Source organism: Capsicum annuum, chromosome 4 (genome assembly GCF_002878395.1).
Source record: "Capsicum annuum cultivar UCD-10X-F1 chromosome 4, UCD10Xv1.1, whole genome shotgun sequence".
Lineage (NCBI taxonomy): Eukaryota > Viridiplantae > Streptophyta > Magnoliopsida > Solanales > Solanaceae > Capsicum > Capsicum annuum.
In genome coordinates this window covers 230,527,974-230,590,580 of record NC_061114.1, presented here as the reverse complement: position 1 = coordinate 230,590,580, position 62,607 = coordinate 230,527,974, and the positions used below count along the sequence as shown (strand labels likewise).

At 35.6% G+C, this 62,607-nt stretch overlaps 7 protein-coding genes across 10 annotated transcripts; 6 read left to right on the top strand and 1 right to left on the bottom strand.

Annotated features, from left to right (window-relative positions):
• The first annotated feature begins 2,622 nt into the window (after positions 1-2,622).
• Positions 2,623-9,052, top strand: LOC107866800 (mast cell carboxypeptidase A). Of its 3 annotated transcripts, XM_016712795.2 has the most exons (11): positions 2,623-3,096; positions 4,611-4,668; positions 4,779-4,889; positions 5,154-5,291; positions 6,101-6,170; positions 6,259-6,314; positions 6,579-6,704; positions 6,812-6,951; positions 7,583-7,655; positions 7,773-7,847; positions 8,492-9,052. In XM_016712795.2, exons 1-11 carry the CDS (start codon positions 2,960-2,962, stop codon positions 8,801-8,803), a joined length of 1,296 nt encoding a protein of 431 aa, XP_016568281.1. In that variant the 5' UTR covers positions 2,623-2,959; the 3' UTR covers positions 8,804-9,052. The 3 variants fall into 3 exon arrangements, with proteins under 3 accessions (XP_016568281.1, XP_016568280.2, XP_016568282.1); XM_016712794.2 differs by having other exon boundaries at positions 2,626-4,668; XM_016712796.2 differs by lacking the exon at positions 4,611-4,668 and having other exon boundaries at positions 2,958-3,096.
• A 1,226-nt stretch (positions 9,053-10,278) lies between these two features.
• Positions 10,279-18,897, top strand: LOC107866801 (pre-rRNA-processing protein TSR1 homolog). Its single transcript, XM_016712797.2, has 21 exons — positions 10,279-10,465; positions 10,557-10,633; positions 11,612-11,689; positions 11,870-12,001; positions 12,590-12,640; positions 12,734-12,868; positions 12,979-13,101; positions 13,229-13,306; positions 13,526-13,618; positions 13,692-13,814; positions 14,447-14,530; positions 14,765-14,863; positions 14,956-15,150; positions 15,817-15,892; positions 15,990-16,093; positions 16,182-16,438; positions 16,547-16,633; positions 16,711-16,941; positions 17,600-17,678; positions 17,756-17,819; positions 18,496-18,897. The coding sequence occupies exons 1-21, from the start codon at positions 10,375-10,377 to the stop codon at positions 18,612-18,614; spliced, it is 2,376 nt and encodes a 791-aa protein (XP_016568283.2). The 5' UTR covers positions 10,279-10,374; the 3' UTR covers positions 18,615-18,897.
• Positions 18,898-20,120: 1,223 nt separating this feature from the next.
• Positions 20,121-29,755, top strand: LOC107866802 (pentatricopeptide repeat-containing protein At1g76280). Its single transcript, NM_001324925.1, is given in 14 exon segments — positions 20,121-20,134; positions 20,235-20,295; positions 20,784-20,841; positions 21,756-21,934; positions 22,247-22,354; positions 22,829-23,011; positions 23,862-24,320; positions 24,582-24,677; positions 24,787-24,960; positions 25,514-25,741; positions 27,283-27,426; positions 27,525-27,713; positions 28,224-28,343; positions 29,010-29,755. Coding segments are annotated over 14 exon segments (2,418 nt in total). The 3' UTR covers positions 29,415-29,755.
• Positions 29,756-29,962: 207 nt separating this feature from the next.
• LOC107866803 lies at positions 29,963-34,326 on the bottom strand. Of its 2 annotated transcripts, none has more exons than XM_016712799.2 (7): positions 33,970-34,326; positions 33,335-33,424; positions 32,978-33,058; positions 32,710-32,841; positions 31,303-31,521; positions 30,909-31,001; positions 29,963-30,481 (listed from the first exon to the last, which is right to left on the bottom strand). In XM_016712799.2, the coding sequence occupies exons 1-7, from the start codon at positions 34,192-34,194 to the stop codon at positions 30,320-30,322; spliced, it is 1,002 nt and encodes a 333-aa protein (XP_016568285.2). In that variant the 5' UTR covers positions 34,195-34,326; the 3' UTR covers positions 29,963-30,319. The 2 variants fall into 2 exon arrangements, with proteins under 2 accessions (XP_016568285.2, XP_016568286.2); XM_016712800.2 differs by having other exon boundaries at positions 33,335-33,421; positions 33,970-34,312.
• Positions 34,327-35,379: 1,053 nt separating this feature from the next.
• Positions 35,380-43,100, top strand: LOC107866805 (WD repeat-containing protein DWA2). The gene is made up of 14 exons (XM_016712801.2): positions 35,380-35,582; positions 35,743-35,826; positions 35,902-36,034; positions 37,199-37,310; positions 38,468-38,567; positions 39,306-39,433; positions 39,760-39,829; positions 40,812-40,900; positions 41,103-41,148; positions 41,437-41,510; positions 41,620-41,690; positions 41,762-41,820; positions 42,375-42,432; positions 42,538-43,100. The coding sequence occupies exons 1-13, from the start codon at positions 35,538-35,540 to the stop codon at positions 42,414-42,416; spliced, it is 1,053 nt and encodes a 350-aa protein (XP_016568287.1). The 5' UTR covers positions 35,380-35,537; the 3' UTR covers positions 42,417-42,432; positions 42,538-43,100.
• A 2,946-nt stretch (positions 43,101-46,046) lies between these two features.
• Positions 46,047-52,214, top strand: LOC107866806. The gene is made up of 11 exons (XM_016712802.2): positions 46,047-46,480; positions 48,326-48,417; positions 48,561-48,754; positions 49,435-49,474; positions 49,620-49,701; positions 49,817-49,894; positions 49,991-50,116; positions 50,825-50,946; positions 51,496-51,535; positions 51,644-51,718; positions 51,919-52,214. The coding sequence occupies exons 1-11, from the start codon at positions 46,155-46,157 to the stop codon at positions 52,073-52,075; spliced, it is 1,332 nt and encodes a 443-aa protein (XP_016568288.2). The 5' UTR covers positions 46,047-46,154; the 3' UTR covers positions 52,076-52,214.
• A 1,364-nt stretch (positions 52,215-53,578) lies between these two features.
• Positions 53,579-57,889, top strand: LOC107866807. Its single transcript, XM_016712804.2, has 2 exons — positions 53,579-54,575; positions 56,832-57,889. The coding sequence occupies exons 1-2, from the start codon at positions 54,057-54,059 to the stop codon at positions 57,615-57,617; spliced, it is 1,305 nt and encodes a 434-aa protein (XP_016568290.1). The 5' UTR covers positions 53,579-54,056; the 3' UTR covers positions 57,618-57,889.
• The last annotated feature ends 4,718 nt before the right edge of the window (positions 57,890-62,607 follow it).

The window sequence follows — 62,607 nt, the reverse complement described above, 5'->3', positions numbered from 1 at the left end:
TACCCTCAACACAAGATCAAAAGGACCTTTCCAAGAGGTGTATTTATCTTTCAGAAAATAAAGATGAAACAGAAATATTTAAGGCCAAGTCGTCCGAATTCACGGACTTTTCTTAAGGAATAATTCCCCTCACTGTACCCGAGGTTATGGAATCTTACTCCCAGGATAAAATGGCCTTCAATCCGACTATAGCGGTACCTCAAATAGGCGGATTCTTTGAATACACTCACAGTTTGAATGATCACACTTAGAGTATTTTTAAGACAAGAAGAATGTTTCGTAATCTGAAAACTTCTGTATTTTCTATAAACCTGTGGATGAAACCAGGTTTATATAGCCACTAGATGCCCTTTTGAAAAGGTGGCATTGGTTCATAATAGAGGTGTGTGACTCTTTCTGAAAATACATGTCTATTCACTTAAAACAATGCAGTATTTTTCTAAAACAGTGCACTGGTTCACTGAAACAGTATGTATTTTCGTTGAAGAGTTGCAACTTTTTGAAACTGTGCAATCTTCTGTAACAGAAGCAACAATCTGAAACAGTGCAACCTTCTGTAACATAAGCAACAGTCTGAAACAGTGCAACAGTTTCAAACAGACACACTGTTACTGCGTGTATATGTATAAACGGAGGCCGCAACAGTGCAGAAAAATTTTACTGCATTTTTCCTTGGCATTCGCCGAAGCCAAGCGAGCGACGACGACGGTGCAAGGCATTATTTATTTCTTGCCTCACTTGCCATGTGGAGTAAGTGTTTCTTATTATAAACACTCTCAAGTTCTCTTCTTCCACCAATGTAGGAGAAAGAGTAAACTTTCTATTTTGGGAGTACACTTTTCATTTTTAGTGTCTCCTTTCCTCCACCCTTTTACTCTCTATTTTTTCATTCACACCCTTTCATTACTATGAACCCAACATACACTAGGTATGTTGTTGTTGTATGAAGTCTTTGACCTAGCTTAAACATGTAAATATTCATGGCTCACTTCAACTCAGTTCCAATATTCCTCTCCCCCATTCCAACATGTTATTAATAGTGGAAGGATTAGGTTTTTCTTTGTTTTCTGTAATTACCATAAAGAACCATGGACATGAAAACATGAACATTGAATAAAATTTCAAATACTAAATGGTAGTGCTACTGAATGTCCATATACTAGAGCACCTCCAATGGCCGATGAGAGATAAAACGAACTAGGGAGAAGAAGAGATACATAGGGGGTTTGATAATGATGGGTAAAGATTTGCAGCAAAAGAGGATTTTCAAAAATATACAGCCCAACATAAAATATTACATCACGTAGCTATATGATCTCTCAGAATACCCAAGGGGAAAGCATTGCACGTAATGTATCAACCTTGTATAAAAGTATATAACATTGTATAAAAGGTGTTTAGACACAAATTAATATGGGTTAAAGTGGGCAACAAACTCAAAGTACAAGAGTTGTTCAGAAAAATAAGCAAGAAAAGACAGATGAACAGAAGATAAGAGTTGTTAGTGCCTCTACTGCTCGTTGATTAATACTAAATTGTTCATATTTTGACGCAAACTAACACGTTAAGAATGGAATATTTAATTTGCTTATGTTGACTAATTTATGACACATGCAGATATTGTTCGTTTTTTAATGTTTAGATTATTTCAACTGCTCTTAGCATAGGACGTGCACGAGAGTGAACTATAACTCATCTACTTACCACTTTAAGCCGGGATACAGTTGAGTCAGTTTCTTTTCATGTCAGGTTAACGAGGATATGACCGTGAATTACAGTAGAAGGTCAAGAGGTAGGACTGTTGTCGGTATTAGTAGTCACGGTGCTGCGCTTGTAGTTTCTTATTCTTGGATTCTTGTTAATATATGTTGTTTCGGATAGATTGGTTGTAGTATTAGTTTGTAGTGGTATTGCTCCATTACTATCTATTTTATATTGTGTTACTTTCTATTGTCGTTTTGTCTTGAGTTAAGGATTTATAGTAAACAAACAGTCTCTCTACTCACCTCTGAAGTAGTGATATGGACTATAAATACTCTACTCTCCATACACCCTACTTTATAGAATACACTAAAATATGTTGCTGCTGTAAATATTTCTGTAAAATATCGAATATGTTTTTACTGTAAATATTTCTGTAAAATCTAGTAATCTTCAAAAATATCGATTTAGAATAATTAAATATGTGAAATAAGTGAAAATAAACTAAGAAATTATTGTAGGAATAATTAGGATTTTTTTAATAATAAAAAAAAGACAATGATTAAAAAACATTTCTAAAATATCACTTTTTATAAGTTTTCTACATGAACTATTAAACATTTGCGTTTCTTGCATAAATTATCACCAACTATTATCTTTTTTTTTTTTATTTCCCATTCGATATTCGATATCCGCATTGGAGCCTGACTAATCCGAATTTGTGTTGGATAGGACCCCATTCAGGAGTAGTGCTTCTAACATAATTTTTTCTATGTCCAAGGTCGAACGTTTTACCTCTAATTAAGGAAGAAACAACCTCATCCGCTACACCACACCCCATATTGGTCACCACTATTATCGAAACACTGATCGACATCAATAAGTTACTTTATACACACTTTTTGTTTTCGGTCAAGTCGACCATTGCCTCAATAAAAAAACAAGGCATAGATTAATTGACTGAAATGCCCAAAAGAAGACAAGTACAAACTGACAATGATATTCTTGTGGATTGGATCATAAATGATTGGAACATGCTAACAATCATAGCCGTTGAATCTCATCTCTACAAATCAAACGACAACCCCATCACCATTCTTGTCTTTGTCTTCTTCCTTCCTTCAACCCCATCACTGGCCGGCATCCCAACAACGTTGTAATAAACTTAACACTTTTGGTGTTGTCGGAAAAAAGAGACAATTTGGAGTTGAAAATTGAAATCAAACGCTACATGTTGGTGTCTTTCTTTGTAATTTAAATGGGGTTTCGTCGTCGTCGACGCTTAGTTTTATTTGGAGTTGTGTTGATTGTTCTTTTTTCTTCATTTGTAAATGGAAATTCTAATGCTACACAGATTCCTATAACTCCTATCAATCATGATCTTTATCATACAAGGTAAAAATTTTGAGCCTTTTTGGTTATTCAATTTAATTTTGTGATCCAATTTGGGTAGTGATTTTTGGTAATTAGGATTCTTGAATGATGTTTATTTTGATGTAAGTAGGCTAGCATATTAATTATAAGGTGGGGGAATCGAACACTTACTAACAAGGTGGGAGTTCAGGTAACCAGCCAACGAAATGAGCTACTAAGATTCCCCTGATTAATTAGTTAGAGTGGAAATGAACTTATACGGTTATCGGTGTCATTGAGACTGTGTGATTACTTTCATCTTGTTTGAAGCTGTGTTGATTGTTAAATGGAAATTCTAATGCTACGTAGATTCCTCTTGATCTTATTAATCGCCATCTTTATCATACCAGGTAATAATTTTAGCTTTTTTGGGTGTTTAATTTAATTGTGTGATCCAATTTCGGTAGTGATCTGTGGTAACTAGAATTCTTACTAAAGTAAGTAGGTGAGAGTTCAAGTAGCCAACCAACTGAGCTACGAAGATTCCTCTAATTAATTGATTAGTATGGAAATGAACTTAGATGGATATCGTTTTCATTAAGGTTGTGCAATTAATTCAATTTGATAGAATTTTATTAAGAAAGATCCCCACTTTGTGAGATTTCACTGTGTATGTTGTTGTTGTTATATTAAGAAAGGTGATGACTTTATTCTTTTCATTTTGCATCAGCGTTCTGTGTTTTCTGAATTTAGAAAATTTACGGGTTAAAATGGAAAATCCCCTTTTTTACCATTAGCAAGAACTCGTTTCAGTTCAGGGGAGCAGAATCATATCTGGAAGTGGTTCTTCGGATCGATCACATATTCTCAGCCCTGTCTTTTGGTTTCCACTCCAGGCTCCAAAAAAGGATAGAATGAGATTATTAACATTGAATCATCATAAGGAAGTAAGGTAGTCCGTGACTGACTAGTTACTTAGTATTGGTTTGAAATAGACCTGGATAGAATTCAATGGATATAGAGGATTCATAGAGCCGACTCCAATTGATTTGGGATCGAAGGTAGCTGGTTGATTGATAATTTTTTCTTCTTTTACTGGGAGCGAGCTAGGAGGTTTAGCTCAAAATGAATTTTGATGATGTTAATTAATATGAGTAGCTTAACATCTTATTCGACTGAAGTGAATAGTTATAGATATTAATGCATCAAAGCTGTATAAGATGCTCTATTCTGTTTCCACGTGTTCAAGCTGTGGAAACAACCTCTTGCAGAAATGCAAGTTAAGGCTGCGTACAATAAACCCTTTTGGTCCAACCCGTCTCCGGCTAATGGGAGCTTTAGTGCACCAGGCTGCCCTTTTTCTATGTTATGGATCAAAAAAGATCTTGCACCACTGCTTTTCTACTTTATTTTTTTAAAAAAAAAAAACCTGTGAGGGTTTGGGGGTGGGGTGGTGGTGGTGGTGGTGGTGGTGGTCTGTGCTTGAATTTTCAACACTGTTTTCCTTTATATTTATATACTTTGGGTATTTGGCATCGGTTTATGGTATCTTCTAGGGGAGCTCTGTTGGAAGAGATAGAATCGTTGGTCCATAGACACCCAAGCAAGCTCTCTGTGAGTTTTCCCCTATCTTCTACCTTTTTCAAACTTTTGTCTTGGGAAAATTGAAACCACACAAATATGCATCTTCTCTTAATATCTCATCTTAATTCATGTTTATGCAGATGGAGACTTTTTCCACTCAAAACAAAGGCTATCATGCAGAGATGACTGTAGTTACTTATTGCCGCAACAGGAAAGACTGTGAAGACAAATCAAAGCTTAGGATCCTTCTTGTAAGTTTACTTTCTATGGTCCGTTATTACATTTCTTCATGTCCGTTAGAATGGGAATATATACTGGACTGTGTTCCCTGGGTTTCATAGTTAAGATAGTTAACTCATGAGGGAAAAGAAGAGAGGAGGGAAGCGGAGTGTTATCTTTGAAAAGACTTTGAACAAATGCTTTTCCAGACGTTATAATGATTTGGTCTTTAGTGTTAGAAAATCTCAGATTGGTCATTGCTGGTGTTTTTGACAGATAAATTGCTTGTGTTCCAGAGTTTTGGCCAGCATGCGAGGGAGCTCATAACTACGGAGCTTGCATTGCGGATTCTTTCCATTTTAAGTGAAGAGGAATTCTTATCCAGTGCATACCCGCTTAATTTAAATAACACGCTTGATAGGCTTGTCATAAAGGTAAAATCTTTGTCTATTTGGAACTTGCAATTGAATAATGTGAATGTAGTTCATATTTATGTTTTATGAATCTATATTTAAGTTGTTGAATTAGAGGATTAAAGCACTCCTAGTTGAACAGGAAGTATATTTAGTTTCACCCCTCTTCAAACGTTTAGTTTCTCAGCTCCTTTAGCATTCTTCTAAGAAAATCCCGCAGAACTCCTTTCATTTTGAGGTTCTTTTATTTTGGACACCTGCTGATGTTGGTGTGATTTTGTGATCCCACTCTCGTAATATATTGAAGCATTCTGTCTAGGAGATTCTCAATTAGACATTTTCGGAAGATTTCCTTGCACAATACAAAGCACTTCTTCTTGGCAGAGACAGATTTACATTTCACACAGGCTCATAGAGAGAGCTTGTTGTCTCAAATTTTAGTGTCATGGAATTATCTGTTTTGCCAAACGTCAGTAAATATCTTTCACATTGTTTTCGAGCTGCAGATTTTTCATTCTGTACAGTAAATTCTGTTTTAGTTTTAAATCTCTTGAGCCGTGTGTCTATAAGAAACAACCTCTCTATCTCACCTCCGAGGTAGTGACATGGACTGCGTACACTTACCCTCCACAGTCGGTTTGTTGTTGTTGTTTGCTTTTTAAATCTCTCTGGTCGTGCTCGGATAAAAATTCAAATTTTGCACAATTTCGTAACCTGCATACCAAGGACTGAAAATAAAAAAAGAAACAAAGATCTTTATCACTTCAAAGAGTAACCGAATTCTCTTGAAAACTAATGTTACATGGGAATGCCTTTATTCGTCTAACCAGGTTGTTCCAATGGAGAATGTGAATGGGCGTAAACTTGTAGAAGCAGGGGATTTCTGTGAAAGAAGAAATGGTATAGCTATTTGTCTTGCTGATCTGATCACAGAAATTGACTCTACAAAGAAGTACCAAGACAATTAATTTCTAACCTTTTTCGACAGGAAGAGGAGTTGATCTTAATCGGAATTGGAGCGTAGATTGGGGCAAGAAAGAAAAGGTTTGTTCTTTAGACTGCCATTGATGGAAGATTCATTGTGTTTAGATATTGTGTGTCTTCTTTACTGGTGTATGGACTGGCTGTGTTCCTTTTGTTGTAGGTTGTTACTTATGCCATCTTGGTGGTGCAGTAATATTTGAACTTAGTACCAAATTAGCATTGTTTTACTGGATTCTTGTGTATATGCTGTTTGCGTTTACTAGTTCAAGTGGATGCAGCTATGTGCTTATACAGCTCTTTGTCCTTTTGATCTTTCCTTTCCAGGATTATGATCCATATGAAGAAAATCCAGGGACTGCCCCTTTTAGTGAGCCCGAGACACAAATTATGCGGAAATTATGTGCATCGTTTGAACCACATATATGGGTTAACGCGCATTCTGGAATGGAGGCAAGTATACTTTTGTTAGTGTGTCATTTTTTAAATTACAATAATTCTTTCTAGTTTCTGCTGTGAATGAAATACTTATTCTGTGCCGTTTATGTAATTTTTTTCAGGCTCTATTTATGCCATATGATCACAAGAACACGACTCCGGAAGGATTACCTTCTCAGAGAATGAAATTAATGCTTGAAAAGTTGAATCGTTTTCAACTGAATGATCGTTGCTTAGTTGGATCTGGAGGAGGTTCTGTCGGGTTTGTATTACTTACTCATGTGTTGCTATTTTTCTTTAAGTTTGGTTGAACAGGTTTTTATTTAATGCATAAGAAATAAATTGAGCTTCATTCAGACTTGAAGTTTGTCCAGGACTTGCCTAAATCTTTATCTTGATGGACCTAATATAATTTACCTGTTATATTTTGTGCGTGCTGTCCTTGTAATCATCAGAATTTTTAGTATGTTCAATAAACTCTGTGCTGTTGCGTGTTGTACTGCATGTGAGTAAGCAATAGATTTGATAATATCCCAACCAGAAGTTTTTGCATACAAAACGGGAAAATATTCTTCTGAGAGCATTGCTAGTCAGTCACTGTTAGAACATCACATGCAGATGAGGAGGGAACATTTTAGTCTCTCACCATTGTCTAGCAGTGAATGTATTCTGTTTTACTACTTCAGATATCAAGCACACTGAAAAGAATTAGTAGACGTTAAGCCACTTACTGATAAATTCACATCATGATATTAGGCATGAAAAACGTGCATATCTGACGATGTCTTCCTTCTGCCTTTTTTGAAGCAAATATTAGGGTCACCATTCACTTATATCTAGCTTTAGATGCAAGTTTTCCTTACCCCAAGTATAACGTTACGCCACTTATTCAGGTATCTAGCTCATGGGACAGCAACTGATTATATGTATGATATTGCAAGAGTGCCCATGTCTTTCACCTTCGAGGTTTGTCTTTGCATTTATCAATTTATATACATTAAAGTCCTTGCTCAATGTCAAGCATCTTTTTACTGATTCGATATCCAATATGTATACGTGATGCATGTATCTGTTGGTTGGCAGATTTATGGTGATAGCACGGCCTCGTCAAAAGACTGCTTTAAGATGTTCAACCCCATTGACCTCATTACTTTTAACGTAAGTTATACCCTCAGTTCCATTTTATGTAACGCACTTTCCTTTTTTGTCTGTTCCAAAAAGAATGATAAAAAAACAATTTAACTTCGAACTTCACATTTTTACCCTTAATAATATGATTTTATAGCCTCAAAAAATGTCACGGCATGTATAAGACCACAAGTTTCAAATGTCTCCCTTTCCTTCTTAGACTCCACACACAATCAAACTCCCCCACTATTCCAGCAATCATATATCCTCGTGTCAAATCTGTAGAAAACAACTGATCACCCCAAAAGCTTTCTATATCATATGCATATAGCCACCATCAACACCAAATATCCGTGTAACTCCTCATAATTGTCCATTTAGTTTTCCCTCAACAAGGTAATGGCAAATTCCACTTGAAGCCCTCAATAAACATGTAAACGTAAGTCTCTCCGGTAATACCTCTGTAAGCCTTCTGGCATAACATGAACAATCCAACCCAGTGTAAAATGTACGATTTCCCCCCATATTACTGACCCGAGTATTGTGTTTCGTAGATGATGCATCTTCTTTGCCATGTATCCTTTTTTCTTTTCCAACAAATAGTGTTGACAACAGTAAAAACGTGTTCCTCAATTCATGTCAAAACACTCAGCCATTTTCATTCTGAATTGCAGAGAGTTCTCAACGACTGGTCTGCAGCATTTTTTACACTGTTCAGTTTGGGTGGAGTCCAGATGAAGGATCTTCATCCAAATGCAACTGGATCTGGTTTCGAGAAGTGGGTTTCTATTGATGATTATCTGAACGGTTATTTAATGGAAAGGAAAAGTAGGTACGGGAAGAAACTGGAAGTGCTTGAGCTCGGAATGCAGGAGATTAGGACATACTTTAGATTGTTCTTGTTATCATCTGTACTTCTGATGTTTATGTTCTGTTCAAGAATCTCAAAGAGCGGCCGGCAAATTGTTTCTGCTATGTCCTTGTGATTCTGTGATGGTAATTCTTTGCTGCCCTTGAGATTTAGCTAAACATTTTTGTGAAAGCTATAAGGTGAAAAAGGGCATACCAAATTTTTCTTTAGCTGTTGTAATTTATTCCCTAATTTCTTTTCATCAGTTTCTCTATAGAAATGGTAGAGCTTAGAAAGGCTCTTATTTTTCAGTAAGAAGTTGTAATGTTGAATTGTTAACGTTGTTTGGTGGGAGTGTGGATAGATAATATATAGATTTTTGCCATGTTCTATGAGTTCTTTCTTGGTTCTTTGCCTTTTAAGACTACCTAGCATTGTGACTATTGAATATTGATACTAATGATAACTTACTAACTTGGCTTCTTGGTTGAAATTGCCTTCACCAAACAATTATGTTTTGATGTTCTTGTGAAATATTAGAAAAACCAGAGAACTAAAATTCCATCAAAGGCAAACATACTAGGTGATCTCTATCTATCCAAGTCTCGGTGAACATAGTTATTCGATACTTGTGTTAGTGAGAAGTGGTAGGAATTTATGGAATTAATTGAGGTGTGCGAGGATGGACTAACACATTTCGGTGTTCTTATGGAATAGGCCGATAAGCTGGATCTGAATCTGAATTATGATATTCAGTTTGTTCGAGATGTGCGGCACCCCTTTTAGTACCTTGCCTCGAAAGTAGCGATGAGTAATCAAAAAATAGGAGGGTTCCAGTTATCAAAGACCCGTCCGCGAGCGCTTTTCATGTCATGAGCTACATTTTGTTGGATGAAGATATGATGAAGAGCACAAATCAGAAAATCCAAGATATTTATACGAATATCCTCTCCGAACTCAAAAATGACATTGCAATTGGTTCTGAACTGATGATTAAAACGAATAATGCAAGTACTGGAAGAGAACGAGGAAAATCGTATTTAAACACACTTTATGCACCAAACATTTTTACGTTCATACATAATTTAGGAAAGAGTCATATCCTAGGCGATGTGATGTAGATCACTTATATTTATATATACCATAATAATTTACGTTCTATCGTAGGATGCATTTAATTTGTATAATGTATCTCTAATCAAAAAAACTAAAAGTATCACACATTGTGTTCAATTATATAGTTTACTAAAAATAGCATAACTAATATATATTTGCCTAATACACATATCTTTTACCATTAGAAAACTATTTTTATTTAATTATTTAGAAGAACTTTATTAATTACCCTCATCAGAGCCAAACCTCAAAAAGAAACAAACAATGAAGAAATTCCCAACATATAACCATTTTGACTAAACTCAATTTTGCAGTAAATTGGGATTCTTTCCTCATTTAAAATACTATATTCTAAAAAAATTAGAATTGTGCCAAACTGGACCAATTTTTAGAAGGGTGAATATGTACATTTGTTAAACTTTGAGGAAGGTATTTGTAATATCATCAAACTAAAGGTACATATAAATATCAAAACAATTTGGAATTTTAAAAAAAAAAAAAAAAACTTAAACCCTACTGAGTGTTAGCTAAATGGGCTGCTAGGGTTTATATTGTATACAAAAATTGATTGCTATTTTACAGAATCAGAAGATGGGAGGTTCACGAGCTCAAGTAAACAAATCTCATAAAACTCGATTTGCTTCTAAATCATCTCGCAATGTTCACAAAGTTTCTTCTAAAGGTACTATTTTTATTTTTATTTTTTTTGGGTACCAATTTGTGTTAAATTTGCTTAATTTGGGGTGTTGATGAGCTTTTTTTGGTGTGATTAGATAAGAGTAGAATTGGGAAACCTGATCGGAATGTCATTAAGGGAGCTCGGGCAGCTCGGCTTCAGAGGAATAAGATGGTAATTTTTGTTATTGAATTTTTTCTGTTTAGATGAGTGTTAATTAGTTGGGATTGGTATTTGGATTGTTTAAGTAAGAAAAAAATTATTGCTTTTGGGGGTATTGAGTTATCGTGTTAGGGGTCATTTGGTATGTCGGATAAGGTGGGATATACCATACCGGTATGCGGGATAAGGGGGATATACCAGGATTAAGCATGTGCTGTTAGAGGTTGTTTGGTATGCGGATAAGGTGGGATATACTAGGATTAAGCATGTGCTGGGGTCGTTTGGTATGCGGATTATGTGGGATATACCAGGATTAAGCATGTGCTGTTAGGGGTCGTTTGGTATGCGGATAAGGTGGGATAAACCAGGATTCGACATGTTTTGCTAGGGGTCGTTTGGTATGCGGGATAAGTTGGGATATTCCAGGATCAAGCATGTGTTGTTAGGGTTCGTTTGGTATGCTGGATAAGGTGGGATATTCCAGTATTAAGCATGTGTTGTTAGGGGTCTTTTGGTATGCTGGATAAGGTGGGATATACCAGGATTAAGCATGTGTTGTTAGGTGTCGTTTGGTATGCGGGATAAGGTGGGATATACCAGGATTAAGCCTGGGATAAACTTTATACTGAGTTTGGTTGACGGTAGCCTTGGATAGTCCCACCTTATCACATCCAGCTTGGGATTATTTTATTCCATCTCCCACGTGGGATAAATTAGTCCAGTGATTATAATTTTAGTATAATTTAGTAAGTGTACCAAATGATCTAGTAAAGAGGTAACTTATCCATGTATTAATTTGTGTATAAGTTATATAACGTTTCGTTGCTAAGTTATTCAGGTATAAAATTAATATGACATTTGGTTTGCAATATAGAATACCTGCATAACTAATATCCACATAGCTAGTACATGTGTTACTAATACCTGCATCATTCTAACCAGCTATTAAACGACCCCTTTCTGTTATATGCTAAAAATGCAATTTTGTAGATGAGGGAGCAGAAAAGAGATGCTCTTTTGAAAGAGAAGAGAGCTTCATCTGGATCAAATAGTCCTCCCAGAGTTATTGTAAGTATTCTTCTTTGTTTCTTCTTTCTGTTTCGTTGAGTTCAAAAATTTAATTAGTAACAACAAAAGTGTCAGAATAGTTATTATAAGTAATCTCTAATGGACGAGACATAGTCAGCTGGAGTGAAGTAGAAGAAGATATCTGTTTCTTGTGGTTTCTAAATATTGTTTATGTGACAGGTTCTCTTTGGTCTATCCCGATCGGTTGACCTTAGTGCACTTGAACAAGATCTGCTGAAGCTATTGTCTGCAGATGGAATTGGTGTTGTGTTTCCAGCAGTTGCTTCCCCAGAATATAAGTTGAGAGCAACGGTAGGAAGTGTATTGTGGGAACTCCCTTTATCTATTATACTAGTTATTGAACAATACACAGAAGAATATCTGCATTGTTGAATTGGTCTCAGGTTCTAATTTAGGTGAAAGTAGCATATTATGCCTTTACCTTGGTAATCAACTGACATCAGTCACTTGATTATCTGCGGGATGGTGGAGTACACATTACTGAATATTATTAAGAAGATTCTGAAATATGTACACAGAGTTCATAAAGCAAAATCTTAGTTTCTTTTCTAACCTTACATAGAACTTCTGCATGATAGGGGAGTGATGTATGAGATTATAAGCTCTGGCAGTATATTATAGGATAGAACGAGCTTCGACTGCACTTAAGAATACAAGTAAGAGGATGCTAGGGTTCAGGCATGTGTCAGCATACCAAAATGCCAGAGAAACAACATAATTACTCTTATGAATTTTCGTAGCGCAATTTTTTGGGTGTCAAATCTGATGCCAGAAGCAGCATACGATAAATTGTTTGTCAGTTATTGATAGTTAAATAGTTTTCCTTGCTTTGACTTGTTTGTTCTTCGCAGAAGTTTAACAGTAAGTTGTATTGTCTAGGTCTTAAAAGCACCTCATGGTGATCTCTTGGCATGTATGGAGATGGCCAAGGTATGATATGCGTTGGAGTATTTCCAGGCTTTGATTGCTCTTAAGTTCTTTGTGCATCAAGGATGTTTAAGTTAGAAGCTTTGCCATTTGCAGGTAGCTGATTTGATTGCTTTTGTCACATCTGCAAATTCCTCTAGTGAAGATGATTGTTATATAGATGCATTTGGATCTCACTGCCTTTCGATCTTTAGAGCCCTTGGTCTTCCTAGTACTGCAGTACTGATTCGTGTAAGAATTAAGATCTTCCCTGAAAGGAAGTCTTTTTTGTCATTTCTTGGGAATGGTTTGGTAAATTTTTAAGGAATCGAGACTTGAGTACGTCATCTTCTGTATTTTAGGATCTGCCCAGTGAGTTAAAAAAGAAAAATGATTCAAAAAAGGTGTGTACATCTAGCCTGGCTTCTGAATTTCCAGAGGATTGCAAGTTCTATCCAGCAGATACAAAAGATGAGTTGCATAAGGTAATGATTTGGAGATCTTGTTTTCTTGCTTACAGTAGCTGCATTCTAGACGTCATCTGACGTATTTCTATCCCAGTCTAATTAACTTATGAAATCATTGTTTTTTCTTTCGGTTTGTTGTTTGTAGTTCTTGTGGCTTTTTAAGGAGCAAAGACTCTCAGTACCTCATTGGCGTAATCAGCGGCCATATCTAATGGCTCAAAAGGTACAGACCTTCCATTTTTCTCAATTTTTTGACGCATTTCTCCTTTAAGACCCCTGGCTGTTAAGATAGAGTGATTTCATCTACTCAACTTTAGTTTCAATGCAGGCGACTGTGAATTTACTTTGTTCTCAACCATGGTTTTGGTCCTCTGTGCTTCTTTTTGCAGATAAGTTTGTTAGTTAGGATTCGGGATTAATTTCTTTCTTATTTCTTTTTCAGGTCGACATGCTTGCTGATAATTCCATTTCTGGAAAATGTACACTCCTCCTTTCTGGTTATATTCGTGGTCGTAGTCTGTCTGTGAATCAGCTGGTAATTGTTTGGCTTCAGCATATAACTTTGAGATTTAAAGAATTGTCCTTGACATTGGATACTGTTGGATCAGGTTCACATAACAGGTGCTGGAGATTTTCAGTTATCCAAGATTGAACTTCTCAAGGATCCATGTCCCCTGAATGTTAGAAAAGGAGGGGACTTAATGGAATCTGATGACATGAATGAGGCACAGGTGCACTTTTATATTTTGTTTACTTAACAGAAACTCTTTGTGGTATTGAAGAAATTATTGATAAAGATTACATTTGAAACTGTAAAATACTGATTCCAATTGATTCTACTCATTTAATTTTATGCTTGTATTTCTTTGGGTTCATTTCTTATGTCTCTATTCTTCTCTTTCTTTGGACCTAGAGGCAACATTTTGGCAGACACCAAAATACAATTTATGATGAGCTTGATCAATTTTCTTCTTCCACTAGGTAGCTATACTCCTCGTAGAAGGCATTTTTCTCGCTATGTTCAACATTTCAAAGTTGTATATAGATGAAGCAAATTGCACACTGAAATATTTTGGAGATTCAAATGCTCAATTTGCCATAAGTTCGTTAAACACTTGTACTAAAATATTGGGATACCTATGACACTGTAGATATGTGCTCCTAGTGCAGCTGTCATCTGTTTCCCCCTTTTTCTGGATGCTGCGTTTTCAAAAACCCCAACCCTCTCCTTGAGTGGTGCAATATCATATGCAAACATCTATTCTTCCCTGGGCCTACTGAACCACATTTCATGGTCCTTGAACAAAATTCTTTTTGTTTTTTCTCTCTACTCATTCCAGTAATGTCTTCTAATGCATTTCAGGTCATCAGTTGCTTGACTCCTGACCCTATGAAGCAAGAGCCTTTACTTGTTGAGAATGTCCCTGATCCATTGGCTGGGGAGCAGGTATAAATCTATTCTTGGTACAATTTTATCTTTCATTCTACGAAAGCAGGAGTGGACAAAGTTCATTTATGAAATGCACTTGTTATATCATTTACCTTGTGCCATTTTTTTAATAACTACTGGATTTTGGGTTCATGATGAGATGCACGTGTCTCATCATTGTACCTACTTGTGCGATTCTTCTGTAACCATTTATAATTTGTACAAATACTTGATATGTATTTTGGTCATCAGACATGGCCTACTGAGGCAGAAATGGCTGAAGCAGAAAGAAATCAGGAGGAAAGAAAGCTGAAAAGGAAAACTCTTCCTAAGGGCACTTCTGAATACCAGGTTTATTTTCTGTCAATAGTTGCCTAAACATGTATTCTTTGTTGTAACCTGAGTATATTAGTTTATACCAGAAATGATTAGTTGACTTGCAGGCGGCTTGGATTGTAGAAGATTCAGACGCGGATGTTTCTGAGAGTGAGAATGAAGAAGATGATGGTATGGTCTTGGACGAAGGGGAGAATGCCTTTAATGGCCAAGGACGTAGGGATGAGTTTGAACTCGATGATGACCAGGCGTCGCTATCACTCGAGTCGGATGGGGAAACTGACACTCAGTCTATGATGATGGTGGGTATACCTATTTATTAGCACAGACATGACTATATGTTTATATATGAACTTGTAGCATTCAGTAAGTAAACTGATAAGAGTAATCCAGATGACCAAAAAGGTAAAAGAAATTACAGGTTGTTCACTGCATATCTCATGGAGAAACAGAATTGCAAAGAGCTAATGGCGGTAATTATCTTGAATCATATAATGTTATTATTGATTCTTGGCAATTAAGACCATTTTAACTTGAAGGAATAGGCAGCATTATGGTCTTTCTGTAGTTGCTTTTGAGGGGCAACAAAATATGGCGATCTCAACAAAATGCGGAGTCGATCTTTACATTTAGTGATACTTGTTATTTTAAATAAAGGCGTTTTAAGGTTATGGACATACATGTCATGTTTATGTTGTTGAAATATTAATTTCCAATTATTTTTTAGTATAATGTGTTTATTTTATCTTTTTATACATTTGTAGCTAATTTTTTTCTGCTGACTGTTTGGCTTATGAATATGAAAAGCATTTGAGCTCTCTGAGCAATGTTAATATACATAATCAGTTTGCAGAGGGAGGTATAATGAAGTTTAATAAGTACTAATGTTCTCCCGTTGTGAGTTTAATCTCAAATATCCCTCCCTAAGTGTGTTTTTAAGTTGGATGCTGGGCTTATGTTTTTTGTAGGATGGTGAGAACCTGACTAAGGAGCAATTGGAAGACGAGATAAGAAAAATTAAAGAAGCACATGCTGAGGATGAGGGTACTTATTTAAATTTCCACTGGTTAGTAGCCTCCTAAGTTTTTGTTATTCGAGGAATTTTCTTTTTAGTTCTTTCTGTTGTGGATTTTGCCTACAGAATTCCCCGATGAAGTGGATACTCCATTGGATGTTCCTGCTAGGAAGCGTTTTTCCAAGTACAGAGGGCTTAAATCTTTCAGAACTTCCTCCTGGGACCCCAAAGTAATTTCTTCTGTTGATTGAATAATTTGTCTGGAAAAATCTCTGGATGTGATCTAATTGCATTAAAAATTATCGATGGGATTTGCAGGAATCTCTACCTCAAGAGTATGCTAGAATATTTGCATTTGACAATTTCAGGAGGACACAGAAGCATGTATTGTCTAGAGCCCGAGAGATGGAACAGAATATTGATGAAAGTATACCGGCTGGTTCATATGCAAGGCTCCATGTCCGGGAAGTTCCAGTTGGTGTGGCAAACAAGTTAAATCTTGTAACAAAGACAATGCCTGTGATCCTGTGTGGTCTGAAGCAGCATGAGTCTAAAATTTCTGTCCTCCACTTCAGGTACCTCATCTTGTTATATGTTTTTCTAATATTTTCCCCTTATTTTCTTTTACTAGTGGTTTTATCTGTAATTGTTTATGGACTTACATGACTTTGTTCTCCTTGCAGCTTAAAAAAGCATGATAGTTATATTGCTCCAATAAAAGCTAAAGAAGAGATGTTATTCAATCTTGGCTTTCGCCAGTTTGTTGCAAGGTACTTTTCTTCTGTGTAATAAACTTGTAACTACTAATGTTCATTGACTTCTTTCTGCCCCCTTAACCTGATTGCAGGCCAATATTTTCTTCAGATAGTTTTAATGCTGATAAGCAAAAAATGGAGAGGTTTCTCCATCCTGGCCGTTTTTCAGTAGCTTCAATATATGCTCCCATTTCATTCCCCCCCCTTCCTTTAATTGCCCTGAAGATTAAAGACGACGCATCTTCTGCCACTGTTGCTGCCGTTGGCTCTTTGAGAAGTATTGACCCAGATAGGATTATTCTAAAGAAAATTATTTTAACCGGGTAAGATTCCTCTGACATTTTAAGGGTTGGCTTTGGATAATCAAATCCTCGTTTATGTGGGAGGGGTATGATTTAGGAGGATGGCAGGCATAATGAAGTATTGCTATTTTAAATTGGTTTGATTCATCAGTTTCTCTACCTAAAACACTTGCTAGAGTTGTGATTATATTTCTATTTTAGGTTTTCATGGTTCGGTTGTTGCTCTGCTTTAATATGTTTACCCTGGAATTGATGGTTTAGATGTTTATTTCTGGAACTTTTCTTTCTGAACTTCTGTTTTTGGTCTTTCTTCTGGTTGATTTTGGTTTACAGATTGAGCCTACTTTTGTGCCATAATGTAGAACCATTGTGCTTTTTTACTAGGCATAACATGACATGTAACTTGTGAACCAAAAAATCTTATTTATTGTATAGGCGAGCTAGGATTCTGGAAAAGTTTGTGGAGTAATTTTCTAGATTCGTACTTGCATGGTAGAAAACTTGTCCGGGGATAGGTAGTGTCAAGACATTATGTTCTAAGATCATTCAGCATGATGATATAATTTGCATTATTTTTATTTGTTAGTCCTAGAAATGGAAAAACTGATTGCAGAGAGAGCTGGTAGGTGATTTTGTTATTAGGTAACCTTTTGTTCACAAGACGTCATCTGTGTTGCAGTTATCCTCAACGAGTATCAAAACTGAAAGCGACTGTAAGATACATGTTTCATAACCCAGAGGATGTCAGATGGTTCAAGGTACGGAAACAATTGAGTTTTCTATTTCTTATTCGTCATGCTATTCACTTCTAACAAATTTCCTGGACCTTTTGTAGCCTGTTGAAGTTTGGTCAAAGTGTGGTCGACGTGGACGCATCAAGGAACCTGTCGGTACACATGGTATGTCTCTGAAATGTGACTTGAAATTTCTTCTTGATGCAGGACATGCAGAAATTGCTCACTCTTCTTTTATCCAACCCCCTCCCAAAAAAAGAGGAAAAAAAGCTCATCCAGATGTTACAGTTTTACGGTGTTGTGCGCATTAGTGTGTGATGTTATTGAACTAATCATGCATTTATCATTTTTCCCTTGACTATGGAGCCTGTGGCTGATGATAGAGAATTATGGAGTAACACACGAATCGACAGAAGTTTCTGAGAGAACAAAATTTACTGCACGATCTAGAATATGAAGGAAGGGAAACATTTCTTAAATGCCCAATAGCCTTTTTGTTTATTGTGTTTGCTCATGATGCTCAACTTTGGATCTACTAAGAAACAAAAAGCTCTGCATGTTCTTGGGTTCTTTGAGCACCTAACTATCTACAGCTTGTAGGTCAGCAAGCATGATCTTTCCATTGCCCTTCTACTATTTGTGGGTGCCTGAACAAGTTGATCCTTTCTAGATGAACACCTGTTTGTTGCATGCTCTACTAACCGTCCTTATTTTCCACTCTAATCCCACCTCTTATAAACAGTTGCCCGTAGTAGTTATCTTTTTAACCGACTTCACAACATAAACAATCTTGCACTGTTAGTGTATAGAAGTTAAAGCCGACTTTGTAATTTTTGTGCAGGGGCAATGAAGTGCATCTTGAATGGAGTCCTCCAGCAGCATGACACGGTATGCATGAGTTTGTTTAAACGCACATACCCCAAGTGGCCGGAAAAGTGGTTCCCAATGACAGATGCTTAAGAGAAAGGTCTAGAGGTTGCCCTGGTCTATGGTTTCTCCCAAGTGTGAAGGGGGGAAGAAATCATATTTGCTGCACATGGGAATGAAGCTCTGGTTCAGAATGGGTTACTGTTAAGTTTTTAATGGTTTGGGGTCTTTGTTTCCTTTTCTTTCTCCCCGAAGTTTGTCAAGAGACCAGTTTATAGTAGTGTGTAATATATGGTAGCTCATTTTTTGGTGCCAAAAAGCAAATCTTGTATCACTTTTTAAATTAGTTCCAAGTTGCACACATGATTTGTTGCTACTGTTGTCTTTTACATATTTCATTGGCCGATGTTTATCAGAAACAACCTCTCTATCTTCTTAAGGTAGGATCTTTGACCTCATTTGTGGCATTGAGTATTTCAAAGACCAGTTTACAAGAAAATGAGTTTTGAAGAAGTGAGCAACTGGTGGAGCAGGAAAAATTGCACATGTTGGGTTTCAGAAAAGTCTATAGTCAAAAAGGACATTAGCAATAATATTATTCAAACTCACAAAATCCATGTTTATTAGTTGATATTAGTTCTTTTCCAACAAAAAACATTGAAACATTACAATTACATCCTTTTTAACTGACCAACTCCCAAAAGGATGGAGCCATTAAAGATCTTTTTAACAAATAAAATTGCAAAAAAAAACTTTGGAAACTCTATTATTTATGACTACTACGACTACTATGTGGTTATTTAATACAAAAGCCAGAAGTGAAAAATATAATTATCTTAATTTCATAAATTAAATAAGTAAATTGATATTACAATTTTGGTATGGGTCAAGTAATATGAAAGAAAGGGAGTATTAAATAACTATATAAAATATTTTCTTTATTTAAATTTACCTGTCCAATTTATAAAATCAAGAGAATGTTGTTATATTTTTTCTTTTCTATCCTTAGTATTAAATAACTATACAAGGTAATAGTAGTCAAAAATTAGAATTTCAAAGTATTGGTATTAAGGTTAATTTAGTAAAATATGCTCTAATTATGATTTTCTTACGATATGAGCCAAATCTACAATAATCAAGTAAAATAAAACGAAGAGAGTAGTATTAATAGTGAATTTAAATTTCATATTATTAATAAAATTTTGCAAAAAAAAAAAAAAGGAGGAAACATCAAGCTCAAAAGATAAATTATGAAATACCATTAAAAGTCCTATTTTCATCTCAATAATATTTGCTCTAGTAAATAATTTTAAAAACTACATTAATAAGAGGGAAAATGAAAGGACCCCATTTAACAAGTAAATCGCACTCATCAACTGCACCTCACTGTATGACACGTGGCTTTAATTTAAGTGGGCCGAAGTCCAATAAGTAAGCCCAGAATTAGAAGTCCATAACTAGTATTAACCCAGGTAGAATGCCCAGCTTCTTCCCCAAAACTCGCCGGAAAATTTCTCCGTCCTAGCCGGAGTAGCTAGCTAGCTTTACCGGCAAATTTCGCCGAAAGCTCTAATTTATTTCACTGGAAGCTTCTGGAAGATGCCTAAATTTATGTAAGTACATTTGTCTATATTATGTGAAACTCATTCAATTGATTGCATTTTTGCTGTTTACAATTATACATCACTTTTGTTTTACATGTGTTTTTACCAGATCGAAAGTCCGTACGAGTTCGATAGTGCAAAGATTTCCGAACTTAAATGCTATTGGAAATGTAAGTAATTGTTGCTCAGAAGGAAAATTTATGGCATAAAGTTGATTTTTTTGCTGTAAAAGCTGTTTTTTTTTTGGGTGCAATACATAAACGTGTCCTTTAATTTGGCATCACCTGCCGGCTACACCCTTTAACTTTGGTGTGCACAAGTAGTCATTTAAACTTGTATAAATTTGAACAAGAAGCGCATCCTACATGGTGTCCTATGTGGCGAAATGCCACATTATATGCTACGTAGCACACATGTGTCTACTTGTTTAAATTTATACAAGTTTAAATGTTTAATTGTGCATACGAGAAGTTGGAGGGCTTAAATTTATACAAGTTTAAATGTTTAATTGTGCATACGAGAAGTTGGAGGGCTTAGATGCCACCTGAGGCTAAGTTAAAGGTCACGTTTATGTATTATGCTTGAAAATTAGTTTTGCTACAAGTTGTTGAATTAGATGAAGCACGGAATTGTAAATGATAGGAGTTTTACTTTGTAGGGATGGAAGGAAGCTGGAGGCTACAACCAAGCTATGAGAAGTTTTACTAGCTCAATTGGTATGAATTATCAAGTTATTGATATTTGTGAATGTCAATATCCATATTTATTTAGTACACCAGATTGGTGTATATATGCAGACATGCAAAGAGGATATGTATTGTGTTGTGTCGTATCGATGAAAAGTCTCATTTTGTGTAACGACCAATTTGGTGTGAGTTGTTAACTTCTCTTATTTTTTTTCCTCATTTTGTCTTTACTTGTTATTTAATACTGTATTTAATAATCCTAGTTTATCCTAACTTATTATAGTAGCTCTACCCCGTACCCTACTTTTCTTGTAGGTTTATTTATCCTTCAAATTGTTGATGTGTGACATTATCTATTGATGGAAAACGACGCAATCTATTCAAATGTTGTATTTACTAAAACAATACATACTATACATACAGTAAGATACATTAGGAAACAATATGTAACGACCATCCCAACAGAGTGTAGGAAATAATTTTAGCTTATGTGTCGTTTTTTTATAAGAAAACAATGTAGGCATCGTACTCTAAATTATTAATAGAAAATTGTGTTTCTGGTAGAGAACTCTACCTATAGAACTTATGCAGGAATCTGGTATGGTTTTAAATGTGTGAGAGTATGGACTAAGAATCTGTGTATTAGGAATACTTGGAAAAAGTTTGTTTTTGATAGTTTGTTTTTGATTAGGGTATTGCAAAATTTGCGATCTGCAAAATAATGCTCTTATTGTATTCATTACATGACAATTCATGTATAGTTATTGACAACATAATAATCCCTATATTAGCTTGCATAAATAGTCTGTGAACCAAACTGCCGTTAGTTCTGTAAGTTGTTATTGTGTATTAGGCGTCGTACTTATATGTTAATTTGGTAAGGTCAAATAGAAAATGAATGTTGAGGAGGAAAGAGTTGATCTTTCAATCTTTTGGTTGTTTAGGGCATGTCGGGGAGCCAGTTTCAAGATCAGGTCAAAAAAAAATTGTTGATGCACTTGTCTCGGGAGAGAAAAGCAGAGCTGTTAGACTTCTGTATGAGTTTAGTCTTGGAAACAACAAATTGAGTGCCAATGATTTTGCTTCCATACTGCAAAGTTGTGCAAGATTGCCTGATCCATTAGTAAGTATTCAAATAGAAGTTCATTTTCTTTCTTCTGAAATGACATGTAACTTTGTGCTAGAGAAAAGTTCTAATATGGGCACATATTGCAAAATAGTTGCCACTGATAGTTAATTGGCCAATCAACTATGTTATATGTGATAGGTTAGATTCTCAAAGAGTTATTGACACATCCAGTGCCAACTACCTTAAAATCTCTTTCATTTAGAACAAATAAGCAGACTTCCTGAAATGTCATAACGGCATGTATTTTTTCTCCATCTGAACAATAACTTGAACTTTGGTGCTTCTTCTTCTCTTTTCTGGCTGTAGTTTGTTATGGAGATTTGGAGGATCATGGAGGAGAAGGAAATCAACATTAGTGACAAGTGCTATTCTCTTGCCGTCCGAGCACTCTGTAAAGGGGGTTACTTAAAGGAGGTACCAGAATCCTGGTTTGCTTTCCAGATTAGAATAATCTGGCAGCTAAGTGACTTATTAATAGTTGTTAAATATCAAGTCTCAATGGTATACTCTTACCTGTCGGAAAGAATAATGTTTATTAGTTGCCAGACCTTTAATTGAACAACTAATGTCTAGGTGGTTGATGTTGAAACTAAAATAGGAGGATACTGTTATTTGTTGCAAGGTATTGTTGACTTGTCACATGGTCGGTTAGGTACTTCTGCTGATCCTTTTGGAAGTTCAAATGACATCCTGTATGAATGATCAATTCCCATTGTACTTTTTGCACCATTATTGAGAAATTATAATTGCCTTTTACTTGTCGTCTGTCGGTTTATGTGTTTCTGTCTGACATATCTGTATCAAGAGACTTATTTCATTACTTTCCTTTGTAAATTTTGATCATAAGTTTCCATAATGTAATGTTTCTCTTTCTTTACTTTCATTCAGGCACTCAGTTTGATGAGTATCATGGGAGAAAACCTAAATTGTTATTCTATGTTGCCTATTTATAACAACTTCTTGGCTGCTTGTTATGAAACACAATCAGTAGATTATGCTAGTAAATGTATGGATTTGATGGAGCATCAAATGGTGGGAAAGAATGAGATAACATATGCTCAACTTCTTAAGGTGCGTGTAGAGGTCTTTCAATAGAAATGTTATCATCTTGTAGTTATAGTTTAAAAGCATTTTTCTCCAGTTATCACTCTTATTGCATTCCCAAGAACAATTTTCGGTGATTTCATGCTGATTCTGGTCATAGAACTAATTCATAATTGTGGTGATTTGCTGCTTCTTTTCTACTTATAACACCTAAAAACCATAAAACTTTATGTAACAAAATTTTATGTTAGTCATCCCTGGTAAAAAATCTATTAATCTAACTCTCTGCCTATGTAGTCACAGGGACATCAACAACCCATGCGGTGATATAAAATCAAGTAATAGCTGTTCATTAAAATGTGGAACTTTCATTAGGTTTCATTCCTCCAACTGATTTCTGATGTCCAACAGACATATAGTGTGATAGCCAATTGAGAGAGATATGCATTATAGGTGCTTCTTATTTTGCATCGGTTGGTTTACTTAAAATCTTCTCCTGCAATAATTATTTGAGAAATGCTTTGGATATCATTTTTCCTTTGTCTTAACCAAAAGTGAAATGAGAACTTGCGCAATCATATTTTTTCCTCCGTCAGGGTACAAGGCAATAAACTATTCATCTCCTTTAATCGGTTCCTCCGTCTCCATTCCTAACCAAATTAGCTAGTATGCTCCATTCAATCAATTATTTTTGTTCCATTTTGTGGTTGATGAAGTGAATGACCATCTCTTCTAAAAGCTTAAGTTGTTAGAGAAAGCACACTTCTATTATTTAATTATATTCTCAACAGCGGTAAACAACTTTTTCAAATGTTGAATATAGTTTTGAAGACAGCAGTTTAATTGACCAACTGCTGTTCTAAGCTCATTGTTTCAGCTTGCAGTTTTGCAGCAAAATCTGTCTGCTGTCCATGAAATCTGGAAGGAATGTATTAAGTTTTACAGTCTCAGCATTATCTCTCTTCGGAAGTTTATATGGTCCTTCACAGAGCTGGGAGATCTGGAATCAGCCTACACGGCCTTACAGCACATGGTGAGATTGGCTTTTAGGGACTGTGACATAAGTAGAACTGCTGAGGGAAGGTTTTGTGATGTAAGATTGGATATTCCTGCACCTTCCACTGGCAGCTGGAGTTTCATCGATGTATCTCTTGACATTGAGGGTAGCAGCAATTTTGACATCGAAAGCCAAAGTCTTGGCAACATGGAAATAAGCACAGTTAGAAAGAAATTAAGTGCTTCTGTTATGAAGCTTCTGAGGTGGTCCTTCAATGATGTAATGCATGCTTGTGCAAAAGTTCAAAATTGTGATTTGGCTGAGCAGTTGATTTTACAGGTATTACTAAATATCCAGTTGCTATGATGTTTCCATCTGGTTTATTTAGAAAATTTATGCAGAGATCAGAAGAATTATCCTTAGGGACTTATGACTAGGCGCACATCATTGTTTAACACAAATATATCAGAAGAAAAGTCCTTAGAGCCATATGGCTAGGCAATCATCATTGTTTAACACAAAAATGTGCCAATAGTGATTGTCTCAATTTCATAAGGGAATTTCTTGTCTGTTTTTCACTAAGTTCTCTCTTTTCTTTAGATGCAAACTCTTGGTTTGCAACCATCAGGGAGTACATATGATGGCTTCATCAGGGCAATTGCTACCACAAGAGGCTTTAGTGAGGGAGTTGAAGTGGTAAATATACTCTTATTTTCATGGGAATCTTCTTTTTTCCTTCCTCCAAGAATAGTACTTGTTCTTGGTTCTCTCACTTTGACATGATGTAATTTGTCTAAATTTACAGCTAAAGGTTATGCGGGAGGAAAATATTAAGCCTCGTGATTCAACTCTTGCTGTTTTAGCAATCATCTGCAGCAGAGAGTTGGAACTTGATCTGGCAGAGTCTTTCTTGGATGAGATATACGAAATCCGAAGTCCTCATCCATGTAATGCTTTCCTTGAAGCATGTGATGTCCTGGTAAGACAGTACATAAGTATTTTGAGAAGTAACAATTTAGTTGAAAGCATGCGATCATCACTGGTCCCGTCCTTAGATCAGTACAATAAGAACTGATGAGGGTTTGACTGTCAGTTAAGCAGGTTCCTCTATGTTTCAATGAGGACAATCAGCTCGTCAAGACTTCTCATTTTTTTCTTGCGAGTCAAAACTATCTTTCTGAGCATATTCTTACTTCTTCAGATCTTGACATTACCGCCATATATTTTGCTCTCTCATGAGTTATGTTGTGAGGATTATGAGATTTTTGAGCTAGCTCTCAGCAAAAAGTTCTCTGTGTCAAGCTAAAATGTTGCCACTGCTCTCTGACTATATCAGTTTAGGATTCAAATATGGATGAAAGCCTCTTGTTGTAAGTAGGCCTTTGGACATATTGCTATATGATCATTTAAATTCTGTAAGATCCAGCATCTTTGTCTTTGCAGCATCTTTCAGTAGAATTACACATCTTTCTTGTCAATCGTATTAGACTGATATGTCCAGTTTGTGATTCTTTTACTAATTAATTTTGTAGGATCGACCTGAACGAGCAGTCCAGATTTTTGCTAAGATGAAAAAGTTGAATCTCCAGCCAAATATCAGGACATATGAATTGCTATTCTCACTGTTTGGTAATGTGAATGCACCTTATGAAGAGGGCAACATGCTGTCACAAGTGGATGTCGCTAAAAGGATAAATGCTATAGAAATGGATATGATGATAAATGGCCTTCAGCACAGTCATCTGTCATTGAAGAATGTGGTAAATGATACTTTGCCTCAACTAAGACAAATTTAGATATTAAGTTATTTGCCTACTATTTTACTTCCTAAGTTGAGTAGAGATTATGATCAGCCCAATATCTGCACCACTAATTGAATATGTGATGTGATGTCTTTAGAAAGAATGGTCATTCATGAGTCTTGTAGTTAACTTTGATGGTGAAATCCATTCATTTTACGATGATTAAAAGAGCTACCAATGAATAGATCATTTTTAGTGATGGTGCATAAATTTATGCATTCATCTTAGGTTTGTGATTCTCAAGTTCATAAACAGAATGCAACTTGACATTGCCTCTATTAATATGAAGACTGTAGCAGATACATCTCAGTATGTATAAAAATGATCCACAACCACAGCAGGCTTGTAAACTTTGCTCTATATGACTTATTAGTTCGTATTTCATGGTACATCAAACAAATTGTTCCATGGTTTACCTGTGTGAAGTTTTGAATGCTGTAAGTAGTTTCTTGGTTTATCTGTCTGGAAGTGTTGAACGCTGCTAGTATTTTCATGGTTTATCTGTCTGGAAGTGTATAATGTTGTTTCTTTCTTATATATATATATATGTTAAATGACTTACTGGTGGAGGCTATCTATCAAGGAATCAGTGAGAGAAAATTGAACTTCCGCCTGCATCATGTACCAGGTTTTTGGATGTATATTTCCTTACAGAGATCATATGGGACAGCAGCAAGCAACTAATCCTGATTGTTGTTATGTACTGCCTTTGAAATCGCCCTAGCAAAATGACTTGCAAGAAAAGATACATTAGGGGTCTCATTGCTAAAAGAGGAATCAGAAGATGTTGTCTGAGACTAAATTTAGTATGGTTTGAGTCACCGAACTATATATATTGGAGATGTAATAATTAATTCAAGCTAATGTCTGCTATGGTAATAGCTTCTTTATGATTTTATATGTATTTTTATAATAGTATTTTTCTATTAAAATTTTTGTCAAGTTTCTTTGTTAAAATATTTCATACTATTGTCAAACATTGTGCAAGTTTTTGTTAGATTTTATTATCTTTTCGATATGGTAAGCCTCACCCTCCTCCAAATCCATCTACCTAGGAGACCAACAGTGTCTTTTTCACACCATGTTCCCTTGGTGACTAGAATCCCCCAACCTCATGGTTGAGATGGAAGGCCCTTACCACTAGGCTATTCCACCATTTTGATAGTAGGTTATCGTTTAGTGAAACATGTGATGTAATCTAAAGATTTCACCATTATCAGATTCAGAAATAAGTAATGTATTCTCCCTTAAGATTTGTTAAGCATTTTAAGTGCCGCTTAAATATTTGAAGTGATTTCTCTTTCCCTTACCAACACATCTAATGTCTGAAATTCAGTTTAAATCCTGAATTGATTTATCAATCAGCTCCTTAGGTTGCAATTTTTTTATGTTATACTGAAGTTTCTCTGCCATTTTGTGCTCCAATACTTACTGGAAGCTATAATTTCGACTGCATGCTTCAGTGTAATCCATGGCTTTTACTCTTCGTTATTTTCTAGTTGAAAGCACTTGGAACAGAAGGGATGATAAAGGAGCTGATTCAATATTTACATGCTGCAGAGAATCGGTTTTCTCGTTATGACACTTATATGATAACGCCCGTCTATAATACAGTTTTACATTCCCTTGTTGAGGCTAAAGAGGTAATCAACCTAGGATTTCTATTATAGAAGCATCTGTTTCATAGTTATATCAGTTAAAGTTTTCTGCTGACTGAGAGTTTATTCTTTTTCCTTTTCAGAGCCAAATGGCAACTAAGATGTTCAAATCAATGGTGTCTTCTGGAGTTCCACCTGATGCTGCAACATATAATATCATGATTGATTGCTGTAGCATTATTGGATGTTTCAGATCTGCACTTGCCCTGATCTCTATGATGTTCCGCAATGGTTTCAATCCTGAAGCAGTTACTTTAACTGGCCTGTTAAAGGTACTAATTTAGCCTTGTTTAGCTATTCTCACTCATCTGTGTAAGCTGGATCATTAGAAAAAGTAAAATTGCAAAACCTTGAGCCTAAGCCTTTTTTATTTGGTTTAAAAGGATTTTCATGAATTGGACAGTATGTGTTTTCTAGCACTTTTGGCCATTTAGAAACTTCGCCAAGAAAATCAGTCAAGTGATTTGCTAAACCTTGAAACCCAAAACTACCAACTAATTGATATTTTTGAAAATACAATATCTGCAACAGTTTGGTTTGGACAATACTTCATTGAGCTGGAAGGGGATTTCCTTGGACGAAAATATTGGCCATTGTTGGGAAACAGAATGCCTTGCCGCAACTATCACTTATCTTGCCTTAAGTGGTACACTAGATTTTAGCTAATCCTAATTACATGGAAGCATCGTTATTGTTCACCAGTTCAATTTCCCTCCTCTGACTATTTAGATATGCAAATGGTACCCTCTGATATCCTGAAACTGAGTTCTTTTCTGCTGTAGATATTGTTGAGATCCGAGGACTTTGATGGAACATTAAAATTGTTGAATCAAGGAATTTCCGAAGGCATCCAGCTTGATGTACTTCTCTATGACACCGTTCTTCAAGTGGCATCTGAGAAGGTAATTAACAAATGATTCAACCATCAAGTTATTAACAATACTAATAAAATTTTGCCAGAATAAAAATTCATGTACTGGACTACGTATGAGCCAAATTGTGGAGAAAGCGAATTGACATATTGCCTAGTTAAACTTCTCATCATGGAAGTCAATGTTAGCCGACTTTAGTATGGGAAAACTGATTAAAACCCTGAAAAGTTCATGGTTAAATTAGCAAAAAGACCTTTGGCTTTTGTTTGCATTTCCCTCCCTTTTTGCTGATAATTTCGGTTAGATTGATTCCAGAAGAGCGCTGGACACGTTCTTAGAAATGTTACTCAAAGATGGTAATGGGAAGGAGGATAGCAGACTTCGGGGAAATTGGGGGTGGGGAAGAAGACGGTTATCGGAAGTGGAGAAGAATGTTAGTTTACTGAAAATCCTCATAGAAGAGTTAGGATAAACTTTAAAAAGTTGCAGAGGGGAATGTGAGGTACCGGATGATACAATATCCTCCGTTTTGCCCTGTTATTCAGTTTCAACTTTAGATACTAGAGAAGTGGACAACTTCCTGAATAACCCAAAGAGAAAAAAGAGGAGAATTGCGTGAACCCAACCACTTCCAAAGTTAAATGTAAAGTACAGCTGTATTCATTCTGCTAAATAAGTCATGAATTGTTTTTTCAGGGAAGAATAGATGTCATCGAGCTCATCGTGGAGCAGATGCACCTCCAAGGGGTTCTGCCAGATCCATCAACTTGCAGTCATGTTTTCGCTGCATATGTAGACCATGGATTCTACAATACTGCCATGGAAGCTTTGCAAGTTTTGAGTGTGCGAATGATTGCTGGGGGTTTCAAGGATAATGATGAAAAACAAACCGAACTTGAAAATCTAATTCTTGGTGAAGACTCAGAAGATGAATCCCGGATTCTTAAGCCTTTTAAAGACTCGAAGGAATATCTTACTGTTGCCTTACTGCAATTAAGATGGTGTGCCATACTTGGATATCCAGTATCTTGGTCACCTTCGGATAGTCATTGGGCCAGGAGACTTTCAAGTAATCTTGCTTCAACAAGTAGTTCTCTATGAAGATTTCATGGTTCCACATAGGTGGACTCATCAGGAGTCTAGTTAATGAATTATGTATCTTGACCAAATAGTTTCAGAAATGGATGTATTCAGTGATCAAATTATGTATCCGAGTAAAAATGGAGTAATTAACTGTTACATTCTTAACTTCAAAGTTATGTATTCGGAAATTGCAAAATAAGGGATTAATTGTAATTTAGCAAAGAGTAGGAATAGAGAGTAATTAAGGGTAAACTTGTTGGGATTTATGTAAATTGTACAAAAATTTTAACTGTTAATTTTATTATGATCTTTTTTGGCAATATTGAATATAATAAAAACAAAACTATCATCATTCAACAGAAATTAGTCTTTTTATGTCAAAATGTTTGTTACTCCAGCATTACTTATTTTTTCAGTTCCATTCTTATTAGAGTCAGTGTTACTCAAAGAGAGGTAATTTAGTTGTCATTTTCAGCTTGAACTCCAAATACTTTGATTTCTCAAACTTTAATAGCAATGAAAATAAATCCAAACGCCTCTTGATCACAAGATCTGATACAATCAAGTTGTCGAATAATGTTTAGACAAAAATTTCATTCCAGTAACCAGAGAAAGGTACATGTTACAGGGCGAGGAATCAGGACAACTCACATAAGTTCTATTGTATATCAATTTTTAGTACAGTTTCTTCGTATCAGCATTTTAATGATGCTCTCAATCTGAGAATAATAGGGGGAATGGGAGCTGGGAGGTGAACGAAGAAAATGTACTAAAACCAATTTCCACTGTTGTCCTCCCAGATAATTGTACAAGCTCGATAACATTTTGTTATTGACCCCTCTCCACCAACAAAAGCTCATGCAAAATGCATGTTGCTTCAGCTTTTCAATGCTTGCTATATATATGACACTTTCCAGAGGTGCCTAAACATTTTCACCGGGAGGCAGCTCAGCGAGCTTTGGAGGAGTACCTAGTACCCGTTCCATATCAAAGCGGACTTCAATATTCCGTATGCTATAACCAACCACCATGAGCCAATAAAGCAGTTTGGCAAGTTCTGGGGCACTTGTCTCTGTTACACTAGTCTGCATTACATATGAAATAAAAAGGTAAAGAAAACTTGTGGAGGGTAGGAAGAAGGAGAACACTTTTTTTAATTAGGTTGACATTTCTTAGTAGGATCCCATGAATATAAGTCTCAATAGTTGATATCTAATATGCTTTGGTCAAAATAGGCATGAGGAGGGAAATTTTACACACATCCCCGTCACAGAAGACACACATCTTAGCAGAAACGAATTGAGAAAATGACTGGTGTAACTGATATTTTTCTTTTATAAGTGGAAGAAGCAACAACAACAAACCCAGTGTATTCCCACATAGTGGGGTCTGGGGAGGGTAAGATGTATGCAGTCCATACCACTACCTACAGAGAAGTAGATAAGTGAAAGAAGCAGTATCACAAAAACAGCATTTAATAAGTTTAACAAGCAAAATATGAAAATGTTATACCTTCATTTGACTAGGATCTGAAACAGCTAAGAGACGCTTAATGAAAGCATTCATGGCAAGCACAACATCTTCTCCGGCTGTACTGGTTAGCTCCTGCAATGTCTCATTATACAACAAAAATGAATAACCTCTTCCGTTAAGAATTAACAAATTTATATAAAGGAATAAGTGCACACTCAATCACTAGTTCAGATGTGAAACAGGTATACTCGCCTATAATCTATAGTGGTCATGTAAAATCAGAAAAACCAATACAAAATAAACAGCATTTAAGAGATACTGTAACTACCTATGCTACAGCATCCTGAAATCTTTAAATACCTTGCCCACCTATGTTAAATCATCCTAGAATGTTCAAATACCCTCCCCCAATTCCAGTAGCAAGCATGCTGACCTTGATATTTTGGGGCTCAAGAGTCTTTAGATACTCCAACAGCTCATTATAACCACCAGCAGATTTCCTTTCCATTTGACGATTCAATTCCTCCACTTCTGCTTCAAGCAACTCGATATACTTCAAAGCATCTATTTTTTCAGGACCTGTAACATTATTCCACCTTATGACTTCTCCAGTCACCTTTTTCTGGGTACCTGATGCATAATCTGGTGAATCCTGAACAGTCAAAATAATTCTAAGTTACACATCAGAAATATTGGCTTGGCCAAAATAGGGTTTCAAGCAGCAGTTCTCATGACGGCAGGATGGACTTAACATTTTCAAGCAAAGGAACATATCTTCAGATGAACCAGAAAACAAAACGTGAGAAAGAAAAGAAAGCAATATTAATTTTTTAAAAATAAAAGATGGAATTTTTGCAATGGATACTGTAGACAACATGATAGCAATTGTCAGACAAGTCACAAAAGTAAATTCATCAGTAATGCAAGAATATCTTCATTGAAGACTTCTAGTTGACGGTATGATATATATAACAGTTCCCAGGAATAATAGCTTCAACTGCATTCGTCTTAAGCAAGTTTGTTAACCACTCAAGACAAGTAGCACCGCACTAAAAAGGATTTAAAGGTCCTGAAAGTATGGTTCAGAAGCTGGTTAAATGAAATGTCAAGTGTGGGGAATTGATTCTAAAACATATTCACAACCCAAAAGGTTATTTCTCGACTCGGTTGGCTTAAATTTAGAAAGGAAAAAAATTGGAATACAGATTGTAACACCCTACCTTCCATCAACATAAGTAAAAGAAGAGGGAACAAACAATAAATAAGCAAAACAGATGCAGGTACAAATTGAAAGCCATTAGGTTTGAAAGTTAAAAAGCTAATAGAACCTCTTTCCTGTTATTCAGTCATAATTCTATTCGGAAATTGTGATCTTTACACTCAAAAAGATGTGCTTTTCCAATCAAACTTTTCTGGGAAACAAAGAGAAAAACCAGAAATAGTTTTACTAACAGATTGATGTCATTTACCCCTCCGTCTGTTGCAATAGACACGGCAAGCTGCCCACCATGCCGACATAGCAGATGTGCACCTTCCTAAAATAATACAATGGATGATCTTTTCCTATCAGCCTTATGGAGGGAAAAGTTTTTAAACTTTCATTTGCCTGTTTTGTCTTTTTACTATTTAGTATTAAATGTCTTTTATCCTCCAAGTGATGCTAACAGGCTTCTACCCGATGAAAAGGCATGAGTAACTCCAAAACAATCAAGACAGGTTGAGGATAACTATCTGAATGGAAAACAATACATTTTTGCAGTAAAAAGAGTAATTTGTTTAGTCCCAGAAAATGGCAGCAAAATCAATTAGCAGGAAATAGCACACACCAGAGAGAACTTACTTTTTCCTCCTGTGCTTCAGGAAGGGCAACCTGTTCCAGGCTTTGTTGCAATTCTAACCGAAATTGAGCATTCCTAAACATATATCCAGTCATCAACACACTATACATAAGCTGAGCAAGATTTTCAGCGACCTAAGTAAAAGCCAACATCACCCAAAATTAGCATCAGCTCCAGAGATGACATATACGTCCTTAATCAAACTATCAAAGAATTAAGATCTCATCTGATATATCACAGCTTGCAAGCATTGAGATCATAGCAACTTACCGTGGTTACAGTAATGGCGAAAAATTGTGGAGGTAATGTTCCAATCATATTTGTCACTGTTTGGCGCATTGCCTCAACTACCTAGCACACATATCAATTATCAAGAAACGTTTACATTAGTACCTTGAATATCAAACGAATTTCAAGTTGCGTTAGCTATTTCAGACATGCACTTAACAACAAAAAGAACAACTACGCTTCAATCCCAAATTAGTTCTGTCCCTTCTTCTGATAAAGAGTTGAGTTCCTCTACAACCATTCCACTCTATTTGAGCCAATTGTGACTGCTTTATCAAGCATAAAATACCCGAAAAACACACACAAAATCTTCAAAGAACGAAACTTTACAGCAAATACCTGCTGTGGTGCCCTTTTCACAAACAACTCCATGAATTCTGGTTGTACATTTTGCACATACTCCAGTAGAATTTCCCTTCTGCTCTTCTGCTGCAATAACATTACTAAAATTGAAATCTTTCTACTTGTTTTCCAGCAATTTGTCACAATATTAAACAGACTAACATTTGTAAACTTCAAAAAGATCCTACACCTAATTCCAAATAAAATACTCCCTCCATTTCAATTTGTTTATCTGCTTTTGACTCGACATGGAGTTTAAAAGAACTAAAGAAATACTTTGAATCTTATAATCTTAAACTAAATTACTCCCTTCCTCCCAATTTACGTAGCACTATTCGGATTTCAAGAGAAACAATTTAATTTTAACCGTGAATTCAAACATGAAATCTTCAATTCTTTTGAAGCAAAATTTATATATTCAGAAAATACATAAAAAGTACTCTAAGTCACAATAATCACAATTCAAAATATTTGAAATGTACTGGTATTAAAAATGTCAGCTGAACAGTTTAAATTTAACAAGTTGCTATAAAAGGAAAGAGACTTTTTCAAAAACGAACAAAAAAGGAAAGTAAGACAAACAAACTAAAACATACAGAGTACGAAAGTACAAAGACTGTGAAATTAAGTACCACAGAGCCATTGGGAAGTTTAGAATCATTTTTCTCGGAGCTTTTACTACCATTTTCGCTGTTATTTTGCGATGAATCGAAAGATTGAGCTCTCAAATTGAATTTCTGTTTGCTAAATGTTTTCTTCTGAAAGATAATAAATCCTGAACAAAGCCGTCGATTTCCGACAGACGAAGAAACATAAGATTGTAACAGAAACGTTGGCTTCAACGTTAACGAAGACATTTTCAGTTGTTTGTGTTTAACGTTGGAAAACGCTAAAACCCTATTATATCTCCATTAACGATAACACATGAAAAGCTTATTGGAAGAGGAATTGAATTGGAGTGAGTGAGTGGGTGAGTGATGATTATGGGCCTTTCGGGTCATCTTTTGTATTGGGCTCATTTTTATCAGGTCCGATATGAGACTTTTGGGCTCTTATACATTCTGGAAAATTTGTAAGATGTGGTCAATTTTCACCCATGTTACTTAAGGGTGTGTTTGGTATGAAGAAAAGTTGAGGAAAATGAGGATACTAAGATGGATGTCTGGCCATACTTTAAAATTAGAAATAACGATATATGGTACAAGGAAGGAGTGACTTCGATGGCCGATAAGTGCAGGGGAAGTGAGACTGAGATGGTTTGGATGTGTGAAGATGATGTGCACATATGTGTGAGAGATTAATTACGAATGGCTTCAAGAGGGGAATGTGAGGTAGAGGTAGAGGTAGGGGTTGACCATTCTATTGAGAAGGTTTGCCAGGGACTTGCATGAATGAATGCAGTATTTCTAGATTCGGGATACCGGTATGAAATAATTCACCGAGTGTATAAGGCAACTGAAAGCAAAAACTGAAGCGGATATCATAATATATCATGTCACAAATTTAGTAGAAATCAAGACGATTGTAGTTCAAGTTTTACTTTCAAAACCGACACACAAGGAAGCTGGTAATTGACCGTAACCATCGTCGTGACCTCAAATTTAGATGAATTGTCTGAAGAATTCTTGGACAAAAACTTTATGTACTTAGTCATTAAGACGAGGAAGATGGATTGTCTCACGGGTTAACAGATTGATAAGATAAAAGTAAGTGAAAAATTACGTTGAAAGCTAATTAATCATGAGAAAAATTGCAACATCTCTCTATATAAGGGTAATGATAATTCGAGAAACGAGTTTTTTTTTAGTCACATTATATTCTACGAAGGTCATGAAAACTGTCTTTGAAAAAGACCTCAACTTAAACAACACACATACAAAAGTGTTTTTTTTTTAAGAGGTGATCAATTTTCACTATGTTATTTATGTGTGTGTTTGGTGTGATTGGAAAAAAAAAAAAAAGAAATAAAGAAAAAAGAATCAGCTTCACCTAATTTTCTTTTCAAATATGAAAAAAAAAAATGGAAATTAAACAAATAGAATAATTTATTTATTTATTTTTAAATCTTAAATCCAAAATATTGCAAAAACACACAAAAAGTATTGCGTCAACTTCCAAAATATCAACAACACTACAAAGATCTGCTCAAGTAGGCAAAAGAAAAATTTAAACCGGGAAAATTTCTCTACGTTGCAATTCAATGCAAGGAGGATCAAATGGAATCGGTTATGGTCTCAAATATCAGGTTAATCACAATTTCTTTTTTTATAACTGTAGTATTCGGGTCTGCTTTGGTGCACATCGAATAAATCCACGTGATACTTACAGCTTAATCCCAATTTTGGTACTTTAATTTCTCATAAGCCCTAATTGGTCACTGATTAATTTCATTTTTATCTGTTCAGGCACGATGTATCGCCGATGTGAAAGCTGATACGGATCATACTAGTTTCCTTACCGGAACTCTTAGCCTTAAAGAAGAAAATGAGGTTCTTAATTAGCTTAATGAGGCAATTTTTTTGGGTAATTTATTGTGAATTTGTTGGTAATGTGGTGTTTTGCAGGTGCATCTGATACGGATTTCTTCAGCTGGTACTGAACTGATCTGTGAAGGTCTTTTTTCTCATCCTAATGAGATCTGGGACCTTGCTTCGTGTCCGTTTGATCAACGTATTTTCTCTACTGTTTTTTCTTCCGGTAAGTTTACTCGATTAGTAAATGTTCTTATTTTTATTTTTTTGGTTTGATAATTGTTGTGTTGGTTCAGCTTGCGTGCACGTAGACTAATTCCATGGGACACGTGACATCTCCCACCAGCAGCAAGTGATAGGTAGCTAGTACAGGTGGAAAGAAATCACCTAGTTTTTTTTTTTTTTTGCGGTCTAATTTTTGAAGAATTTGGGATGAATTGAGCTGAATGCAGATAGTTTGTTGTTTCGTCTGTTGATTTTTTAGATTTGTAAGATTAAAAGTGGAATTTACTATTTAGTAGCTGTGCATGACAGTTCTCTTTAAGCTTGATCATGTGGAAGTTCTATCTGCATTGTGTTAGAGTAGGTTAGAGTACCGCACTTATTGGGGAGTGGGTGGTTTGCTTATATGGACCTGGACAATTCTCCCCGCATGATCTGGCTTTTGGGGTTGAGTTAGGCTAGATGTCTTATCTTTACACGGTATTAGAACCAAGTTCATCTCCATTAGACTCTCAGCCCACGCTCTAGTTGGGTTTGGGTGTGAAGGGGTGTTAGAGTGGGTTAGAGTTCCTTGTTGGTTGGGAAATGGAGTGGTAGCTTGCTTATGTGGACTTGCACAATCCCCTCTTCACGAGCTAGCCTTTGGGTTGAGTTAGGCCCATGTGCCACATTTTTACATTTTAGAAGTTACTGTTGTCCATAGAGTGGAATGAATACAAAGGATTCATTTAGTTGAGCTGACTATTTTGGGATTGATGCATAGTTAATTCATGTTGATTGGTTGAGTCGCACTGATCTTGATTCTCGTGTTTCGATATTTTTGGATAGAACTAATATTCATTGGTGTTTGAGCAATAATTTGTTTCTTTTGATTTTATTGCGTTCCTTTAATCAGATCATAAGTTGAGTTTATGATCTTCACTTGTCTGTTTAAGCAAGATCACAAGGATGTCCTTTGCATTTGAGTTGCCTTTCATGGGTTTCATTCAAAGTTAGAATGCTACTGTAGTTGGTGTTGATGATTCGATGTTTTTGATAGTACTAGGTTCTATGGCAGTGCTCTTTAATCATACATTTTCCTTATTAAAAAGGTTCTATGACAATGCTCTTTAATTTTACCTTTTCCTTATTAAAAAAGGTTCTATGACAATGCTCTATTTATTTGTAGGTGACACATATGGGGCAGCAATATGGCAGATCCCTGAGTTGTATGGCCAGTTGAATTCTCCACAACTAGAGAGGATAGCGTCTCTTGATGCTCATAGTTCGAAGATAAAGTGGTAAGTCCTTTTTAATGTGGTCAACGTGAACTGCTTACCATAGCCCCTGAGCTTAAAATATTTAAATGCTTGTAATAAAAAATAGATTCTAATGCTTAACAGAAGAAATACAGGATGCGTTGTTGTGCAAACTCTGCTTTTATTTTGGTCATCCTAAACTCTGTATGTTCATTATGCTGCCCTTGTAACTTCCAATGCTTAATATTGTAACATACCCTACCGACAGCAGATTCTGTTTATGGAAAAAGAACTCCTATCATCTTTTTTTGATGAAGTAAATGAGATTACATTAAGGCATCCAGTAGATGCAAAGATACAAAAAGGGGGTCTTTTTCAGCTCTGTAATAACAAAAATACTTATAGAGCTAAGGAACTGACAAAATCCAAGCGGTGATTTAAGTTATTTTCATGGGAAAAGTTAACCCAGCTAAAAAGGTTAACCAAACAACTAACGCTTACAAATTGGAGTTGGAACTCCATCGAACAATCTCCTGTATATTGATGATATACATTTCCAATGCTACTTGAGTACTCTTCTAATTCCGAATGCTACATTAGCTGCTCTGCCTAATATATTGATGATATGATCTCCAACTGTTTCATTGATTGCTGATATCATTTCTAACACTACCCTTCGGCAAAGCTAACCTATATTATCTCCAAAATTTGTGGAATGCCATGATTCATGAGTGCTCCAAATATATTCAGGAAATGCAGTCCTTTCATTTTGGTCGGAAATTCCTAATAGTTCAAAGTCATAACTTTTTCTATGTTCCGTTTCATGTTTATTCCCTTTTTTTGTTTTGTTCTCTAAAATGAAGCAATTCAGAGGTTATTGGTCTCAAGTAGCAGTTCTACTGTATCATCAAATTTTTTCGTTATCATAAAGTACCTCGAGCTCTTTGAGATGGTGGTCAAGTAATTAAACTTCAGTTGCTGTAGATTACTAAAAAATTTGGGTTTTAATTCGTGCTTGTGATGTTTTACGTAGTTAACAGTTTATGATAATTCCCTTTTGGTTTATCATGCTTGAGGCTCTTGCCTTTTTTTCTTAATTATTGTATTAAATGGTGAGCCTGACGGAGTTACATATTAAATCGAAGAACTATCTATTTTATTTACTCGGACACTAAAATCTATTTCACAATGGTGGGCAGCACACTTTGGTGGCCAACAGGAAGACATGACAAGTTGGTTAGCATTGATGAGCAGAATCTTTTCCTCTGGAGCTTTGATACTTCAAAGAAGAACGCACAGGTATATTCCAGAATATGGCTATACTTAGATCTGTCCATATAAAAATGACCAATTAAATGCTTTATCTTTATTTTCGTTTAGTTTTCGCTTCAAAAAAGTGCTGCTCGTGTTTGGTATTCCTGTTTACGTTTTTTGGATGCAGACAAGCTTTCTTGAACAGTCATTTCTTTTAGGCTACTGCAAGAAGCATATCATTGTTTGGCATGAGAAGAGGTTGGAGATGCAAAGGCACAGTTCATAATACGTTGATCGTGCATGAATGTTTACATTCTGATAGTCTGAAAGTGCCGCAAACTAGGAACTTAGGCATAGTAATATCTTGTTAGCATACAGAGAGTGAGAGCTGATGAAACATTTGAAATGGCTTATATGATGGCTAAAAGTTCACTGGTGCTCCTCGCGACTAGAGGTTTTAAGTACTGAACTGTTTGATTACTTAAAGTAAATCGCTCACTCAAAATAAACTTGTAATTTGCATTCAATAGAGGGTTTATGTTTCAGCTGAAACGTAAATTTAACTGAACTGGAAATAATAATATCTTGCTGATGTTCTTTTGGTTAGCTCTTCATGTTCTTGTTTGAAGTACAAGGTAGTCTGTCGTTTACCTTAGTCTTTTATTTGTCTCATCTTCAATATCACCGTTCTTTGCTTCCAGAGAACCTCGAGCATAGTTGTAGACGTGTTGTTACTTCTGATTTGTGGGGCTAATTTTTATTCAGGTCTGCTGCAAAATTTAGGTACAATCACAAGAATCAGCAGGTGTGCTACATTCTTTATCTGGGGGCGCATGGGATTCTCATGATTATAATGCTCTAGCGCTAACAAGTGAATCATCAGTTCAACTTTGGGATCTACGGACAATGAAGTAAGTGAACATGGTCCTTGATTCTCTATATTCTGTGCCCTAGAACAGGTCAAGAACTCCTTCCCTTTTAATTTATATACTCCTGTACCCCTTTACACCCTACAACGGATACTGATTCACTCGAGTCACATAGCTTGCTAGTTTTGGGCACATACTAGCTCTGAAGTAGACCTCTTGTATAATCGTTCTCGGGATAGCATCTTCTGGTCTTTGCTTGGTGTGAAAAATTCTGTAAAGCTATTTTTGCTTTTGCCCATTTACTTGAATGATTATCAAGGAGTAAGGGCTTTGTTTGCACAATTTACATCATGGTAATTCTACTGCAGGAAAACAACTTCAATTGATCATCCCCATGTCCGTAATTTGGATTACAATGTGAAGAGAAAACATATGCTTGTAAGTACATAGCTTTGTGAAGTTATTAAGTTGCATCGTTCCCTTAATTGGTCGTCCATTTGCAGATGAAATAATCTTTTTGAGTAAATGTCTATGAACGTGTGAATATCTGCTTTTTGCCTGTATGCATGTGTAACATTAACAATGAGGTTCTTGACACTCTAATTTTCACCCATCTTAGGAACCTTTTTTCCCTTTTCCTTTTTGATTTTTCATACTAACATTTCAATTTCAATTTGGAATGTGGAGATGTACTCTTGTTGCTGCAAGAAGGAAGGACAATTCTTTTTGTTCTTTAAAGCCTAATATCTTCAACTTTCTACTTTCTGTTTCCTGCTAGCGATCATTCTATGGAGACAGATTACATGAGATGAATGCCAAGACATGGAAAGTACTTCCTCTAATGTGTATGGCTGTGGCCTGGTGTTTTTGATAGCTGTATTTCTCTTTCAGGCTTCTGGTTTATGCTCAATGATTTGTTGTTTATTTCTGAAGAAGTTCGCTTGTGTTTTTAGTATGTCCGTCCATCTAAATAGAAGTAGGTTACCCTTAACATGGTCAGTTAAATATGAAGATGATTATCCTGTGTCCTTTTAACTTTTTCTGTCCATTAACAATGACCCAGTTGGTGAGTTCCTCTGTCATTTTTGGAGCACGACTATTAGTTTCTCTAAAGAGAAAATAAGGAGATACCAAGAAAGACATCAACGTGAAATATGAATAGTTAGTTGAGCTTAATGAATCTTGTTTTCTCGCCTCTGCATGCGTTTGGCTCGCATTTTTTAATAAGATTCAAAGTAGGTATCCAGGAGAAACTGGTACTATTAGTTTTCTATGTACGACGCATTGCTATCATAACTTTACAATCTTAATTTTCAACTGTCTGTTTAAAATATTCAAATTAATTTGGTTTAGCTTCTTTTCTTTTCTCTGGGAGAAAGCAGGCGTTCAGTGTCAATGATTATGTGTTTAAATTCTGCAGGTAACGGCTGAAGATGAATCTGGGATACATATATGGGATCTTAGAATGCTGAAGTTTCCAGTCCTTGACCTCCCTGGACATACTCACTGGTACTATATGGCAATAATGAAGCTGCTTACTGTTCTTTAATTAGTTGAGTTCTTTATATAAGATTATTGTCTTGTCCTTCAGTAGGTGTTTCACTATATGCCCTACTAATTAATGAATCTCAACTCTGTTGGTTAGGGTTAGATATTTCTTTCTGGATTTTTGTTTCCATATTGACTAAATGCAGTTGATGTTTGTTCACAGGACATGGACTGTCAAATGCAATCCCGAATATGAAGACTTAATTCTGGTTCTCTCTCTTTTTTCCTATATCTGTTTATCTATCCTATCTATGTAGAAAGCACACTTGTGCACACACCCTCTGAGCCATGCTGAATCTTCCCAGAAAATAAAAGCAGTCTATCTGATGCTTTTTAGATATAGGATAGTAACTTCTTTTGACTCTGTAACTTACACCGAGAGGTCTTGATAGTGTCTTTCATGTCTTACCTATTATGCATATGGTTTTAGTGATAAAAAAAAGCTGTGTTCTACTTTGGTCGTTTTATAATTTTTTGTTGAAACAAATCCTTGGCAGAGTGCTGGAACTGATTCTGCTGTCAATCTGTGGCTGGCTTCTCCGCCTAGTGGTGACAACCCAACTTCAGAGAGGTCCTTACTATAAACCCTCCTCCTTTTCTCTGCAAAAAGAGAAAAAAAGCTACAAAAGAAGCACTTGAGAAAGATCTCTCTGTTTCTCATTAAGTTTGTTGATTTTCAGCTTTGACTCCCCTATTAAGCCAGTGGATCCATTGCTTAATTCATACAGTGACTATGAAGACAGTGTATATGGTAAGTACGCAATTGCTGTTCCCTTGTCAGCTAACTTTGTAAGCATAACTTGACTAGTCCATCTTGGTTAGGACTTGCTTGGAGCTGTCGAGAGCCATGGATATTTGCATCATTGTCATATGATGGAAGGGTAAGATCTCTAATTGGTATTTGTCAGAAGAACCAAAAAATATAAATGTCTGTACAAATTAAACCGCAGATTTTGCAGTCTTGAACTACTCTAGCTTTGATTTGCATTAACAATATGAAGTATTGCTGCAAATGCTGTTGGATTTTTTTTTGGTCAATAGACGAATAGACTAGTAAATTTTTTGCACAAACGTTTTTAACAACAATCTTTTGTTAGCTGTCTTTAGCTTGTTCAATTAATACATTTATTTAACATCATGGTTTCTATTATTTTATATATTTATAAGCAATATGAAGTGAGTTATAAGTTTCCTTCTGGTTGCATCTGTCTTCTCTTGTGTGGGAATTCTGAGTCTAGATTTCAGGATGTCATAGAAGATGTTCCCACACTTGTGCATGTGTATTTTGGCAATTTGCTTATTATTTCTAATACCTGTTATATGGTCTAAGAGTTTTGTCCTGTTATAAATTAAGAACTGGAATTGTAGCTTCTGAGAATTGGCACCAAATGTTTTGTTGTTTTAACTTTTTTTTAACGTGGGGAATGGTAAGCAGGTGGTTGTAGAATCAACAAAGTCTCATCTTCCAAGAAAATAAATTAGAACAACCGGAAGTAAGTATCAACTCTTGATACATCTTTTAGTATCAACTCTTGATACATCTTTTAGCCTCATTATCTCTTTGCCACTAATCTCCTTTTATGTTTGTATCATTCCAGTATGTCCCCATCCAAACCTGTCAGTATTCTTGAAATTGAAACATGTGTTGACGATGGAGTTAACGCTGCCGAGGTGGAACAGCAGAATTTTGCAAGAGAGATCTCTTAGATTTTATCTAGTATGACGTTTGCAGTTTCATTTTCATGCTGCTGATTCACTCCAGATTGAATTTGCTTAAACGTATGGCACATGGTCATTTACATTTTCCATTCACTATAGTTTATGGTTGCTGTATCTTTGCACGTCTTAAGAGGGTCAGAGAAAAGTGATGTCACATCTTTGCATCTTTTTAGATTCTCTTATCCATGAACTTCCCGACAGGTACTCTTAATGGGACCCACTCAATGATATTGTCCAACTATGTCACAAGGTCACTAAAGCACACTTTGTTCTTCTCTGGCCAAGTGTTAAGTCCACACAATTTGATGACCACTTTTCCTTGAACGCACATATAACTGGGTTCATATCGCCATAATCTTTTTACTGTAATAGTTTATTTTCACGAAAATATGTTACGTTAATATTCCACAAAAAGATTATAGACCCTTGTGATTGTTGTTGATTTGAGTATGCATTTATTGATTTGATTTGATTTTGGTTTGATATAAACGGAGAGTCTAGTATCTGTTTACGATGTGATTTGTGTTAGAAGGTGCCAAATGATGTTTGAAAATGGTGGCTATAGAAGTTTCAACAGGGGGGATTTCCAAATTGGAATATTTGTTACACCTTACTAGTTATTGAATTGACCCAAAGCTTATCCAAAACATACAGGGATAGCATATCTACAACTTGGCAAAAAGTGGTTCGGTTTCCTAGTTCAACAGCAAAAAGTCAGGGTCAGAATCATTTTAAAAGAAAAAGTCATCTTTTCATTGTACACGTGGAGTTGTTTTTCACCATGAATGGTGTGTCAGTGGTCATGTGTAATGTGTTAGGATGATATGGTGAGTCAGCTTATCCAAAATGTTCAGATTTCAGTGTCAGCATGTACCTTGTGCCATGTCATCAGACACTTTCTCGTTGACACGTGGTGAGCAGGGTATGGTTCTACCATTTGCACCAGATCAATGATTCGTATGGTTAATTTATTTTCCAAGTAAATCAGTAATACTACTTCCCATCAAAAGTTATATTGGCATTCTTTTGAAAAGTACCATCACTTTTCACGTTTTAATAAACATTAATAATTTTGAATCCATAATATATAGAGTTTACTGCTGTGAACTTTCAGATTGAACCTAATCATCAACAACACCATATTCACCATATTTCCACCAAGTAGTCCATATCACTAGTGACCTTAGATGTGAGATAAGAGGTTATTTTCGACAGAAGATTGAACCTTTTTTTTATTTTTTTATTTGCTTCTGCTGTCCACTGAAAATTGAAATCTTATTTTCCTGTAAATTGAATCACACCTTAATTAACTAATGATGGTCTCTTGCCTGATTAACTTCGTGAAAGCATATATCGGAAGTGACAGTTCAAATAATCGTATCACTGTATCAGCATTTGGTATATTCCTGTCTGCCTTAATTTGGTTACAATATTATGCTTTGCCAATTCCCACATGCAATTGCTTGCGTCTGCATTATTTAATTGTTTGAATGAGGAAATATGACAGGAATAAATGGAGGCAATATCAAAAGGATCATTTTTCTTACCTTTACTATTTTTAGTCCACCCAACCAGGCAATTTTTACATTTCTTAAGCATTTAAATGTAAAATATCTTGGTTAATTAGAACCTACATCATTTTTTTCGAACTATACATGTACATTTATTTTTTAAAAATATTTTCCAAAATTTAAAATAATTCGACTAATTCTTCTGCTAAAATACCATTATATGGTCAATTATTTTTTTAACATATTTTTCTAATAAAAAAATTAGTTCCTTATTCAATATTCAATCAATGAACAAAACACGAGTAACCATAAACACATCTTACCATCAAAGGTCATGGTGAGATGAATATGTTGCTATACTTTAAAGTTAGGAGGTTCCAAATTTGAGTTGGTGAGATGAATATGTCGCTGTACTTTTAAGTTAGGAGGTTCCATATTTGAGTTTTGAGAAAACATAAGATCTTAGGAAATAGTTTTCTCTTTTAGTGAGCTTTACGTAATATGAATTTAAATTAGCTTTAGGTCCCCTAAAAATACCGCGCCTACTTACCATAAAAAAACATAGCATATCTTCATCAATATAATAAAGTCATTTTTTTCAAAAGAAAGCAAAGGTGGCAGTCTGCCCGGCCATGTTGTATGGATCGGAGTGTTGACCAGTCAAGCACTCCCACATTCAAAAATTGAAGGTGGCGGAAATGAGGATGTTGCATTGGATGTGTGGGCTTACTAGAGGGGATAGAGTAAGAAATGAAGTTATTCGGGAGAAGGTGGGAGTGACGTCAGTAGAGGACAAGATGAGGGAAGGAAAGCTGGGATGGTTTGAGCATGTGATGAGGAGGGGCGCGGATGCCCCAGTTCGTAGGTGTGAGAGACTAGCTTTGGATGGTTTCAGGAGAAGTAGAGGCAGGCCGAAGAAGTACTGGAGAGAAGTGATTAGACACGATATGGAGCAGCTTCAGTTTACTGAGGACATGATCTTAGATAGGAAGGTGTGGAGGTCGCAGATAAGGGTAGAAGGCTAGTGTGAGTGTGTGAGGTGTAGCAAGCGGTTAGGTGAGACCTTGTATTGCCGGGCAGGAATCTCAGTATTCTTAGGTGTCTTTGGTATGTGTGAGTATGTTACAACTAGGTAGGTTTCCTTTCGTATTTTTTTTCCTCTCTTTCGTGTTGCCCTTATTTATCGTATGTCGTATTTTCTCTGTTTTCTAGTGACATTATTTTTTATCACGAATTTTCTGTTGTGTCATTCATTCCCTTGTTACTGTTCTATATCTCGAGTCGGGGATCTATCGGAAACAGGCTCTTTACTTCTTCGGAGGTAGCAGTATGATCTGCATACATCTTACTCACCTCAGACCCCACTTTGTGGGAATGCACTGGATTTGTTGTTATTGTTGTTTTCAAAAGAAAGCAAAGCATTATTACACATAACAAGTTAAATGGTGAGAATTGGTGACTCATTTCTACTTTGTCATTTTTGGAATTTAGGGTCGTTTCGTTACGTAAGATAAAGAAACTAATTTTGTATAAAAGTTGAAATTAACTTTAAGTGATATTTGAGTGAGTTATTAATTAATTTCGTGATTATTTTATGCAATAGTAAAATTGTTCAATCAGACATTCTTCCTTATTTGATTTGGTGTACCAAATGGAAATATAATGGTAAATTGGGTCCCACAAAGCTGATTCAGTATGGATGACACGTGGCAAATCCATTGTGGCAAAATGGATACAAATCACAAGTCAATGGACCCAATCGCAAATTCGAAGTAGCCCCCACATTTTTCGAGATCATCCTCCTACTTTATCAATATTACTTTTTGGTCCCTTCACCATCAACCATATTTATCTATAACTACCTAAAAATCCTCCTAATTTCTCTCTTCCAAAATCTCAATTCAACTTACTCCTCCTTTTTCTCCTCTTGAACCTCTCACTAGGGCTTTATCAACACATTCTCTATGGCATTTTCCTGAACAGTAATGGCGGCTATAGCTTCAGCTTCCGCTTCTACCAGAGGATTCGCAGCTACCGAGCTGCGAAGCGTTGATATATTGCCCTCATTTCGCAATGGATTTGTCGAATTTAGAAGGACGAATAGGAAGTTGATTGGTGGTTGTCGTAATAGTACTGGAGGTTTTTTCAGTGTAAAATGTTGTTCAGATTCAACAATGCCAATTAGAGGAGCAAGTGGTGGTTCTGGGAATGGTGTTGATAAAAGTGATGATTGGAGGTTTGATGCGAAGAAGACTAGTGCTAATTATATGAGGATCCAAGCTTCTTCTGCAATGCCTTTTCCATCTCCTCAGTAAGTCGTAAAACAATAATCTTTTTTATATTCAGTACATTTTTTTTCTAATCACTGTTCATTGTGGTCGTAAGAATATAGATTTGAATCCAAAGGAAAAATGAGGTATTTATAGAAATAATTTTAAAATGCTCAATGTGTAATGCGATAAAATGGGACAAAATTGTGGGACATGGATATAGGTGACCTGAATTTTTTGGTTGTTGTTGAATTTATATTATGATTATTTTTGAGTGCGTATTGCTATGTCTCTCACTTGCAAAGCTGTTGAGCAATTTTATATTCAAAGTAAAGCATTATACATGATTAAGCTGAATCACTTCAAGGTTGGAGACTGGTTAATAGTAAAATGGCGATCTGCTGCACTAAAGCTCCCGCCTCCCGCTATGTGTGAGGTCCGGGGAAGGGCCAGACCATAAAGATATACTGTACGCAGTCTTACTCCGCATTTCTGTAAGAGGCTGTTTTCAGTTTTCATGGCGAACATCTGACCTGCAGTCTTGCTCCGTATTTCTATAAGAGGCTGTTTTCAGTTTTCATGGCTTGAACCTCTGACCTCCTAATCACATGGCAACAACTCCCCTTTAATTCTAAGAGATAAAGTCACATCCATTACTAGAATTTTAGGATGTTTTGGAAGTAATGTGGTCTTTATTTATGAAAGAAATAACTTTACATGTTCCTTATCAAGAAAAGAAATTAATTTTACGCTTTATTTGGCTGAAGATGATAAGGATCACATGGGTTTGTTTGGACATACAGTAAAATTTGTCTGAATGAAAACAAAAGGAACAACATTTTTTCTTTCTGCCAGTGATACGATGTTGAGATTTGTAAGTTTTTTTATTTCTGATTCTGATGCAAAAGAGCAATTTTAATCTCATTGCTTATTAACACTTGATAGGATTATGACGAGGTTCTTTTAGTAGGTTATTTCTATGTCCGTTTGAAATGTTTTCCAATTTTATTGCACGGGATTTAATACATACTTGAATTGCATTTCCTCATGGTTGATTTGACTAATTAATAAGCTTTATATAATAATAAGAGCTAAAGTCACAACCTTTATGAGTTTCTGTGATATTCTAATTATTTAAGAAGTAATGCGATATATCTTTTGAAAGTAATTAGCTTTACATGTCCTCTGGCATAAGTTGATAAGTCATCAAATGTGTCAGTTTGGGTAGATGCTAAACTTTGTCTAAATGGAAACATAAGGAAAAGAGGGCAATCAGATAGTGAATTCCCCTTTACTGTCTTCAGTGTCTTGGCATTGATACGGTGTAGAGATTTGAATGTTTTGTACTTTCCATTTCCGATTTCAATAGAGAATCTCTATGTATTTGCTTCGTAACACTTGAACCCCTCTCAAGTATGAGGCTTTTAGAAATCTCTATGCTAATCTGTATAGGATAAGCTTTGTCTTTTTATTTAAAGGTAGAACTTTGCAAGTTGGATTCTTTTGATCCTTTCTACCATATAACTTATCTAAAGTCTTATATTGCCTCAAAACATGTGCATGACCATTGAAAACTCTAAGCAATTTGTAAGATCTGCCTGTTTCGTTTTGTACTAAGAATTTCTTTATTTATTTGGATGGATTTTTGTGTCATTGCTAAGGTATGAGAAAAAGAGTTATCCTATTGTTAATATTATTGCATTCTATTAATAACAAGCCATTCACTAAAGGGCTTGATAATCTTGATGTGCATAACAAGTTAGTGTTTGAGCTTCTACTTTCTAGTATCCTAGAATATCTTCACGATTTAGTGACTCAATTTTTCCATGTTGTGACTCCTCCGTATTTTATTGGAAGTAACTATTTCTTTTCCTGTTTTTATGCAGGTCTAGATTTATTTCAAAGCCAGAAAAATTCTTTTTCCGCTGCATCCCAAGAAATTCAGGCCCACAGTCCCGTGATTCTCCACCAAAACGAGGTATTTATGGTTCCTTCCTTTTTGGCTTTTATAAGAATCTTGTTCTTTCCAGATGATATTGACAGTTACTCTAGTTGCATTACATTTGCAAGCGCCTTTGTGGCACATGATGATAAATTTCCTGATTATCCTTCCTTATATAGACACTGGTATTGCGAATGAGAAAGACTGGGGGATCAGTATGTTAAATGATAATGTCAATGAAAGTGGAATAAACGAGGATGGCAGTACGTGGTATCGGGAGAGTGGGGAAGACCTTGGTGACAATGGATACCGATGCCGATGGACAAGGATGGGTGGTCAAAGCAGTGATGGTACTTTAGCATGGAAAGAAACGGTACACATTCTTAATCTTGTGATTAGTATATGATTTTGTTGTTGTGGATGTTGAAGTTTGTATTGTAATTATACTACCTTTTCCAAGGGCTGATATCTCACATTTTTGCATAAATGAATATTTACCTGATGTGCAATCACAAGAGTATTATTCAGAGGTCCTTCTAGTTTTGGCGCCTCGTAGGCATCAGAGTTCAAAAGAATTTAACTTGATGGGCAGTTGCGCATTAAGAGTAATGCTCTAGTATTTATACATCAACTTCTTGCTTCTTTGATTTCTGATTCATGGGAAATTCTATAATCAGTCTTGAAACAAGATTTGATTTATTCTTGTTTCGTGTTTTTCTTTAAAGAGGCTGCGATCAGGAGAACGGTGATTATTGTCCTAAACTTGCTGATAGGTTTTGTACTCATATGTTAGTCCCTGACATTTCTGCTCCATTATTGAATAGTTTGTAAGAATTAATTTTGTTGGCCACAGACTATTAAAAGGTTAATTGGTTAACCATGAATACTTGATTCTAATGGATAAATTACTCCCTGCCAATAAGTTGTTGCATCCTCTAACAAATTACTGAAGAATATTTTGAATACGAGTTAAATTGTAGACATTATTTTATAACCATATCAAGTACCATCCCAGGTGGATGCTTTAATTGGATTTGTTGATCTCATTGACAGTGGTGGGAGAAAAGTGATTGGACCGGATACAAAGAACTTGGTATGACCTTTTATTATTTTAAATATGTATAACATCACTACATTTGGTTTTAAGGTTTCTATCATATAATTGTTTTTTTATTATTACGCGGTCATCCTTTATTCTGCACTTCGTGAAGCATTTTCTTTTATTGGATAATTGATAGGCGTTGAGAAATCCGGGAAAAATGTTGAAGGGGACGCATGGTGGGAAACATGGCGGGAAGTTCTTCACCAAGATGAATGGAGGTTATATGCATGTTTTTCTTAGATTTTGTCATCTTGTAAGTTGTTAAGTACTACTTTGCTTCTCTGGGAGAATTATTAAAACAATTATGCGGCATTTTTATTTTTCAATATGCAGTAATCTTGCTAGGATTGAAAGGAGTGCACAAAAACAAGCAAAATCAGGCACTGAGAACGCTGGGTGGTATGAAAATTGGTAAGAGATTTTGAGGGATATAGTTAAGATTTCATGGTCATTAATAGTAAAATTACATGTACAATAGTTTATTAAGCATGATATTTTCACATGCAGGTGGGAGAAGTATGATGCGAAGGGTTGGACAGAGAAAGGGGCACACAAGTATGGCAGACTAAATGAACAATCGTGGTGGGAGAAATGGGGAGAACATTATGATGGAAGGGGATCTGTTCTTAAATGGTATGTACTTTATTTTGTTGCGTTAAGTTTTCACCGCAAGACTTTTGCCAGCTTGATATAGTGGAGTTTTTGTGGAGCCACTTTTGTAACTACTACCTGGTGTTATTACATTATACATCCTATGTGACCTACTTATCAAAAAATAATAACAATACATCCTATGTCACTAAACAAGCAAAATGACTTTAAAATATGCTCATTCAAGACATAGCAGTAAACTAGAGCTGCAACAATCTGCTTTGGGTTCACTCTTGCATTAGAAAAAGCTGTGTTTATGCTTGAACTTTGGTTTTGCTACTGCATTAGTTATTGGAAATAATATCATGGTCTAAAATTTGATGCTGAGATAGTCCCGACTTTGGTCATCATTATATGTCCTAACTGATGGCTCCTTTAGAATTGAACTTCCTTACAATTGAAACTTGACTGATATAAAACAGCATAGCTCAAAGTATGAGGTTTGTTGAACATCTTACTTTATTCTCTCTTTTTCATGACATTATTGTAATTGCTTGTTTCTGACCTTTTCGAGAATTGTTAACCATGCCCGTTTGAAAGGTTGAGAAAGTTTGTTAATATCTCCTTAGCAGCCTTGTGTTGCTAATGACAATGTGAAATGTTGAAAAGTTTGTTAAAGACCTCCTTAGCAGTCTTGACTGGTTAGTGACGTGGTTTATGTTGCTTATCGTTCCATGTTCCTTTTCTCAGGACAGACAAATGGGCGGAAACTGAGCTAGGAACAAAATGGGGAGACAAGTGGGAAGAGAAGTTTTTTGCTGGAATTGGCTCGCGACAAGGAGAAACTTGGCATGTGTCACCCGCCGGTGATAGTATGTCTACTTTTCGTTCATTTGAATTACAAGTTTATATTCCAAAAGGGCTTGGGTACTAAAACATAAAAACCAATTAATACAAGTTTTCTTGGTGAAAGTTAAGCTGCAAATAAAAAAAAAAAACATTCCCCTGCTATCATAGTAGAAACAGTGATCATACTCATTTACAACATTCTGTTCATCACTCCCAAATAAAAGAAACATGTTTTTGGAAGTCCCTGAAAAGGTTAAACAATAGAATTATGCTTAAGCAGAAAAACAATAGAATTATGCTTAAGCAAACAATTATAGGGTGTGAATCTGCATGTTGTAAACAACTGCAACTACATAATGCATTTAGTATTTTTTCAATGCATATTATTCTTAAATTATCTAGCATAATTTCATTTAATTGCATATTGTCGAATCTTGAATGGAGTATTTCACAATTATATAGAAGAGCTGATATAAGGTCATAATATAGATTACGATGTTTCTTATTTTGAGTATCATGGTAACCAATCATCCAACTCTCTTGGTCTTGTTTTCTTTTTCCTAATTATTCAGGATGGTCTAGGACATGGGGAGAGGAGCACTTCGGAAATGGGTATGCCCAATTATGAATTCGAACTAAAATTCAGTCAATTCAATATCCAGTTCCATGACACTGTTTACACTATAGAAACTTAAAAATACTGTTGTTTCCATGAATCAGCAAAGTGCACAAGTATGGCAAGAGCACAACAGGTGAAAGTTGGGACATCGTTGTGGATGAAGGAACTTATTACGAGTAAGCCATAGTCACTTCTAATATTAAGTAGAATTTTCTATACACCGATACATCAGTATAATTCAACTCAGACGGCCTATCTTATTTTTCAACTACAACTACTCTATCTAATTGGAGAAAACTCTTCCCTTGTTGATCGATATATAAAAGTTAAAACTCACTTTCGAACTAACATATTTTTACTTACTATATAATGATAGGGCTGAACCTCACTATGGATGGGCAGATGTTGTAGGCAATTCAACCCAATTATTGTCAATCCAACCTCGAGAAAGACCACCTGGTGTATTCCCAAATATGGATTTTGGTCCATCTATGCCTCCAGAAGATGAATTGCCTCCCACTTTGTCACAATGACAAGCTCATTTATTTAGGTTGAAGTTGAATGCTAGTAGTTGGCAATTTTTCAGGTTTTGACTGTAATTGGCAAGACTTTTAATGTAACAAAACATGCTTTGCCTATTCATTTATTTCATTCTTTTAGGGATTTAAATCATTTTTGCATCTTTGAGGATAAAGTGCTCTCTACCATATATTACTTTGTTTTCAAGGATCAAATTTTAAACCACTGGTTAAGAATTGCACCCCACCATAACATGATAGCATATTATTATGTGAAATTGCATTAATATAGTAATTAATACTTGCAAGAATGTTAGTTAAGACTGCATAATAGACTTTTATATTCTGATTTTTCTCCGAACTCCACATTTAGTAGTAGAAGTTTTAGTACACTAAACTATTTTTTTTCTCTTTTTAAGAATTATTTTAGAGTCTAGACGAACTTAATTTAAAAACTTCTTTATAAAGATGGTGTCCGTTGTCCAACACGAAGAGATACACATCGCAGGCAGACTTGATGTTTAATTTATGATCTACGAATAAAACTATATAATATAGTGTGTGATCAAATAAATAATTTGTGCTAATTGCATCTGTCTAAGCCATGACTTGTGTCGTCTTTATTGAGATTGACAAAATATACATATTTAAATTAACTAACAAGAGATTAGTCAGATAGACAGAACTTAGAATATATGTCAATTGGTAGATCTACGTTACATGTTTTCACTTTTTAAACCTTTATTCCCTCTATATATTCCTCCTCGATTTTCATAAATAATTCCTCCTGCATTGCCTTACACTTCATTTCTTTTTATTTTTTCATCAAGTTTTATTTAACAAAATTAATTTTTTTTAATAAAGAGGTAAGTTCTAATTAGACAGAGACTTAATTATGATTATGTGAAACATACACTTAAGTTTTTATATCTATTAAGTAATTTAGTTTGGACAAAAAAAGTGAATAAGTATTTACCGAAAACCAAAGAAAGCTAAATAATAACACTCACAAACACCTCATGAGAAATAAAACAACTTGATAAATATTATTTTACCATTAACAACAAGTACTAAGTTCGGCCCTCGATATAAAATTGCTTTTGTTAACAAGTACTTTACTCTCAAATATTAGTAAATCAAAAAACCAATGAAATCACGCTACTTTTTTTTTCTTTACGTGACGATATTATTTACTTTTTCTCACTGATGTATAAATTATACACAATTATTCATATATTACACATACATCAACTATATTTAGCTTACAATTATACATATATTACACATACATCAACTATATTTAGCTTTAGCAGTAACCACCAATATGAACGATTATTTAGGCTAATCCTTCCGCTCTTTTCCATGCAATATAAAAAGAAATACATTGCCACCAAAGGATATGGTGTTGTGGATGGTGCTGCTCCTCCATTAATCAAAGATTTCGTATTTGAGCTTGAATATGAAAAATTGTGATAAGAAGCGTTATTCCCAAATAGACTGTACCCGACGCAAATTCAAAAAAGCAAAAAGAAATACATTCATATTCATTTTGTACATGAAAAAAAATATTCTTTTCTCTTTTCTGTTACTTTCACACTTTCTAGATTCATCATCGTCACATCTTCTAAACCTTTTACCCCGTCACCCCAACAAAAAAAAAATAAAGAACAGCCATTCAAATATTGATTCATAATTCAGCCAACCTTGTACTATATACTGATAGTAAACAAAGTAGCAATTGAAAAGTCCAAATTTGTTCATTTTAGCCGTGCATGGCATAATTGCTACACCACTGTTGTAGTACCACCAACACCAGAAACAAGTTGCAGAAGAATAAGAAGAAGAAAATTCAATTTTTTTCGTTCTGTTTTCCATTTTATGTGAGAAAAAGAAGAAACAAATCCAAAAATCTTAGAGAAAAACAACAACAGCCTCGGGGTTTGTAGAGAATAGAGTGTACGCACACCTTACTGCTACGTTGAATACAGTATCAGAAATGCTGCTAATGAAAAAATGCTCAAAATTTGTTTCTTCAGATCTTGATTGGAAACTTTTACTCTTAATTATCCCTTCACTTTATCTCCTTTTTTACATTTCTCCTTTTTCCACTTTTACCCCTCTCATTTCCGTTTTCCACAACAATGCCCCTGCCTCTGCTAACCCTCCTCATCCGCCTCCTAAGTCTGTAAATCAAACCGGTTCGGATGAACCGTTATTCACGCCGGTTATTTTGACTAAGGCGGAATTGAACCGGTCTAGAATTGCTGTATGTATAGTTGGTGGAGCTCGAAGATTTGAACTTACTGGACCGTCAATTATACAGAAAATTCTGAAAGAGTTTCCGAATTCTGATCTTTATCTTCATAGTCCATTGGATTCTAATGCTTATAAGTTTTCTTTGTTAAAATCTGCTCCTCGAATATCTGCTATTAAGATATTTAAGCCTAAAAATATTGAAATTACTGAGTTTCAGGTTCGAGTTCTTAGTGCCAGTGGATCACCTAATGGTATTCAGGTATAATGATTTCTGCAATGTTTTTCGTTTTGTTTGTATAAGCATTTGCTTTGTTTGTTGATTTGAAATGTTACGAGGTAGAGATAAGGTTTGTGTACACATTAGCGAGCTCAAAGCTTAGACTTCACTTGTGGAATTGTACTGGTTACGCTGTTGTTAGCTTAAGTAGTGTGTTGGGTTTAATTTAGTAAAATTCTTCCAAAAGGAGAATGTTATGTGGTTTAAGTGTTTTGCTTTTTTAGGATAGTAATAAATGCTTTAGATATTAATGGTGTGTTGGTTGTTACCCAACTTCCAGTTTTGGAAGGTTGTTAATGGTGTTTTTGTACACACTTAGCGTTTCCAGACCTCACTTGTGGAATTATACTAGGTATGTTGTTGTTGTTGTTAGGTTTAACTAGTGTTTCCGGTTTAATTTAACAAAATTCCAATAGGAGAATGTTATGTGGTGTAAGTGTTTTTTTGTTTTTTAGGATCATAACAAATATTTTGACATTAATGGTGTATTGTTTGTAATGTAACTTCCAATTTTGGAAGGTTGTTAATGGTATTTGTAGCTGGCAGGTCGTGTTAGTTAGTAGTCAACACTTGTTCTAGTATTTGGTTTGGTTTGATTTGGTGACGTGTAACTTCGTATGTGCTCAAATAACAAGAAGATTTACCTATAAAAAGATTACAGAGAAGATTTACTGTAGGTTTATGGCCAGCACAAAAGTTTCGAGCTTTTGATGAATCCTAAAGATACTAAAATAAGAGTAGAGTTATAAGTAAATCGATTCATGTAGTTTTTTTTTCCCTATCCGCATTGATTCATATAGCTGACCTCTACAAATTTGGTATTGAGATGTGGCTGAGAGTGAGATATATATGATCTGATGAAATCTGGCACTTATTAGTCGAGGTGAGTACAAGCTGGCCCCGACACCACAACTATTAAAAAATAAAACAAGTACATCGGTGAGAAGAAGTTTGTAGTTCTGCCATGAGCGAACCTCAATTCTTCTCTTCTGAACTGAAGACACGGAAGAGAAAATATATCCTATGGAAGGTAGGTAGTTTAGGTAAAATTTGGTTTACCTCCTCAGAATCTTCACCAATTCTGTGGGCTCTAGCCTAAAAGCATCACAGGTTTGTGAGGAAGAAATAAGAAAATGATGAAGCATTTGATGACATAATCCCCTGTTTAGTTGCTTTAGAAGGGGAAATATTAATTGAAAAAAAAATGAAATTGTTCTCAAGGTACACTTTCGAATGTTCTACCAATTCATTAGACTTTTCCATTGGATAGAACACTGGTCCAGATTAATGGAAGTTGAAATATATATTGGACTACGCTTGAAGAGTAAGCTTGCCAGTTAATATGGTGTTTACAAGTCTAACATCTGTACCTTTTTCGGCTTTACCTAATTCGAGTTAGTGGATCCAGCTGTAGCACTTTATCCAAACCAGGACCACAATGGTTGGACTTAAATTGCTATTTTCTTATCGTGTGTCTTTCTTGCCATTTATAATATAGATTTACTAGTCCATTGTTTAGTTGTAAATTGTGATACTATGATAGCTCCTTGAATTCGTAGTGCAATAGCACTTAGCTCATCTTGCAGACATGAATTCAAGGGTTGAAGTAGACTGGGTTTTTTCTCTAGTTCTCACATACATATGGGGTGTAAGCCAATCATGTCCGCTACTTCTACTATATATGCATCTTTATAGCTCACAAAAATAAAGAAAAATACATTTAGAACCAGATAAATAAAGGATAGCCCTACCACTTCAAGCTAGACTTGTGTTTGCATGGTGTCCTCTGTCTTAAGGAGGAAAAATGTTTGGAATCTTATTTAGTGAAGATCGACGGTTACTGGTTGAAAAGATGGCGAAGAGTTTCCTATAGTACTATGAATCTCATAAAAAAATGAAAGCAGAGAGAAATATGTAGAAATCTTCCCCGGCTTCCCACTGGTTGGTAGTTTATTTTGTTTATTGGAAACAGCCTCTCTATCTCTATGCGGGAAGGATTAGGTTTGTGTACACACTATCATCTCCGAACCTCACCTGTGGGACTATACTGTGTATGTCGTTGTTGTTGTTATATTGAAGAAAAATTAGCATATCTTAAAAGAGAAAAAAAGGAAGTACATTTACAAAAGGTCTCATAATGCTTTGGCTCTACGATGCCCCTAGGCTGGAACGCTAATACAATTAGCTTTTTATAATTCCCAACAATTGAAACCGAAATTTTACTGTTCTGTATGGCAGGGCCTGCTGCAATATTTCAACCTGGTTGAGGGCTGCTTGACAATGATTCAAGCCCATCAACACAAGAACAACTTCACTTATGATTGGATAATCCGTACCCGAGTTGATGGCTACTGGAACGCCCCACTATCACCAGAAGACTTCATTCCCGGCGCCTACCTAGTCCCATCTGGTTCATCCTACAGTGGCTTAAATGATCGCTTTGGCATTGGTGACTACAACACGTCTGTAGTTGCTCTTTCTCGGCTCTCCTTGATTACTAAGCTGGATTTAGCTGGATATCATCGCCTCAACTCCGAGGGCGCATTCCAGGCCCAACTAAATATCAGCAGAGTTCCCTACATTGCTAAGCGCCTCCCATTTTGCATTGTATCAGATCGTAGCTATGATTTTCCACCACCCCATTTTGGTGTTCCTGTAGCAGCACTTTCTAGTCCAGGGCCACTAAGCGGTGCTAAATGCCGGCCTTGCACACCTTCGTGCACTGACCAATGCGTTGAGCTCATGATGAACAGACTGTACAAAGGATGGAGCTGGACCGATTGGGCCAATAACACCCTTCAAATCTGTGATGCTCATGCTGAGTGGGAGAGTGGATGGCAGAAAATATTCGACCAAGTGGCAGGTAATAAACTCGCTGCAGCGAGACAACGAGTTGAAGATCTAAAAATGGAACAGTGTGTGAAAGATTTCACAGCAATGATGAAGAAGGCTGCTTATTGGGAGGCTCCTCCAGTGTCTCAAATTTGTCACATGGGTTTGTCAATTGCTGCAACGCCTGCCTAACGTCAAAGAAAATCGTCAAATCCATTATAGTATAGGGAAACGATGTATAGCTTTCTAGCCTACCACGCAGTTTTTTCTACATTGCAGAGGTTTTATATTCATTTTTCCTTCCTCGTGAAACAAAAAGAATCGTAGAAATTACCTCAGATGTTTCTGTAGACGATGCAGGTTTACTTATTATGCATATCTCATGGACACTGACAAGTAATATTGCCTAGCTTTATGGAGAAAGTAATTCTGAGAAATGCAGAAAAGCTCCTTTTTTTTTTGTACCTTAATCTTTCTTATTCTAAGCTGTGTGATTTCATTGTGCCGAGGGTCTATTGGAAACAACCTCTATAGGAGTAAAGTGGCAATACATACATCCTACTCTTTCAAATCCCACTTGTGGTATTACATCGGATATGTTGTTGTTAAGTTGTGTGACTTATTAACATGCATGTCAACGTCCACATTTTTTGCCCTGTCGATAGGTTCAATGCATAAAGCTACTAATAGATTCGTAATTTGTTTTGGGCCTTCATTCCAAAAGCTTATAATTTGATTTGGACCAACAGTAGCCTTAACAGGAAAAAAGCAATCAATTTAGAGTTAAAGGTGCAACTCCCTTGAAGAAAAGGGCAAGTGCATGGATAGTGAGGACAGCTATGGACTGCTATTTAATGCATTAACCAAAAAATTACAAAATGTTTAATGTTTAGTCATCTCAGAATTAACTTTAGACCTAAGATATTGAAGTTAAAAAATCCGAATTTGATATTACTAAAATCTTCAGTTGCACAACTCCAACATTCCAAACTCCACCACTCAAGGCAATACCATGCAAGGCAAGTGATGGGCGGACGGTTGAACACCTTCATGAAAAATCATGCTAAGTATATAGGTTAAAAAAGAAAATTCACACGCATATATTAAATCTTGAATACCTTTAATGAAATTTCTAGCTTACCACTGATGATGCAAGGAGGATGAAGGAAGAACACCCCTTTTAACCTTCTTAATCTTTTGAAACAACAAATAGTTACTTATCACAAGGAATATGAACAAACTACGTGTATCCAAACACTCTCGCATATGCCTATTATAGTACTATTATTCCAGCAAGAAATTCGTGAAATGCCACATGAGTTCAGATTACACAATCTGTCATAGGTACTACCACTAAAATACTCTGATTAATAAGGGTGGGCCCTTCTAGGTTTAGGATGGTCTATGGATGATAATCAAGAACTATGAACAAGTTGCACATCTACGCATGCCAAGTGTACTATATATTGAATTCAATACTGCAATTTGGAATCTCTCAAAGCTATTGCTGCTCAAATCGATCAATCTTCATTACTCCCTAGTCAATTAATCATACAACAATAACATATTCAGTGTATTCTCACAAAGTGGGGTCTAATGAAGGTAAGTGTATGCAGTCCATACCACTACCTCGGATGAGACGGAGATCGGTTTGTTTCCGATAGACCCGCGGCTCATCCAAGTCAATTAATCAAGTATGTGAGAAAAAAAGTTGTACTCCTTGTTCTTTTTTTTTTTTTTTTTTCAATTTGAATCATATTGATCTATCGTGATTTATAATTTAATAGTATCGGTTAGAGTCTCATACACCATATATAGGTGTTAAAAAATAAAAAAGATATTGGTCTCATAAAGATTGTGGTTAGCCATATATAGTTTAGGATGGACAATCAAACATTCTTTATCGAAAAATGTTGACATTAGGATTATTATGTAATTATGTATTTCTGGTAGGGGTGCCAAAGAACTATTTGTATCTATATATACCCGTTTTAAGAGATGAATAAAAAATAACCGTACATAACCTAAATTTCTACATGGTATCAGAGAAACCAAGTAGATTACTGTAGATTGCCGTAGACTGCCCTTTTTTTTTTCTAGTTTTTCCAAGATGGGAGATTCTACGCCTTCTTCTGGAAGCACTACCAAACCCACAAACTCAACCGTAACAAACCCTACCTCAATTATAGTTCAACAAGACAACTCACCTTTTCCAACAGGAGTTATTCTTGACGAAACGAATTTCTCACTATGGTCTCAATTGATGGAGATGCGAATCGAACCTCGAAACAAGGTTGGCTATCTTACTGGAGAAACAAAGTAACCCAAACAAACTGACTCGAATTATGCAACATGGATTACGGAGAATCTGCAATGACTCTTCAGGTCATTTTTTATATTTATGCTTATCTTCACCGTTTGAGCTTCTCCATAACTGCCCCAAGTCATTTATGACTTACTGGGACTGAGGGTTCGGTTACCGGGCAATTCTTTTGGTTTTTAGAGTCAACTCCCTGTTTTGAAGTCTTCGTTGGTTCCAAATGGCCACCGATCAAAAACTTCAGCGAAACGATATCGGATGAAAATTTCGACTGCGCCAGCATATCCGAAATATCGATTTTAGTCTAGGTAGACCTTTGGTTCGGGTCCCAATGCACCCGAGCTCATTTCGATCTATTAGTCGAAAAGTCATAAAATCGAAACTATATATGTAGGCCCACTTTTTGCCTAAACGACCTTTTATGGAATTTTTGATGATTCCAATGGATTTTAATTGTGGTTTACACTCAAATTTCACTATTGGATCATATATTTTGGGTCCCGGATGAGTTCTAAGAGTCAAAAACAAGTTTTTGACTTTGCTGTCACAGGGTACCGCGTCTGTTTGCCGAAGGGGTCTATAAATAGACCCAAGGTCGCGATTTTGGGAATTTTTTCTTTACATTTGAGAACCTAAAACCCTAAATGAGTATGATCACTCGAAATTGAGTCTTGTGGGTGTCTGGGGAACTTGATAAACATCTTTTATCATGATTATCATCCGGATTAAGGTAAGATTTCATCACTTTATTGGTGAATTTCATTGTTCTTGACTCAAAGCCCCAATTTAGCTTAGGGCTTGATTTAGCCCCAAATTTCATTTGTTTGCACCCATCAATTGAGGGTTATGCTTCCTTGGTGATAGATGAGCATTGGGTTGACCTCGGAAAAGTGATTTCCGTACGTGGGACCTACTTGGGCCTTTTGGTGTCATTTTTGGACCCGAAGCACAATAATGCAATATGGGTATCGTTAGACTCGTATTGATGAGTAGATTATATTTTTGATAGTTTGATGGTATTTTGGGGAATGTGAAGTGAAGACGAGCATATGGTGCTTGAAGTGTAATTTTGCGGTTTAGCCTTGAGGTAGGCTTCTGTCTACTCTTCTTCATGGATGATGTATGATATATATTGCGTGTGAATGTGAATGTTAAGATTGATATTGGATAGAATGACTTAGTATTGAATATACGTATAAGTTTGGAGATTAGATAGGGTTTTGGACCCGTAGATTGAATTTCTTAATACCCTTGTAGAATCCTATTGTCTTCTCCCTATTTTGGGTAAATTTGCAGCATGGATATGATATAATGCTATGCTCGGCATATGGTTTTAGAATTTGAAGCATGATTTGTATATTTAGCCTTATTAGGCTAGTGTGATATTTTTGGAACCGTAAGTTTGGTAGAGTTGACTTGAGTACCCTTATTTCTAGTCGAAGTTGCTATCTTAGGCGTTAATATGGCTTTCTTGACATCTAGAGGATGAACTAGATACCTTAGCCTAGTTTGGAGCATAGTATGCCTATTTATAGAAATTATGGATTAGAAGTGGGATCATCCGACCCACTTAGGCCAAGATTTGTGTTAGCCCTTGAGGGCTTAGTTGCGGATAGTAGACCTAGTTGAGACTAATGAGCCTTATTTATGAGAATTACTTGGTGAATTGATAAATTGTGATGATTTTCGTCGGATTATGATTAGTATCCCATAGAGATGCATTTTCTTTTTTATTATGATATTTGACCCCTAGAGATGCATTTTTCTCTTTATTATGATATTTGGCTCATAGAGATGCATTTTCCTCTTAATTATGATATTTTGCCCATGGAGGTGCATTTTCCTCTTTATTATGATATTTGGCCCATAGAGATTCATTTTCCTCTGAATTATGATATTTTGCCCATAGAGATGCATTTTTCTCTTAATTATGATATTTTATCCATAGAGATGTATTTTCCTCTTAATTATGATATTTGGCCCACAGAGATGCATTTTCTCTTAATTATGATATTTTGCCCATAGAGATGCATTTTTCTCTTAGTTATGATATTTGGCCCATAGAGATGATTTTCTTCTTAGTTATGATTATTGAGCTTATAGAGATGATTTTCCTCTTGGTCATGATGCATAACCTACAGATATGAGATGTCTAATAGAGGTGATATACTTGTTGATATTATGTCTCCTAGATGTGAGATATCTCCTATATGTGAGATGATTATAGATATGCTACGGTTTATAATTATGATTATTGATATGAGTTCCGAATATGTATATGGGCCTAAGGCCATGATTATGATGTTGTGATTATTCCGGATAAATTAATGGGCGAAGGGCCGTGTTATGGTATTGATTAAATATGCAAGAAGTGTTTCTCATTGTGAATGATGTGATTGCGATTTATGAATATGTATATGTATATGTTTGTATACACATCTCTCCAGTATGGGACGGAGGAAGATGCAGCATGGTGCTTATTATTCCATTGATTGAATACTGGTGATGGCATGCATAGGTTTGGTATGTTCATGATTATTTACCATTATAAATGATGTGATTATAGCCGAAATATGATCTTATGGTTTTTCTTCTTGTTAGACGGTTAAGCTATGTAGTAACTGGTTGTCTATTAGCTGACTATTGTATTTGATGGCTAGGAAGCTAATGTATTAGTTAATGAATCTTGCTTAGTTGGAACATGGTAGCTAATGATGGTCAGTTAATGAATGATGTCTTTTAATAAAAGATGGTTAGACGACAAGTAGTAATGTGTTGTCTAGTATGATTAACAAAAATAGGATGAATAGTTGATAATAATGAATGGTGGATAAATGACGGTTTTAGTCTAATGATGAACCT

What these genes read in the sequence shown, in the direction of transcription:
- LOC107866800 (XM_016712794.2), top strand. Translation starts at nt 4,423, where the DNA reads ATGGATCAAAAAAGATCTTGCACCACTGCTTTTCTACTTTATTTTTTT. An exon ending in TTTCTGTGAAAGAAGAAATG is followed by an intron (nt 6,171 to 6,258) that starts GTATAGCTATTT and finishes CTTTTTCGACAG; the next exon opens with GAAGAGGAGTTGATCTTAAT. An exon ending in ATTGGGGCAAGAAAGAAAAG is followed by an intron (nt 6,315 to 6,578) that starts GTTTGTTCTTTA and finishes TTTCCTTTCCAG; the next exon opens with GATTATGATCCATATGAAGA.
- LOC107866801 (XM_016712797.2), top strand. Translation starts at nt 10,375, where the DNA reads ATGGGAGGTTCACGAGCTCAAGTAAACAAATCTCATAAAACTCGATTT. An exon ending in CATATCTAATGGCTCAAAAG is followed by an intron (nt 13,307 to 13,525) that starts GTACAGACCTTC and finishes TTTCTTTTTCAG; the next exon opens with GTCGACATGCTTGCTGATAA. An exon ending in AGGATGTCAGATGGTTCAAG is followed by an intron (nt 17,679 to 17,755) that starts GTACGGAAACAA and finishes GACCTTTTGTAG; the next exon opens with CCTGTTGAAGTTTGGTCAAA.
- LOC107866803 (XM_016712799.2), bottom strand. Translation starts at nt 34,194, where the DNA reads ATGTCTTCGTTAACGTTGAAGCCAACGTTTCTGTTACAATCTTATGTT. An exon ending in TGAAAAGGGCACCACAGCAG is followed by an intron (nt 33,059 to 33,334) that starts GTATTTGCTGTA and finishes TATGTGTGCTAG; the next exon opens with GTAGTTGAGGCAATGCGCCA. An exon ending in TTGAGCCCCAAAATATCAAG is followed by an intron (nt 31,002 to 31,302) that starts GTCAGCATGCTT and finishes GAGACATTGCAG; the next exon opens with GAGCTAACCAGTACAGCCGG.
- LOC107866805 (XM_016712801.2), top strand. Translation starts at nt 35,538, where the DNA reads ATGCAAGGAGGATCAAATGGAATCGGTTATGGTCTCAAATATCAG. An exon ending in CTTCAAAGAAGAACGCACAG is followed by an intron (nt 38,568 to 39,305) that starts GTATATTCCAGA and finishes TGCAAAATTTAG; the next exon opens with GTACAATCACAAGAATCAGC. An exon ending in CATTGTCATATGATGGAAGG is followed by an intron (nt 41,821 to 42,374) that starts GTAAGATCTCTA and finishes AATGGTAAGCAG; the next exon opens with GTGGTTGTAGAATCAACAAA.
- LOC107866806 (XM_016712802.2), top strand. Translation starts at nt 46,155, where the DNA reads ATGGCGGCTATAGCTTCAGCTTCCGCTTCTACCAGAGGATTCGCAGCT. An exon ending in TGATTCTCCACCAAAACGAG is followed by an intron (nt 48,418 to 48,560) that starts GTATTTATGGTT and finishes TTCCTTATATAG; the next exon opens with ACACTGGTATTGCGAATGAG. An exon ending in CTTTAGCATGGAAAGAAACG is followed by an intron (nt 48,755 to 49,434) that starts GTACACATTCTT and finishes TCTCATTGACAG; the next exon opens with TGGTGGGAGAAAAGTGATTG.
- LOC107866807 (XM_016712804.2), top strand. Translation starts at nt 54,057, where the DNA reads ATGCTGCTAATGAAAAAATGCTCAAAATTTGTTTCTTCAGATCTTGAT. An exon ending in GATCACCTAATGGTATTCAG is followed by an intron (nt 54,576 to 56,831) that starts GTATAATGATTT and finishes TCTGTATGGCAG; the next exon opens with GGCCTGCTGCAATATTTCAA.